At 42.1% G+C, this 72,089-nt stretch overlaps 1 protein-coding gene and 1 pseudogene across 2 annotated transcripts; both read right to left on the bottom strand.

Moving 5' to 3' along the window:
* Window positions 1-8,660: 8,660 nt before the first annotated feature.
* Window positions 8,661-12,198, bottom strand: LOC142139157 (E3 SUMO-protein ligase KIAA1586-like; annotated as a pseudogene).
* A 10,102-nt stretch (window positions 12,199-22,300) lies between these two features.
* On the bottom strand, window positions 22,301-57,430 carry LOC142143446 (alcohol dehydrogenase 1-like). 2 transcript variants are annotated; one of them, XM_075201299.1, is made up of 9 exons: window positions 57,338-57,430; window positions 47,688-47,789; window positions 36,615-36,756; window positions 33,293-33,380; window positions 32,857-33,076; window positions 31,961-32,221; window positions 31,359-31,494; window positions 23,774-23,912; window positions 22,301-23,057 (listed from the first exon to the last, which is right to left on the bottom strand). In XM_075201299.1, exons 1-9 carry the CDS (start codon window positions 57,353-57,355, stop codon window positions 23,033-23,035), a joined length of 1,131 nt encoding a protein of 376 aa, XP_075057400.1. In that variant the 5' UTR covers window positions 57,356-57,430; the 3' UTR covers window positions 22,301-23,032. The 2 variants fall into 2 exon arrangements, with proteins under 2 accessions (XP_075057400.1, XP_075057407.1); XM_075201306.1 differs by having other exon boundaries at window positions 57,334-57,410.
* Window positions 57,431-72,089: the final 14,659 nt, after the last annotated feature.

Below are 72,089 nucleotides of genomic sequence, written 5' to 3'. Positions count from 1 at the left end.
CACCACCAGATTTATCAAGGCACCTGAACCTGGTCTTCAATAGTCCAATAGTCCAAAGGTATGATCCATCACACCTCTAGTGGTTATGTGGGCCTTATTATATTTGTGCTGGGTAGGAGTCTGATGATGCAGCAGAGGAGTCATCAGCCAGGAGCGACACCCTAACATTTAATGCAGAATGCTCTACAGCAGGTAGCTTGTGAGGCAAATCTAACAAGGATAAGGTATCCAAAAATTATGTTATGTAATAACCAAAAGCCATCCCTCTGGAATTTCTTCACTCTCAAATTTGGCATAAAGGGTAGAATGTCTAAGGATAAAGGCGTCATGACATGAACCAGGAGAGCCTGCCAAAACACTCAAAATCATCATCATCAACATGTATTTATATAGCGCCAGCAAATTCTGTAGCACTTTACAATTGGGAACAAACATTAATAAAACAATACTGGGTAATACATACAGACAGAGGTAAGAGAGCCCTGCTCGCAAGCTTACAATCTACGGGACAATGGGAGTTTGAATCACAAGAGCATGTGCTACAATCTATTGCACATTGGGCCAGCTAGAATGCAAAGGTAAAAAGTATTGAGTGGGCTGTGTGATCAGTCACACAGCAATGTTGGTCAGAGGGTGTTGTCTTGCGTTAGCTGTGTAGATGGTGGCAATAGGGTAACCTAGGGAGATTAAGATGCTGGTTGAGGAATATTGTCTGAAGAGGTGGGTTTTCAGAGAACGCTTGAAGGTTTGAAGACTAGAGGAAAGTCTTCCTGTGCAACTCCTTTGCACAGGAATTCCACAAAGTGGGTGCAGCCGGAAAAAAGTCCTGTAACGGGGAATAGGAGGATGTAATGAGAGTGAAAGAGATGCAAATTTTGTTCAGAACGGAGGTGTCGAGCAGGGAGAAATTTTGAGACAAGTGAGGAGATGTATGTTGGTGCAATTTTGTTGATGGCATTGTATGTTAGTAAAATAATTTTATATTGAATTTGTTGAAATACAGGCAACCAATGTAGAGACTGACAGAATGGCTCCGCAGAGGAATCTAGCCGCTGCGTGCAAAATAGATTGTGTGGGTTCAAGTCTGATTTTGGGAAGACCAGTAAGGAGGGAATTGCAATAGTCGATACGGGAGATGATGAGTGCATGAATTAAGGTTTTTTCAGTGTCTTGTGTGAGATATGTGCGTGTTCTGGAAATGTTCTTTAGATGTATGTAACATGATTTAGATATAGAGTCGATGTAGGGAATAAACGATAGTTGTGAGTCAATGATTACACCTAGGCTGCAAACTTGCGGGGTGGGATTTATGGTCATATTATCAACAGAAATAGAAATGTCAGGCAGGAAGCTTCTGTTTTTGGGGGGAATATTATTAATTCAGTTTTTGAAAGATTGAGTCTGAGTTGGCGAGAAGACATCCAAGATGAAATGACAGAAAGACAGTCAGTAATGCGAGACAACACAGATGGTGAAAGATCAGGAGAGAATAGATAGAGTTGTGTATCATCCGCATAGAGATGATACTGAAATCCAAAGGAGCTTATTAGTTTTCCAAGAGAAGTGGTGTAGATAGAGAATAGCAGAGGACCTAGGACTGAGCATTGTGGTACTCCAACTAATATAAAAAGCGGAGTAGAGGTGGATCCTAAGAAATTAATACTGAAAGAGCGATTAGATAGGTAGGATGAGAACCAGTATAGGACAGTGCATTCAAGACCTAGAGATTGTAGCGTTTGTATGAGGAGAGAGTGGTCAACAGTGTCAAATGCAGCAGAGAGATCCAGGAGAATTAGAAGAGTAATGGCCTTCAATTTTTGCTGTGATCAAATCATTGACAACCTTGGTCAGCGCAGTCTCTGTGGAGTGTTGAGAGCAAAAGCCTGACTGAAGAAAATCCAGTAGGATGTTTGCTGTAAGAAAAGTGTGTGAGGCGAGTGTAGGCAATTCTCTCGAGAAGCTTGGAGGGACATGGAAGATGAGAGATGGGGCGGTAATTTGACAGAGAGATTGGGTCAGAACTCTGTTTTTTTAAAATAGGAGTAATCACTGCGTGCTTGAATACTGATGGAAACATACCAGTAGAGAGATAGATTAAGATTTTAGTTAGAGGTAGAATGAGCACAGGAGACAGGAACCTACCAAATTGTGAGGGAATGGGATCAAGAGGACAGGAAGTAGAGTAAGAAGATGATAAGAGAGTAGAAACATTGTGGGATCAAATGCAGAGAGAGTGTCAGAGGGTGCTACAAAGGAATTAAGCTGATTGCTTGTCAAGGGAGATGATATCATTTCAAGTCTGATTTTATCTATTTTGTCGTTGAAATAGGAAGCAAGATCCTGGGCACTGATGGTAGTGGAAGGGTTTGGGGTGGGAGGATTGAGAAGAGATTTAAATGTGTTAAAAAAGTGATTGGGGTTACAAGCTTGAGCATAGATGAGAGATTGGAAGTATGTTTGTTTTGCAGTGTCCAGAGAATTTCTATAGGAGTCGTAGATATGTGATGAAATCATTAGAGGTATAAGATTTACGCCATTGACGTTCTGCTTTACGAGAAAGTTTTTGTAGAGTTTGTGTTACTTTAGTGTGCCATGGTTGGCAACGAAGTCTACAATGAGTATGTAGTGTCGCTGGAGCCACTTGATCCAGGGCAGTTGCTAGGGTTTGGTGAAAATGGGGTACTGCCCGATCAGGGTAGGAGTATGTAGAAATTTGGGAGAGAAGGTGTTGGAGAGAGGTTGAAAACTGTTGAAGATCAATAGAGTTGATATTCCTGCGGTTGTGAGAGGGCTTGGAAGAGTTTGACACTGAGAAAGGTAAAGAACTGGGGGTGAGCGAGTAGCTAATAAGGTGATGATCCGAGAGGGGGAATGGACTGTTAAGGAAACTGAGCATAGCCTAGAGAAAACAAGATCAAAACACTGGCCATCCTGATGAATAGCGGATTCAATCCACTGGGAGAGGTCAAGTGGGGATGTTAGAGAGTAGTTTGGAAGCAGCATTGCAATGTTAATTAGAAATAGGGATATTGAAATCACCCATGATGATGGTGGGGATGTCAGAGGATAAGAAGTGAGGGAGCCATGCAAAGAAGTGTTCAAGAAATTGTTGGTGTGGTCCAAGAGGGCGATAGATGACAGCAAAATGCATAGAGAACGAGTTAAAAATCCTAACAGTATGTACTTCAAAAGATGTGAATGTGAGTGATGGTACATTAGGTAGAACTGTGAATGTGCACTGTGGAGAGAGAAGTAGTCCAACCCCACCTCCTTGTCTGCCTCCTGGTCTGGGGGTATGGGTGAAATGGAGACCACCATGTGAAAGGGCTGCAGATGAGGCAGTGTCTGATTGCGTGAGCCATTTTTCTGTTATTGCTAAAAGGTTTAGGTTGTTTGAGAGGAAGAGATCATGTACAGAGGTTAGTTCCAAAGAGCACATTTAAAGGACTTTGGAAGGGAGGGGAGTCAGGTGATGTGTGTGAGGTTTGCTAGATTTCTGTAGATATATGTGTGTTGGAGAAGTGAGGGAGACCAGGATTAGGTAATCCATCACCAGCTAATAGAAGCAGGGAGGAAGAAAGATAGGAAAGATGATTGTAAAATGTGTGTCCTTTTAGTTTCTGGCAACAGGGTGAGGCTGTTACAGTTATTGAATTTAAATAGGAAAAGAGTTCATGAGTGTTAATGAGTTAATGAGAGGTGAGTGAAATAATGAAGGGGCAACGTTGACAGAGGTGTGTGTTGCAGGATGGGTGAAGGATGATATATTCCTAAAGATAATGCCATTAAAAGGTTGAAAGAAAAATGTTTTGGCAAGCATTGGGATTTATGAGTAAAATAGCAAAAAAATTAGGTAATCAAAAGAATTACCTAATTGCAATGTGTAATCAGAGAAGTAGTGCAGAGTGAGGCTGCAGTACATGTAGTTTATTCCTGGATGTCTGGTGATGGAGTAGCTGAGTTCTTGCAGAGTCATGAGAGAGGAGAGTGGTTCAAAGTCAGATTAATTTCTTCCTACTTGTGATGACAGACAAAGCCTTGAGCAGAATTAAAAGTACAATGATGAGATAGAGGACTGAAATAGCTGTAGCATGGATACGGAGTGGCTGAGCAAGTAGTAGAGCAGGCTGATTAAACAAAAGACATTTTGCAGGGAAAATAAACTGACAGATAAAACAAACTTTCATGAGTGAAGTAGAAAATAAGAGCAGAGTCCAAAACAGTGTTCTTGTGGTGTGAAGCTTGTAGCCAGGGAGAGATGGAAACATCAGGAGTAGAATATGGAGTTTCAGGTGAATACTGACTGTTGTCCTTTTGTAGCTGTGATAATAGGCAGAATGTTCTGTTTAACTCTGGTATAACTCCGAATTATGCTATTTAAATTTTTTACACTTGTAACTATACACTTAGAACTATAAACACTAGCTATGCAGCCATCACTTGGCTTGCAGCACTTCTACAATGCAATATATGCATTTTAGCATCACAGACAACCTGCCCAGTGATAGTGATGGCGATTAATGAAAACATCTGCCCTGTGTTGAGGTAGTCTCAGACCAATGAGTGCAATCTATAGCTCCTAAAACATTTGGTAGCCCTAAAAGCCTATAAAAAAGCTACCTTTAGCTCATGTCACTGTGACTCCTGGCTGTGGAAGCAGATATATCTGGGGGCAACTTTTTTAAGGGCAACTAAGACCTGCCCAAAATGCCTGGAAAATGTGGGCTGCATTATGCCAATCACTCTGGAGGAGACTGACTGATAGGAACCTGTGGCCAAAAAGCGAACTGCACACAGTAGTTTGTGTAGGCCAGAAACAGTGTGAGCAACTGGTCATAGTCTGGTCCAAATCATGCTTCATTTGCTCATAAAGCCTCAGCATGTTAGCGCGATTCAGCTGAAACATTTGGACTACCTCCACATCATCCAGAGAGTCCAGATTCAAACGCAATGTAAATGTATGTGGAGTGCGTGGACCGCGTAGGGTCCACTGAACAGATGCCAAATGCTGTCCATCCTCCTCCTGCCGCCTTTCTGCCTCCATCATCACATGTAAAGCTGCAAACATACAGTGGAAAGAATGCATCACATTCCCTCCAACAGCCATTCTCCAACAAACCCACACCTGTAAACACTTGCTGGCCCCTTCTTATAAGCATCATGATTAACTGCTGCCCAATAGACTGTGATTGACTGATTTCTTCACTCAGAAACACCTATTTTGTTTGGGAGATTTGGATTTAATTACAATTATATTATGGGTTCACTATGTAATGGACATTGTGCATCATTAATATTAGTACCCACCATTAACATTCAAATACTATCAAATATTTATTTTAAAAAAAAATATATAAAATAGCTGAAACAGTATGCTGTTTGATCAATCTCACATTCACACCCCTTTTATTTTGACCATTTGAATGGCGGTTTTGCAAACCCCAACTTAGTAAATCCGTCAGTTTGTATGTTCATCATTATTAAAATCGGGATGGCAAGTTGTAAAGTGGTGGTTTTTGAAAATGTCAACTCTGCCCGTTTTACCAGCGGTTTGTGCTTTAGTAAATTCGACCGTTTAAAATCCACCAAAAAAAAAATAGCCAAAAAGCAGCGGTTTGACCAAACCGCCCTTTAGTAAATCTAGTCCTAAGTCCCTTTGTTACCCCCTGATCAGGTGGGATGCTCCTATCTTCTCATGGCTTTGAAGGTGTAACATCTTAAAAATAAACAAACTGCCTAGGTTACAATATCCAATATCTCCTTCATTCATTGCCAATCTACATAGCATCAAACTTCCCTGCAGGCTAGACTTTCACTATATTCATATGGACAAACAAACCTCTTTGCCTAAAGAAGTCCTCTGATATGTTCTCCCACCTTAGAGGTGGAGTGGAGATTCCTGACCAAATATATCATTATTACTCAGATTAATAGACTGGTGTAGGCACTAAGAGCACAAGTGTCGAAGTCGTATAATTGGATGAACGAAAGTATATTGGTTAATATTGTTTTATCGTGCGATTGCACTAAGTGCGCCACGCTACACGTGGCATAACCCGATTGCACGGTAACATACGCATGCACACACTCGCACTACAACATTTGCTTATATATATATATATTTCATATTTATATGGATTCTATTCCACAGTGATTTATGAGCAGATAGTATTTAGTTTATTAGTTTATATATTATGATTATATGTACACTTCAGTGTATTTAAGGTTCAGGTTATAGGAAATGTGTCATGTCTGATATCATTTTAATCCCCTGTTCATCAGCAGCTGTCCGGTTCATCCGAAGAGATTGCATATTGCATACTCTAGTTATTGATGTTAGGGAATAAATAGTCAGAGTGATACCAAACTGTAAAATGCTAATGGACTAGTTGTAACTGGTTTCTGGGCAGGAGAATCATCTGGAATGTTGACCCTCTGCCTTTGAGGGGGTTGTTTGAACTAGCCTATGACCTGTTTACACTGGACCCATCTGAAGTCTGGACCTATAGAAGCAAGCCACGTCATCTACATTGTTCTCTCTGTAACACTGAATGTATATAATCATAGCTGTGATCCCACTGGTCTCAGTCTACTCTGACCACAGTATTCTGGAGTGATATACTGTCAACTGGTACCCGTGGGAGCGAAGCGAGCGCATGCGAACGCAGTGGTATGTATTTATCTTTTGGTATTGGCTGTAAAATTGTTAAATTATTGCATCTGCTAAAATAAATTACTTTGTGTGTTGGAAACACAACACAATCGCTTGGGCAATGCTTATTTGAAAACGATAGATTTACTTTAATACAAGTAATGGGTCTCCCCGGAACATCAAGTCCCGGTCCTACCCAACAAATTGCTCTTTCCCTTCCACACTTAATATACCAAACTGCTACTGCAAAATCCTTGGTAGACTAAGGATATTTGATACCATCTACCTTATACCCGATCATGGATAAACCACTATTGCCTCCAAACAATAAAAACTTTTAACACTATTGGGACACTGAAAATTTAAACTACACCACATATGAATTTGAAGAGGTGTATTTTTCCATGCCTGTTATTACTAATAAGAGCCCAAATGTATATTGACGGACAAAATAACAGAAACATTTTTAACAGACACCATTATTCTATTTCTTTCTCGGAATCACAGAATACATAATCCCCCATTACATTATTGTCTGTGTTATTATGATCAAAGGACACAGACAACCCATTTGTATGTTGCCATAGGTCCCAGGAAACAAAATTACTATAAGTATATTGTAAAAATATTTTATATTGCTCCATCTAGGTATAAAAGTACCTTCGCTGTGAAACTTGCAATAAATGCAGATATGATGCCCCTTTACAGTTTAATACATAAATTAGGGTAAAATAAGCAGTATTTTAGGCAACCATTTAAAATTAATTAAGGAAATGGCCCAAATGCGATGATAGTAATTTGAAGTGACTCACTTTGGTAAACATGCAGAATTAATTGTCACTCACAAAATATTATGCAACATGTCTAAACAGGTGAACATAAAGAAGTTGCAAAATAAATATGTTGAGGCTCTATTTTTTTTGGGGTTGTTCTTTACATAGCAAGACTACACATGCAGGACAATCTGGCCAGGTTTTCATATATAGCAAAATATTATTTTTGTACCATAGTTCATATCTGTATAAAAACTAGTATTTTCTATAATTGATATCACTTCACTGTGTTTCTCTTCTCCTTTTGGGGGTTCGTAGTTTTGAATTTTGAGATCTCACCATTTGGGACTTTATTGTGGAAGGAGCATTCACATATGGTGCATATATATTATATTGTGAATACTACACTATGATTGTCTCCTTTTTCATTTGAGGATATCGGCTAGTGTCATTGCTATACCATTTCAAGTCATCATCTAAGAAAATCAAGCCCATTATTGAAAAATCATTCAAACTGGCCTTGAAGATTTAAAGGAACGGTAGTTTATGGGATGATCCTACATATAAAACTGTTTCTGATAAGAGATTACTTTACCAGAACTTTTATACATATTTTGATATTTTCTATATTATATATTTTTCCTGTATGTGAGCGATCAGTGCGATAATACCATATCTATCATCATTTTATGTATATTGTTGTGGAGGGTGTTTGGTGAAGCCCTCACTTTGATATTAGTTTTGGCTGAAGATTTCTGTTGCGCAACTAGTCCCTACTATTTTTTTATTACACATCTGCAAATATATCCATGCGCGCTCTTGATGTAATGAGGATTTTTTCCCATCTGTGTCATACCATATTTTTCTGAGAAACTAACAATAGTGACCTAGACCTATAAACTTGTTTTGGTTTCTAAGCAAGTTGTTAAAAAGACTTAAAGCATATTTCTGGAGTAAACTATATAAAAAGTATAATTTTCTAATGAAACAATCTGGAACAGATTATTTTCAGCATTTCACAACGCATTGTGTCTTCAGGAAAGCTGGCTAACATAGCATTTGCAAGTAAATGATTCAAGAAGAGAAAACATCTTAACAAAAACAAAGCCACAACACTATTTTGAAAGGGTGTTCTACTTAGACATTACTGGTTTTAAAAACAGTACTTTTAACATGGATACATCGGTTACACTAGTCGCAAGTAATAATGGAAGAAGAGGGGCAACATTCTAGGATTAATACAAGAATCCAGTAGCAGATTTAGAAAGCTGCAACAGGTAGATGAGAGCAACACAGATTTAATACATAATTTGTCATGTCTAAAGAGGCGCAGTCGTGGCCCATGTTGACCACTCCCAACACTATGCAGCCAGACCACGCCCTCTTAGGCATATAACTCTCTCCTTACTTACCTGTGAGGAGGGGGGTGGCGGGGCAAAAAAGTTGATATTGACTACAAATGTTGTAGCTCAAAATTGTTGTACCTGTGCTTCCAAGTCTTTGGAAACATCCCTGTAAAATCAATCTGCACCTACATTTCCAGTTTAGGAAAATAGACATGGTGGGCATATTACAAATGTCACATTAAGTTCCAACCTACTTCCTTACACTTTAGCACTACCCCTATGATTTTTATGTTTTTCTTTAAAAATGTATTTTTGCTGCATGCAAATATATCCAGTTCAGCTAACTAAAGTGTGACATTAAGGGCCGGATTCATTAAAGGGATGCAATACGAACATAAATTCCATTAAAAAAATAAAAAAGCAAAAAACACCAGATGTAATTCGGGCATATTTGAGTTCATACTCAACATGGAGTAGATCTGAAGAAATGTGTTACGGGTTGCGGCGCTACGCACAGTGGTGGGATTCAAAAAAATGTCCTAATGACCATTTTAACTGTACCAAAAGATATACCGAAAGGTAGTCTAACAATTCACGCATTAAATATTGCAATAAGAACAGTAAAAGAGGTAAAGACAACTAGATTATGTGTAACGGAAGATTTGTAATATTAAATACCTCATAAACAGTTAGTGAAGATATTTCCATATTGCTGTTTGATTGGCGTCCTCACTTGCAATTTTTTTTGCTTTTATCCGAGCATCATCAGCTGTGTGATTTACCCTTAACCATCTTTGCACTGCAGGAGTAGGATTCCATTCCTTCAGCGGTAGGCCGATAAGACCGATAATCATAATGTTTGATATATTGGAAACAGTTAGCCGACTTCTCTTCTCAGAACATATAATGTTCATCTTTGAAAAACCCCTTTCTGCTTCTGCTGAACTTACAGCAATTGTTCTGACAATATTTCGAGCTCTTTGAACACTTTCAGGAATTGAATAGTTCTCGTTGCTTTTTAACACATTTTCCACAAAATCTCGATACTCATTAATCTCAATTTGGTAATTGAAAAATGTATTAAATACATGCAATTGCTCTTCAGCTGCTTTCCATGGAACTATTACTTCTTCAATATTCCAGTAATCTGGCTCCAAAAACTTGAGAAATTGTAATGTATTACTATCATCAAATTGGCTACAACTTGCTTTTAAATGGCCACAATCCATTAATCTTTTTTTTAAATTCGTTACAATGCCTTGTAAGAGTGTTTTCCGAGGAAGGCCAACAAACCGAGGATTTTCTACAAAATCGATTTTTTTGTAGCTTTCTGAAGTAATTAATTCATTAACCTTTTTTTCGTATGGACCCTTTTCTTTTTCAAGCATTTCAAATGCTTTAATAGATCGAATCACAAGTTTTTCAGCCTTTATTATGTCTGTATTTCTTGCAGTGCATTGGAAAGCAGAGAAATTTCATTTAAAATATCAATCATCAATGCCAAATCAGTTAAAAAAAATATATTTTTAAGACGGGTAGCCATACCCAAGTACTTGGCATTTGAAGAAAAATAGTGATGTAGTGCAGGATAAGCGCGCCACACAGCTAGGGTTGACCTTAAACTACAGGCAGCCCATCTTGGTCCCAAAACTCTACCAATCTTAATAATTTCAATTCCAAGTTGTTCGGATATTTTGGTAAGTTCAATCTGGTTCTTATTGGATTGATGAAAAATAGTATATATCTTATCAAGGAATATTTTGAAATTATTTACTTGCTTTATTTCCTTTATTGAGTCATCTAAAACAAGTTGGAGGCGATGGTTTAAACAGTGCCATATTATTATGTTTGGGAAGTCTTTTGTGATCCTAGTGCTCACTCCAGATTTTCGCCCAAGCATAAGACTTGCATCATCAGAGCAAAATCTGTAAGTAGTTCTTGGTAAGCCCAATTTTATGTAAGCTTTCCAGAACTATAGAACATATTGTCTCTGCATCTTGTTTTTCCAATTCAACTAGCTCAACAAAAATTGTTGGAGATGAAACTGAGTCCTCAACTTTTAAGAACAGTATTATAACTGGTTTACAAGATATAGTTGAAGCTTCATCAATAATCAAACATATTTTCTTATGTTTTGCAGTAATTTTAGTAAATATTTCTTTTTTAATTTCCTTGGCAATAAAATCTACTATTTTCACAGCAGTTTTACGTGAATGCAATCCTATTCCCATATCTAATCCATTTTTCATTTGCAGTTTGATCTCATCTTCTATGTCTGAAAATGGTTTACATCTTTTTGTCAGGCTGTAAATTGTATTAAATACTCTACAAGTAGTACTGAAATATTTTTTATTCATTGTATCTACTACGTTTGTTATAGTATCCTGCTCACGTATTTTGAAGTTGTCTTTACAAATGTTATGAGCCTTTGATGAAAAATGTTCTTTCATTTTTTTCCTTAGAGAAGCTTGTTGTACCATTCTGTTTTTCCCTGATGCCTCAATCTGAAAACCTTTCCACTCTTTTGACACATGAACACTTTTCTCTTTTATGAAATCATATTTCGCACAATACTCACAACATAACTTTTTGTTACAAATGCCCAGGCCTTCATATTTTTCTTTAAAATTTTTATATTGTTGCACTGACCAGCATACCGGAAGACTGTCTGCAATATTGGAGTTGTTGTGATTTTCTATTTCAATTGACGTGCTGCTTTCTTCACACTGGATTGGTTGTGCTAGTGACTGTGTTGAACCTTCCAAGGGCAATTCTGATACAACAGCAGAATCTGACTTTGTTTTCTTATTGAAAAAATCTCTCAAAGTATGTTGCCTTTTCATCCTTGTTTCAAGGGCTACATAAAAAACATAAAAAAAATTGTATATAATAACATTTATTTATGGACATGGAAGTAGAAGCATACATCTCAGCCTCACTCTAATTACAGAAGTCATGGTCCCATGGCAGCATGAAGAATCTTCATCATACTACTGCGCCATTTTGATTCCTTCCTCCCACCCCCACCACTACAGGCTAATTAAAATGGCTCCTCTCCTCTCTGGCCAGCCCTCAGCCAGCCCAGCAACCAGCCCAGCCATACTGGCTTCCCTCTCAGTCTCTCCCCAATTTGTGCAGCTACCTGGCAGCCCCTGAGCTAACCTTCTCCTCCTCAGCAAGCTAGCAGCAGCCTTCAGCCGCCCTTCCCCTTTCTTGCCACATTAAACGCTGCAGTGACAGGCTCAGCACATCAGCATCATCACGGTTACTCACCCCAGATGCCAACGGTCGGCGGCGGTGAGTGACCCAGTAATGTCTGTACTCCCGGCCCGGGCTGCCTGTCTGCTCTGCTCTTCTGCGCTGCCGCGTGATGGTGGCCGATGGTGGCTCCGAGGCCTCCGCCCTGAGCTGGATTTTCTTCTCGCATCTCTCCTCTGCACAGTCTGTTGTGCATTCAGGACACGTGTAGGGGGAGCCAACCAATCATTGCAAAGAACAAGGGAGGCAGGGTGGGGCTTACATGATGACTGACAGCCTGGACAGCCCTGCACAGCTTAGAACAGCAGAGCCAGGCCGGTGTGAGCTATTAAACTGATTTGGGATCATTGTCCAGGCCAGCAGGGCAAGCTGCAGTGCACAAGGTGTAAAAATTTAAAGCAGCCGCACAGCAGGCCAGCAAACGGTTCTGTCGAACAGCAAGTATTTTAGGAATCGGTTCTATAGAACCGGTGCGAACCGGCTGAATCCCACCACTGGCTACGCAGCATCCTGGCGTGAGGTAGCAGCCGAGCATGTGCATCAGTTACAATCACACTATCTTTGTGGCATAGAGTAGGAGGGTGTAGGGACATCCTCCAACTCCAGGGGGAGCTCTCGCATAATTCTATTTGTCATTTATATTTTCATACATGTTCTTGGTTTGTGATATGACTTATGCTAGTTCTAAGTTAGTGATTAATTAGCAGCCTCCTGAGGCTGATTGTCAGCCCTGTCCTCCTCCTTTCTGATTTGTCCATCAAAGTATTTAAGGCAGTGAGGACTGGGTCTCACTGCCGGTTATAGTTCCTGGTCTGTGCATACTTACTTACTCCTGCTCTGTTCCTCTTCTCTGCCTTAGGATTGATCTTGCCGTGTATGACCTTGGACCGTGTACTGGACTCTGCTATATTGCCTGTGACCCTGACCTCTGCATGTTACCTGGATTCGTTATTTGCCGCCAGCCCTGACCTTTTGCCTGGACTACACCACCGCTGCCCACTGTACACCTTGAACAAAAACATTAGAAATGCGCAGAATAACCATTGGTGTTAAGAAAAGAAACAAACTCTGATGCTAACTGGGACCCTCCTTCCCAAATAATAAATAAATCATCTATGTAACGACCATAGAGCACCAGGTTCGCCCCGAATGGACCACCCCAAATGAGGTTGTCTTCCCAGGGGCCTTAAAATTATTGGAGTAGAAAAAATTAATCCAACGATCAGAGGTGGAGATCGTTATAAAAGACTATGTAAGAACGAAGTTTTATGGATGTTCAAATTACAAACCTTATATCCTGAGGGACTAAATGAAACTATGGAATTCAATGATTGGCAGACATAGATGTACGCACTTTTATTTGTATGTGTGCGTATATATAGGTATATTTATACATACATTCATGTTTATTGGTGGGAGTAGGTTTTGTGTTTATGGTCTGGTTTATGCTTGTGCATATGTATGTGTACATACCACTTATGCACATGCGCATACTTGTATAGACATATGCTTTTATACATATTATGGTAGTCAAGTTTTTATACTTTATTACTATTATTATTATTTTTATATATATCGATGATTAATATTTGTCCGCATGGGTACACCAATATGAATAATTATTATTATTAGCATCTATGTATGTGCAAGTAGATGAAGAAGTAAAAGAGATTAACAATCTAATAAGCGATATAGAGGTGTTTCTTTGCTTCTTCAGATCCACAAACAGGTGTCTGGAATTATGATTAATGAGACATCTCCTCTTTAAAAGGCAGCTCCTGATCTACAGCTTTATTGCTTGAGAAAGTCTGGTATCCAGACGAAACGCGTCGCTTGTTTTATGCTGCTCGCAACATTGCGGAGTTTACAACTATTAAGACACACTGTATCAAAGTGGAACTCTTTCTTTTGAAGTGTGTTGTATATCCGGATTCCGTTTGGAGGTGCGCACCGAAGAATCTGACCGGACCTACTGATTGCCGGAATCACGTTCATACGGAGAAGGTAAATCCTTTATGTATGATTTGAATATATGCCACACGCTGATGTTAAGATCCATCAAGCTATTGAAGAGCATTAGCGGACCCGCTGATTGCTGGAGTCATGTTTATACTGAGAAGTTAAAACTAGTATGTATGCTTTTAATAACGTTACACGTTGACGTTAAGATCTACTGAGTAACTTTTGGAGACACACATTGGAATCTTTATTGTTTAGCCGCTTCAGCGGTAAGAAGATTTACCTACCAGCTCCGCTGACATCAGTTACTTCAGCCATTATATACAACAGCTTATGTGAGATGTCTGTGTTGGCGGTAATAAAGGCACACCAGAACTGATTTTTTTCATCTATACGGAAATGCAATATTTCGAGTGTATAATAAGAGGAATATTTTTTTACATATACACCTAAATAATTAACATCCAACATTGGTGTATTATTTGGATCTGAACGCAAACTTACATCTTCTATATCCATCTTCATACAAGTGAGAGACCACATATAGATCTCATTAGAAAATATTGGACACTCATCCAGAGTTATAACAATTTATTATATACATTTTTTGTATAAAGATGTTATTATTGTTTTACATTATATATGGACCACTGTGATATGTATTAAATACATCTGATTTTTTATTGTGTTATAGATATTCATTCTTGGCCAAGAATTTTTTGTATGTTTGTATCAATCGATTTTTATTCAAGTGATATTAATCAGTCCTCATTTTTTGTACATACTTATGTGCATTAGCTAGAATTAATAAAATTATATCAACGGTTATTCTGCGCATTTCTAATGTTTTTGTTTTGGTTTATATATAGAGACTTGACACTGTCTCTTTTTGAAATTGCTGCATTTGATACCGATATTCTTATAGAGTAATACTAGCTATAGAATTTAGCGCCAGAGAATTAAGTTGCTTTGTTTCAACCACTGTACACCTTGACCTCGGCCCATTTGGACTTTGTTATTCTTCCACCCGGCCCTCGCCTGCGCTGCGGTAGGGTTATAAGCTTGTACTACTTTGAGCTTAAGACCTGGGGGCATCCGAGTACCGGTGAGCACGTTCAGCTCTACGAGAAAGGCGGCTGCTATCGGCGAAGACCTGTGACCTGTTCTACAAGTTTATGACACTTGCCATCAGCCCTAACAAAATGTCTCTTGTTGAACACAAACCGTACACTGCAGGATACGTCCAACATATATGTGAAATATAAAGTTCAAACAGTACACAAAAAAAAAATCAATTAATGTCATCTGTTAAAAATTTAGTCATTAATGAAAAAAAAAAAAGTTTTTCATTTCTTCTTCTTCCATAAAATACATTATTAATGTTTACTGTACATAAAATGCATTTTTACAGATGCTCCTGATGGCAAACACTTGCTCTAGCATACATACACGATCGTCAACCCTATAACTCTGTATTTACACCTGACCTGTAGTTGGTGCAGGTGATATGACAGCAAAACACGTACTTTTGAGATGCCCAAAGCTTGAAATCTGATGCTGCTGCATGTGACAATACTGTGCATGGACTATGTGCACACGCCCATTCCCCGCCGATGACATTGTAGGTTGTCGTAATGGTATTTTGCACTTGAAGATAAATTGGATGTTGCTGCGTCCATTGGCACATAGTCTGGTTCTGTGCACCCACAGAGCGATTTTACACAAAATACTGCACATATCGGCATTTACGTTCCTTAGTGAATAAGTCCCTAAGACTTATTTACATACCACAACAAAATGCTTATCTTTTTGTAAGTGCATCTACAGGTGCACCAAGAGCATTTAACAATGCATGCTGTCACAATATTGCAATGAACCTTGGCTAATTATCCCTTGCTGACCAACAAAGAGACCTCCAGTAACTAACAGACACAGTGCTATCCGATCCAATAAAAAGCTTACCAGGCTGCAACCTTATTTCTTTGGCTACAGTACCGCCTTGAATTTCCCTCTGTGCTCTGAGCACTGATTCCTACACTAGAATTTTCTTAGGGGAGAACTATCCCTGGGTTTGTGTAAATTAGTGATCCTACTCTTCTGTGGCTTGTTAGGTACTGAGTCTCTCCCCACTTCACCCCACCCCACTACACTGTGTTGGGAAAAATAAAAAGGTAGGAGTTATGGCAGTAGGAGTAGCTTACTGTAGGAAGCGATTGAGCCATTTGTCAGATTAACCCCTTTAATGCATTTAGCAGGAGGCAGAACTCTAAACCTGGCAGTGCACGCACCTTTTGGATGGCAACCCATCCCCACTGACAGTACCATGATCTGGTAGCAAACCAAGGATGCAGAGCTTAAGTTAAGGAAGACACCCCAAGCTTTGTTAGGTTCACATTTCTCCCTAATTCCCTATAAAACACAAATCATCGTTACACATGGTAGATGAAAGAATTTGGAGAAGCCCAGGCTTAAACTTTATTGAAAGGTGCCTGGAACCCCACTCTCATTAAAGTGTTTGGAAAAATTGTAAAATAAATATGTGCTTACATTTGCTGTTTTGCAGACACTCTGGAAAATGTTCAAGGTGGAAACAGTGAAAAAAAAGTCACATCAACATCCAGCTAACATCCAATTTAGGAACACTACCTTTATGAACTTCATCTATTTTATTTCCCCAGAAAATACTGCTGAGTTTAGCTTAATTTTAAAAATATGCAGTGGCAAATATAGGATTCCAAAATGAGGGTTTCAACGGTACGCCACCAAGATGGGCATGACCATCATAAAAGGAGCATGGTTAATTTAACCACCGCTAACCCCTTCACATCCATTTCAAATACTTGTACCATGCTTCATGGACTACTGTTAGGTGCATAGTGCTCCTTCTTCACTAGCAGAGCAGTCTGAAGCAGAACATAATCCACGACTGTCATTGCACTTGGGACAAGGTCACCCAAAATTGGGATCGCCCACTAGAATCAGGACAATTGGCAGACTGTCCTGCTCTCTCCTATCTGTTCTTGCAGCCAACAGTACCTGCTACTGCTCATGCCTTACGCTTGTCTGGATCCTGGAACAATGAGCCTTTGTTTGAAAAAAGTACAGGTATATGAAATATGGAAAGTCTAGCAATGAGTGAACACTATGTCTCTTTCCACCTATTAAATGTATTCACATTTAATAAATAGACCCATATCCCAGCCATAACATTAAATAGTACAGGAAAGTTTGAGTTCGATTCTGTGCCTTCGCGAGTGAGGTCTGTGCGGCCACGGGTTATGGGCAGGATTTATTTTGGTTGCCCTGGAGGTCAGTGGAGAAAAAATGTCTTGCGATCATTGCACTTGGAGCAAGCGAAACACAAGATCACGATTAAAGAACGCAGACTATTCCAGGACCTAATGATCAAAAGAGTCCACATAACTATCAGGAGCATCTGAACTTAACCAACTGTATCCAACAATTTGACAACACATCAGGTACACAAGCCTACATTTCACAAGAAGCGCAGGCTAGGAACAAAAATGCTGAGATTTTCCACAGAAAGATGGAGGGAGTGACTTTATTTACGCCTTAGGAGTCATTAAACTCAGAACTGCCATTACACATACTGTTGAACCTAACAGTTTTGAAATATACGAATAAATAGTACACAACTGTATGCATTGGTATCTAAACCATTTATGAAGTAGCCCTTTGTGTATATACAATCCATTGGTAGGGTATTATATTATAGGATCAGAGGTTGAGCACTGCAGATCTAATTGTTGTGCTAAATTGGAGTGTGGGTAACTCTCCTGACAGCTGCTCCCACTTTTCTATACATCAGAATCTATATGGATGTGCTCTTTATTTTTACTATTTTCTATCAATTAAATTAATAGTACTTGCATTTAAAATCACCCAACATACCATGACTGTAAATAATTAGTATTCACATTTAATAAACAGCCCTTTTTCTCCCCAAACTCTGCACCACGTTCAGTTAATAGCCCACAAACCACCTTAGAATTACATTAATAGTGTCATCAACCTAGGCACTATCATGACTTCACTATTAAATAGCCCCCACCAATCCATAGCTCACACGCACCATTAAATTAATAACCTACATTAAATACAACTCCAGTCTTCAAGGTATTGGCATTAGTGTGTTCAAACCTTCAGTAATGTGACATATGTGACGTATGTATACACCTGTCTCTCTATAGGTGGAAATGGGTTTTGGTGAAGACTTTTATTACATTGCTCAAAGTGTGCTTAGAAATGAGTTTTCCCCTCAATAGTGCAACTGGAAGGGGCAAAATGCTTCACATTAAAAGCATAGGGAAGAGGTTGGCTGTGAAGCACCACTCAGCAGGCAAAAAATTAATGTCCTTTTACTTGGAGGAAAATCGGGAATCTCTGCTACAAAGCACCTTATTCACACCCACCAGCTTATTTAAATAAGTCACACAATATCTTGTTGTTATTCTCTTGATCGTACACTACTTGGCCAAAAGTATGTGGACACCCGAACATTACAAACCCAGGGAATTGCCCACCCCGTTTGCTGTTTTAACAAATTACACACTTTTGGGAGGACTTTCCACTAGATTTTGGAACATGGCTGAGGGATTCACAGCCATTCAGTCACAAGAGCATTAGTGAGGTTGGGAACTGATGTTAGGCAATAAGGACTGACTGGCAGTTGGCTTTCCAATTCATCCCAAAGGTGTCTGAGGTCAGGGCTTTGTGCAGGTCAGTCAAGTTCTTCCATATCAAAGTCAGGAAAATATTTTTTTGATGGACCGTGCTTTGTTCACGGAATCAAAGTCATTCTGAAACAGGAAATGTGCACCCCAAATTGTTGCTACAAAGTTTAAGCATGTAATTCTCTAGAATGATATTGTATGCTATAGCATTAAGATTTCCATTCACTGGAATGAAGGGGCTCAGGCCATAGCAGAAAAAACAGCCCCAGACCATTGTTCCTCCTTCACCAAACTTTACAGTTGACAGTACGCAGTCATATAAGGAAGTGTTCTCCAGGCATTCGCCAAACCCAGAGTCATCCATTAGACTGCCAGATGGTGAAGTATGATAGTTCAAAGGCCGAATACACTACACCCCTTGAGTCAAAGTATGGCATTGCAAACAGGGATGCGAAGCTTATGTGCGGCTGTACGGCGATGAAAACCAAATCCGTGAAGATCCCAATTTACAGATGCAATGAACTTATGCGCTATGCATTTCAGCACTCTACAGTTCCGTTCTGTGAGCTTGTGTGGCCTACTGCTTTGTGACTGAGCCATCGTTGCTCGTGGACTCTTACACTTCACAATAACAGCATATACAGTTGACCGTGGCAGAAATTTGACAAACTGACTTGCTGAAAGAGTGGCAGCCTATGACAGCACCACAATGAAAGTTGTTAAGTACAACCAATTCTACTACTAATGATTGACTAAGGAGATTGTATGTCTGCATGCTTGATGTTATGCACCTATTAGTTATGAGCATGGCTGAAATGAAACAAAAAAAATCAAAAAACAAAAAAAACTAATAAAAAGGGGTGTCCACATACTTCTGGCCATGTAATGTATAATCTGCACTTAGCAGGGACAAGCCCCTAATGTGCCCAAGTCCTTCCATCAAACGGTGCTATATTTTGCAGTCTCAGAGGCTTAATTTTGACTTGCCTACATGAGCTCACCCCTAGAAATGGGTGAATGTGTGCAAAAGTAGGCACATTTAAAAGGATCTGTTCTGAGCATTTGCACATACAGGGAGGACCCTTGCTGTTGAGAAATTCCATGCTATGCATGTACAATTATACGGAGATTGAAAGAGTTGACTCAATAAAATAGTAATTTCAAAGATCCACATTTAAAAGTAAACCTAGAGGGCAGAAAATAATTACAACTCCTAGGTGTGTCAAGTCAAGCAGATGTTAGATGTACAGTTATGCCAAGAGAAAAATGAGACAGACAACTGGTTAGAAGGAGCAGCTCAGACCAACGACAAGTGTTATTTGTAGTGGACCCAACATGAACATTATGTAGACTGACTCCAATACTGTACTTTTTGTGCACTGGACTTCAGACCAGTGTAAAATCCTACTTAGAACACCAGAGCATGACAGCCTGGGCTCCCTAAATTTACATAGAACTATTCTCACTAATAATGCACTGAAGCCATATTTAAGATTGTCAAATTAAATCTTTACTAAAGTTTCTAAAGAAAATAACCAAATCTGAATCCTAATATGCCCATTCAAAAAGCCTAAATTATTAATTTTGTCTCCAATTTTAGCTCCAGAATTGTATAATTCTTCATCCTGCACATTAAAATCTCAGGAATTGTGTTCGATTCACCCTTACAGAGCTGTGAGCAAAAATCAGTCTTGAAATTACCATAGTAACGATAATAATGTGCAGTTATTACATTAGTGACAGTAATAGTGCGTGGCCTGTGTTGTTCTAAAGAACAACGTGGGGAATTGAATCTGTCCCTAAGTGTCAGAATGGTTGTAAACAGCATAGTTTTCTTTTCAACGTGAGACACTTGGAATTCTTTATACAAAAACAGTGGCTTAATTCAACAGACTTAATCTTTGAACATTCTCTCCTAATGGTCAAAAATTTAAGAAATCGAATACCTAATAAAACCAAACAATATGAAATTACGTTACCAATGTTATAATTAGTACCATACTGTCCAGAAATGGCCTTTTAGGAGAACTAGTGTGTTAAATTCCCATGTGAAGTAGCTCAGTTTTCCAGCAAAGGGTTTATGTAAAAGAGGGGTGTGGTTCTTATTACTTTTGCCTTTGCCGTGAGCATGGGAGCCTTCAAATTCGTTATTTCATCCAGCTGCTAGTATAGTATATTCAGCACTCTCCATAAATCTGCAATTTAGGTCTGAAGTTAGTGCAGAGATTAGTGATCCCGACTTCTGTTGGTAGATTGTTGTATAAATTACAGAGGAAGAGGTGCACAGCTGATTAAAAAAAACATTAAACAAATTCACAGTTGCACTTAAACTCAGTTGTCATATGGCCTCCAGACATATCTGATGTTAATGAATATTCTGGAAGTTTGAATGGTCACTTAAGAGTATTATACTCTTTCCGTCATTCATTCCAGTTAAGCTGCCGTACAGTCAGTTCTGCAACAGTGGATTATGCCATAAAAATTACTTATATTTCCCAATACGTTTCGTCTAACTTCACCGCATGCGCGTCACTCGGACTCAGCCGCGACTTAGTTCTTATCACAGGACCTAGGCACAATCTACATAAGGAGGCATCCCGCTGGACAATGAAGCAACGCTGTTTAGCCCGTCCAGGGTAAGTCTGTCGTTTATTACACAAGACTCCGTCCTTACTGTCTTTTTGGACTCCTATCCTCCATCTGCAATATTAGCCTTGGTCCGGCTAGATACAGCCAACACCGTAGCAGTTTTGTATACTTGTGCAGGACTTGGATCCCTTTGGGAACTTTCAAAGCAGTTCAAACTGCTGTTTGGGACATTTCTGTTGAACTGTTCAGAGACTGACCCCTGTATTACAGGAACATTATATCGATACTTTGGACTCTGTATACTGAGCTACTTATAATCAAGAGGCTAACTGTCAGTCTCCATATACTTGTATTTATACATTTGCATCTTTGTATGTATGTAATTTATATGCATTTCTATGCTTGTTGGGTACATCTACACTTGTTTAATGTATTTACCCATTTGTGCACCCAGTTTATATTTATATGTGTACACCTATATAAGAGATTTGCCAATCTGTGTACTCATTTTAAGGTTGCAACCTATTTTATATGTCTATGATTCTTGATACCTAAACAATAAAAGGTTCAATATCCACAGAATCACGACAATCCCACTTTTTGAGCGCCAAGGGAACATCCCACTTTTTGCTACATTTATTTTAAGGGTTGGAACTTCCCTTATTATCCACAGTCCCTCCAGGCAGCCTACTTCATTTTTCTAGGAGGGAGCGCTTACCACACTCTAACCCTTTTTAATTTCTACACATAATAATCTGATGAACGTTTAACATATAGAACAAGAAAATACAGCTAGGTGCATCAGGTGTGCCTTACATTTCATGCTTTATTAGAGCATTTAAATATTTGTAAACATTCATATTACATTCCCTTCTCTATGGACAATGCACGCTCTTCCAAAAATGGGTTCACCGTCAGTCCAGTCATCAATTTTTTTTATTTTTTTTTCAATAGTAAAAAAATGTAAAGCAGTTGATGTAGAGTTGGATACATTTGTGCCCATAACAGAATCAGGAAAAGGCACACACATTTAAAAGCACATTTACATGTTAATTCAGTCACATCTCACAATGCGTCCACCTGTAGATCAGCAGTATATGTGCCAGGTTTACATCAGGAGTAACAAGGGTATATAATTACGTACCATGACAGTCAGGCGCGGGCTGGGATACTTCAGGCAGGGGGGCACACAAGCGGCCGCATCTCATTACACGGGATGCGGCCGCGTCATTGATGATGCGGCCGCATCCCATGTCATGTGATGCGGCTGCCTGTGCGCTGACGGTAAAAATCCGGAGAAATTGCATCGGGGGGCCTACCCCCCGGCCCTAAAAGCGGAAAGTCTGAGCGGTCCGGGGGGCCAATGCCCCCCTGCCCCCCGGCTCAGCCCGCCCCTGATGACAGTAGATAAAAGCATTGGGATGTAGTTCGACAGTGTTAGCAGTAACACACAATAACTTTATTCAGATTATTCTGTTTTCAATTCAATCCCTTTCACTTAACAGTTTGACATAATTATGATTAGATTATAGTCCGACAGGCTACAAATTAATGGCACAAAGATTATAGAAAACTAACAAGATAAAGTCTGCAACAAATTTATTTTAGATTAGGTCAGATGAGAGAATAATTTTGTTGATACATTAAATTTAATGCAATCAAAAATGAAATTGTTCTAAGTTTAAACATTTCATTTAATTTTCATCTCAAGTACAATTATACTGGACATGAATAAACACCAGCCCATGGAAGTTCTCCAGTTTAGAACGTCAAAATTGTGCGAATGCTGTCAATAAAACAAATGAAATAATCAGATATATGTACACAGAATATATGTTTTCATATAAAATTAGTAATAAACATATGTATATTTCGGTATGAATGGATTTTAAAACATTATCAATTACTACATCATTTAAACATCAGTGAGGAAAGAGAAAGAGGGATATTTTATCGTGAGTGCTTGATACTTGCCATTTTCTATTATGCCCCCCCCCCTCCAATACAAAGTATGAAACTCTAATGAACACAGAAACAGGAGGATGATCATTGTAAGGAGTAATGAGGGTAGATCATTACAGGAAGGGGAGAGCAGCAGGGGCAGTATCACTGCAAGGGGCAGACAGGTGCAGGGGGACAGATAATTGCAGTGAGCTGAAAAGTAGGCATTGTAGGACTGTCAGTTCAGATCAAGATGAAGAGGCTGGAGAACATGTCTTTAGCATGTGGTACATACTGAGAACTGAAGATGGCTGCCAGGTATTTCCTGTCAGCCAGCAATACCTGAATAGCAAGTGAATGGCAATGATGCCACTTCCACCAACCACACATAGCATACATGTACAGGCATGGAGGAGATTATTGCAGTGGGTAGACAGAGGTAAGGGGGGTACAAGAATCATTGCATTGACCCAACAGAGATTAGATGCATACATGCTCAGAATTCACATTATTAATCTTTATTTGTAAATGACTTTTTTATTTATTTTAAACATTCTCTACCTTTCCCCGGATTGCAACAGTTCAAAACCCTTATTGATGTGGTCAAATTGCAAAGTATGGCTCACTAATCCATCCAAGTTAAATTTATTTGCCATGTAGTCAGCAACAAGTCTGGGGACACACTCCTTACTTTTCCAGCCTGAAAAATACAGATCACAGTCTTGTTCAGTGAAGGAATGTCAGGTTTAAAATATGCAAAAACTATACAGGGCAGAGTCATAACCAGCCATACTTGTGCATGTGTGACATGTGGATGTTAAATGTTAAACAAAACAAAACAAAACCACTTGTGTCAAAAATTATTAAACTCTCCCAAAATTATATCTCAAACCCACTATTAACTACCTAGTTTTGCCACCACTAAGATAGTTTCAAAGCTGACACTCTGAGGAAAATAATCATAAAACTAAAATATGATTCTGTAAAACAATCCCTTTCATTTATTTATGTAGTGTTTATATAAAACCAAGCTTGTCTTAACATGTGCATTCTTTAAGAACACAAAGACAGGATATTTTTTTTTAAAAAAAAGAGTTTAATATAATGAAAGTCACATTATATTTATTGTATTAAAAAAAAAAAAGCTAAGAAAATGACATTCAGAAATACAATTATAAAAACGGTTTTCTTTAAAACTAAAAACAGGAATAAAAACAGTCATAGCACACTCACAAATTCTGCCATCTGTCTAGAAGGACTGTGCAATTCATCAGTAGAAAGAATGAAACCCAAGAACTGACAGCTTTTAAGAGTTCATTATCTTTTAAATGTTCTCTTACATGTCCAGCCCTGAACCCCTATTAACTGTGACTAGGGTGGTATGCTAATCATTTTTCAGACTGACTTTTATGGTCCCTTTCAGGCACAGTTTTCTAGTGTTGAAAGCTATACCTAGAATAATTCTCTTAAAACATTTCACAGTTTTGATAATCCCCTTTATCAGAATACGAGTTTACACACAGATGCATATGAAACACAAAACAGGTTTTGATAATTTAGTTGGGAAGCTGCATGATCTCTTCTTCATAAGCCCGTTAAATATGCTTGACACATGTTATGTGCCTACATTTAATGACTTCAGTTGTATTCAGAGATGTCCTCAAATATGAATTTAAAAAAGTTTTGCTTTGATGCATATTGGTTCCTATATAAAAACATAATACATGTGAAGTTATCCCCTCCCCTCCAAACTACCATCTGCTCAAAAGGAATTTCTGACATTTCTACATGAGGGAGATGTGTGCCATAAATAAGTATTTTTACTTTACTTAGCACCCAAAACTTGGAGTCTCATGCAGAGTTGAACGCATCAGTCTGTAGAACCTGAGAATTTTGGCAGAAGCAGGAGTAGTGGCAAACATTGCCCTAAGCCGACTTGAAACAAGACTCAATCATGATGGGTCCACATAAGGGAGCAAATCCTATAAATAAATAGGAGAAACCATCCAGCAACCTTCATCTTCATGGCCTTTTAAAATTCTTCTAGCAATGGTTTTGCAGCTGTAAATGTTTTAAGTCAACAATGTCTAGCACTAAGCCCCACCAGGTGGCACTGGCTTCTATGGTATAGGTATATATAGATTTTATCTGTGGACAAAAGCAGCTACAGATTGAGGTGCTTTCTACACACTTCTAGATTGTGAAACAAGACCTAAAACTACACAACCCAATACTGCATTAGTAATAACATTATAGATTGAGTAACAGTTTTACCGAATAAAATATTTGCTATGTTTTTAATTTATAAATGTACCTTCTACACTTACAAAACTATAAGAAAATCCTTCAAATAGTATTCTACTCTATGAAACTTTAACAATATCATAAACTACCCTAATGTAAATAAATCAATAATCCACTGTGGTAACCTAAACACACTGCTAAATGTTGTTTCAACTGTAGATTATATCATTTATAATAACAGTTCAGAGCTCTTTTTAAATTTGCTGCTCAGTTCCTAGTGCAGAAAATTAGTGACATTAAGAGGACAGTGAAATGTAAAAGTAATTTCTGCTTCATACATCCATAACAGCATTCATTTATTATTATTATTATTATTATTATTATTATCAACAGGGATTTTCTATTTTGTTTTGTACATTTTATATTTTAAAATAATCTATGGCAGACATCAACTGTAAATTTGCACCTGGCTTATGGACTCTATATCCACTACCACAAAATAATAGGGATGTGCACTGGCCACTTTTGGTGTCTCGTGTTTTGGATTCGGATTTGATTGAGGTTTTGGGTTCGGATTTGTTTCGCAAAACACTTGACGAAAGGTTTTGGTTCGGATTTAAGGTTTTGGATTCTGATTTTTTTTTAAAAAAAAACATAAAAAGTGTTAAAAACACAAGTTTTTTGGTTTATTTTCACTCCTACGCTATTAATAACCTAAATAACATTCAATAACAATCATTTCCACTAATTCCCAGTCTATTCTGAACACCTCACACCTCACAATATTGTTTTTAGTCCAAAATGTTTCACCGAGGTAGCTTTCTGGACTGCATAGTGCAGTGGTCCCGGTACACAATTTGGTACCGGGGCCACAATACCTCCGCCTTCAAATGGTCTGAATTCCACTGCACAGCTGCCTGCTCCTACATCCTCTGCAGCATATACAGGGTGTAGTTCGAGCGTGTCAATACCTCTTGTTTTTGACGATGACAGGTCATTTTCATTAATTTATGATTTGGCAGCAACAGTCAACGTTGTTTAATATCTGATACGCCTCTATCTGGACTGCATAGTGGAGTGGCCCCGGTACCCAATTTGGTACCGGGGCCACAATACCTCCTCCAACTTTCAAGTGTGTTTATAATTTATAAAAACTACAGTAGTTATAGCACGTCAATAACTCTTGTTTTAGACGACCATGGTACAGAGCATTCATCATTGAGATCCCATCAAGTATGTGAAAGACAGAAAGGGTCGAAGTGTTATTTGTTGACTTTGTTAACCAAAAAATTGTCGCTGTTGCAAATATTCGTGCAATGAAGAGTGACTTTTTCTATTAAAGGCTCAAGCTTTCAAGTGTAGTGTTTCTAACTTATAAACACCACAGTAGTGCAAGCAATACCTCTTGTTTTTGATTATGACAGGGCATTTTACTTTTGGTTTAATTTGTTGAATTTGTTTTAATTTTGTTTTACTTTGTGCTCATGGCAAACGACTGTTGAATGGTCACATAATTGCAATAAAAGAGTTGCAAGATGGAATTGTCCTTGGGCCCTCCCACCCACCCTTATGTTGTTGAAATAGGACATGCACACTTTAACAAACCAATCATTTCAGCGACAGGGCCTACCAAACAACTGTGGCTGAAATGATTGGTTTGTTTGGGCCCCCACACCAAAAAAGCTATTCATCTCTCCCTGTACAAACTAAACAGGCTCTGCTGAGGCAAGATGTCGTCCTCATCCTCATCCTCTGATTCCTCTCCTTCTACAGTGTGTACTTCCTCCTCCTCACACATTATCAATTCGTCCCCGCTGGACTCCACAACCACAGGTCCCTCTGTAGTATCTGGAGGGCAGTGCTGTACTTGATTGAGGAATTGATAATTCATTTTTATGAACATCATTTTTTCAACGTTCTGAGGAAGCAACCTCCTTCGCCGCTCACTGACCAGGTTCCCCGCTGCACTAAAAACTCTTTCCGAGTACACACTGGAGGGGGGACAACTCAGGTAAAATAGAGCCAGTTTGTACAGGGGCTTCCAAACTGCCTTTTTTTTCCTGCCAGTAACAATATGGACTGTCTGACATGTCTACTTGGATGGTGTCAGCAAAATAATCCTCCACCATTTTTTCTATTGGGACAGCATCCAATGCAGCAACAGTAGACATGTCTGCAATGGTTGGCAGGTCCTTCAGTCCGGCCCAGATGTTATCAGCATCCCCGCCAGCGGCTCTTTTAGGAAAACTGAGCTTTTTCCTTGCAGCCTTAGATGTGGAAGAAAATGAGGGTGGAGCTGTTGGCATGTCATGGTCCTCTTCAGAGGACAAATCTCCTGACCAGCAGGTCTTTGCACCGCTGCAGACTTGTGTCCGCCGGAAACAGAGTCAAAACATACACTTTAAACCGAGGATCGAGAACGATGGCCAGAATGTATTCCTCTGCCTTTAAAATAGTGACCACCCGCGGATCCTGGCAATGCGTACGAAGGGCTTCATCCACAAGAGCTACATGCTTGGTGGAATCGCAATGGTTTACCAGCTCCTCCCTCACTTTCTCCAGCTGCTTCTGCAACAGCCTGATCAGGGGAATCACCTGACTCAAGCTGGCAGTGTCGGAACTGACTTCTCGTGTGGCAAGTTCAAACGGCTGGAGAACCTTGCACAACACGGAAATCAGTCTCCACTGCGCTTGACTCAGGCGCATCCCCACTCCTTTGCCTATGTCGTAGGTGGCAGTGTAGGCCTGAATGGCCTTTTGCTGCTCCTCCATCCTCTGCAGCATTTAGAGGGTGGAGTTCCAGCGCGTCACAACCTCTTGTTTGAGGTGATGGCAGGGCAGGTTCATGCTTTTTTGATGTGCCTCGAGCCTGCGGTAGACACTGGCAGAATGCCGAAAGTGTCCAGCAATTTTGCGGGCCATCGCAAGCATCTCCTGCACACCCCTGTCACTCTTGAGGTAATGCTGCACCACCAAATTAACAGTGTGGGCTAAACATGGGACGTGCTGGAAATTGCCCATATGCAATGCCCGCACAATGTAACTGGCGTTGTCTGACACCACAAATCCCCAGGACAGTCTAAGTGGGGTAAGCCACTGCGAAATAATTTCCCTCATTTTCTCTAATAGGTTGTCAGCGTTGTGCCTCTTATTAAAGCCTGTAATACACAATGTTGCCTGCCTTGGCATGAGCAGACGTTGTGTAGATGCTGCTACTGATGCAGCTGCTGCTGTTGCTGCGGAAGGGGATGCATCTACCCAGTGTGCTGTCACAGTCATATAGTCCTTCGTTTGCCCAGAACCACTTAACTACGGACATGTGGACAAGTGGACAGTGGGTACAACCGCATTTTTAAGAGCACTGAGGACACTTGCTCGTACTTCTCTGTACATCTTTTGTATCGCCTGCCTAGTGAAGTGGAATCTCAACGGGATTTGGTACCGGGGACACAATACCTCCATCAACCCTCTAAATCCCACTCCACTGATGGCGGACACCGGGCGCACGTCTAACACCAACATAGCAGTTACAGCCGCAGTTATACGCTTTGCAATAGGGTGACTACTATCGTATTTTGTGGTCATGGAAAATGACTGTTGGACGGTCAATTGTTTTCTGAAAGACGTAGCCGTCTTACGACTTCCCCTCTGGGAAGATGACCGACTAACAGCAGCAACAGCAGCAGTGGCAGTAGTAGGTGTACCGCTGCAGGATTCCTCGGATGAATCCCGTATTGAAGAGGACTCAGTCTGGCTGGTGACATGGCCTACAGTTTTAAATCTGATGGAGATCGTGGAGGAAGTTGACGAGGAGGGTGTTGGTGGTGTGTATCCAAAGGATTTAGGTGTCCCTGTACTGATGACGGTCCTAGGCCCAGTTCCTGAACTAACCACTGAACTATGAAGGTTATTCAGGTGACGTATAAGGGAGGATGTCCCTAGGTGGGCAAGATCCTTACCCCTGCTTATTTGAGCTTTACATAAGCTACATATGGCCATACATTGGTTGTCCGGATTTGGATAAAAATAACTCCAGACCGAAGAGGTCCTTTTTTTGGTCTTCTGACCAGGCATGAAGATGGGCTTTCTCATCCCATGGACATCAGCTGTTTCCCCTCCCTGGTGCCTCATTTACAATAACCACATCACCATCCTCATCATCAAGTTCCTCCACAGCGCCAGCTACATCAATAGCCTCCTCCCGGTGTACAACATTGACACCTTGATTATCCAAATCTGGATCTACACTGTGGGTGATCCTTCCAACATATGCAGAGGGTGTGCTGCAAATGCTGGATGGAGTCACCTCTTCCCGTACAGTGATGGGAAGGTCAGGCTTCACAACCACCAACACCCTTGGACTCGCCTTGGGGATTTGTGATGTCATCTGTTTAGAAGGCAGAGTTCTTTGCTGTTTTGTTGTTGTTGCTGACAGCATAACTCTCCTAAATTTTTTGTATGGGGGGAGGAGGAGGGCTTAGATCCTTGGGTGAAGCTGGACCACTAGTCATGAACACGGGCCAGGGCCTAAGCCGTTCCTTGCCACTACGTGTCGTAAATGGCATATTGCCAACTTTACGTTTCTCCTCAGATGATTTTAAGTTTCTCTTTTTGCTACTTTTTGAGAACTTGGGCTTTTTGGATTTTACATGCCCTGTACTAGGAGATTGGGCATCGGGCTTGGAAGACGACGTTGATGGCATTTCATCGTCTATGTCATGACTAGTGGCAGCAGCTTCAGCATTAGGAGGAAGTGGGTCTTGATCTTTCCCTACTTTATCCTCCAAATTTTTGTTTTCCATTATATGTAGCACAAGAGAGCGTACCCCTAAGCCACACACACTCGGCAAAGCCTTTAAAAATTATATGCGGCACAGGAGAGTACCACTGGACTTATACTGCTGAATCTGTGAACTTTGTAATATATCAGTACCACTGGACTTATACTGCTGAATCAGTGAACTTTGTAATAGCAGTACCACTGGACTTATACTGCTGAATCAGTGAACTTTGTAATATAGCAGTACCAATGGACTTATACTGCAGGATTGTTTTGGGATATTTTTTTTTTTTTATAATTACTGTTTATGTAATTTTTTTTATAACTTTTTTTGAAATTTTTTATAATTTGGGAATAATGGGGAAATAACAATGCCCTTAGAAGGACAGAGCACAGGACACAGCACCACTGGACTAAACAGGACACGGCACAGGACCCAGCAGCACCACTGAACTCAGAAGGACAGAGCACAGGACACAGCCCCACTGGACTGAACAGGACACAGCACAGGACCCACCAGCACCACTGAACTCAGAAGGACAGAGCACAGGACACAGCACCACTGGACTGAGCAGAACACAGCACAGCACAGCACAGAACTGAACAGCACAGCACAGCACGTGATATAGCAGGACAGAGGACCACCTAACACAACCTCCCTCTACACTGATCAATGCCCGAGTGAAGATGGCGGCGACTAGCGGGGAATTTATAGGATCCGAGTATCGCGATATCTGACAGCGGGATTATGACTCAGAGCCTCGGTTTCAGTTTTGCAATTGGCGGGAATACCCGGATCTGTCTCGGATCCGGCTCAGATCGGCAACGTTCGGGTGGGCTCGGATTTCAGATATCCGAGCCCGCTCATCTCTAACATATAATGGTAACAAATCTCTAGTTCTGTAAAAAGAATTCAAATTAATGCATTTTTCAGTCCAAATACATCATAAATAAGAAAATTAAAAATAGCATTACAAAACAACTGGTCAGCGGGACACTGCTTCAATTCTGCTGCCCTTGGCTCTGGACTATGGTCTTTCCAGAAACCCAACCCTAGGTATAAAAATAAAACGATTTCATACAGTATGTTAAGCATCATTTTTGTGTTATATCAAATTATACCTCCAAAAATACTGCCTTTCCATGTACGACCTGTAAGCAGCAGATATGGATCAAAAGTGATGTGTTCCTTTGGGGGAGCCGAGCCTATGATGACACTGGTACCATATCCTTGGTGAGTACACTCAAGAGCCGCTTTCTGAGTCATGAGAGGAAAAAAATAAAAATAAGTCAGAACTATCTTGTAGTCAGAGTTCACAAGTTAAATTTTTAATTAAGCTGTGCTTGTCCTTGAAATGCATGATACAGATAGCAAGAAATTAAATTGTCAGTTCAATGTCCTCTCTCCCGATAATCAGTTTCCAAAGAGTGGTGTACGTTTAGTCGCTATTCCCTCCAAATTTCCCCCTCTCCTAACCTTGCCTTGGGTGACAAACCATGGACTAGATATAAAGAGCTGGTCACATATTTTACCATTAAATATTGACAAAAACCCACATGCATGTTAAGAATTAACAGGAAATATTTCTTTATGACTTACAGAAAAAAAAAAAAAAAAAAAAGAGTCCCAGAGGCAGGCATAACTTTTATTGACAGAGCCTGGTACCCACTTTTATTACACCATTACACAATAAACTGCTCACCCCATCAGTAGTCGTACATACCATGACATCTGTACTCCCGATGCATTCAAAAGCATAATGCACTCCATGTCCTGTCATTTCAATAATCACCTCCTCGATTGGCTTGGTGTAATCCTTAGGATTGATGCATTCTGTGGCTCCAAACAACATTGCCTTTTCAAACTTGCCACTGTTTATATCTATAGCTATAATTCTTGTAGCTCCAGATACTTTACAGCCTATGATGGTTGACAGCCCTATTGCACCCAAACCAAATATTGCACAAGTAGAGCCGGTTTCAACCTATGCAAACACAAACATATATATATATTCATTTTTTTGTCCAAATGTACTGTAGTGGCTGAGATGGAGATATGAACTGACCCTACTTATATGTAGCACTGTGCACTTTACTAATTGTACTTTGATTATTACGATTAGCACTTCTATAATTTAATTGTTGTAACCCAGTAATATTATACTAGACTACATTATCCATCTACATAAGCGAGTATCTGTTTCTTGCAGGCATCAGTTTGATATTAGCAGCTACTCTCCCCTCATATTATAAATGTTTTTAAACAAGCAATCTTGCCGGTATTTTACATATGTAATAAATATTAATTATCAACATCTCAATATGTAGCAGGTGCCAGTTTTCTGTGTATTTTGAGTATATTCTATGTAGAGAACACCTGTTGGTGTAATTTGTTTATAAACTCATGCTGTGCAGGTCCATTTATATATGTTGGCATGATGTAACCCAGTTTACGTCAATTACATGACAAATAGCAGAAACGTTTTGCAACCTATAAGAGTCAATCAAATATTATCTTTTATCAGTCTATTACAAGACTAATCAATTGGTATAGCTTACAGTTTAATTGCTTCTAAGTAAGGTAGCTTATTCATAAGTATGAAGAACAAACACAACTTACTTTAGCAGTATTCATGGCAGCTCCATATCCAGTGGGAAAACCACATCCAAAGAGACAGGCTTTCTCCAAAGGTGCCTTGTCATCAATCTTTGCTACAGCATCAGTAGGCACCACAGTATATTCAGAAAAGGTACTTGTCCATAAAAAGTGATACACAACCTTCCCCTTGCACGAAAACCGAGAAGTCTTGTCTGGCATTACATTTTGGGATTCAATGAGGCTGATTGGAAAGGAATTTAAAAACCAAAAAACATTCACAATTGCAATTATTTAATAACAGACGAATGCTACTCTCTTTGAAGTTCATATCACAAACAGTTTGTGGTTTCTGGATTACCACTCAGGAGCATTTTACATCAATATTTGATACAATAATGACCTGCCTGTAACAGTGCTGTGCTAATGTGATACAATGTCTGGCCCTATCAATACTCACTGTGTTTTACGACAGCAGTTGGTGTGCGGATTTAGACAAGAACTGCACCTTCCACACTGAGGAACACATAGGGGGATTACTTTGTCTCCTTCAAAAATAAAAAATGAAAGAGGAGCTAAAGTATTTCCAAAGCAGTTTGATTGAATATTACATTTTTTTTATGTACTCATTAATTAATGATGATTAAAGTTAATTTACTGTTTTATTCATTAAGCAGAAAAACACTCCATAAAAGCAGTCTAAGATTTAATGTCTGTTACAGACATGGAACAAAATAATGAAAAATAAAATGGTTACAGAGACATTGCCTTTAACACCAGACGGCATTTATTAAACAACTTAAAAAACATCTGCCAAGTAAAACAAGGAAAGGAAATTTAAAGTAACCTTTTTAACAAAACAAAAAACACACACACCTATTATAGGTAGAAATAAAGAAAAGCCCTTTGACTTGCAGTAGATGAAACGTAATAAATTGTATTAAATAACAGTTATTCTTCAGTCATACATTTTCCCCTAAAAATACTAAGTGAAAATGCACTAGTCATCATCAGCAAAAGCTAAAATCAAATTTATTTATATTTAGTTATAATATAATTGCTTCTGAAAGGAAGATGAGGTACTATTTGGCCAATAATCCTTGCCATGCCACATCTAAGAATGCTGGATATCCAAGTCTCCTCCTACCGTGAGGCCTATCCTGTGAGGAGTAGCGTTATGTCCAAGCCTCTTTCTAGAATAAATGATGCTCAGATTCTCCAAGAGGAAGCAAAGTGGAGTTGGGTTCATGTCAGGGCCACCTTAAATACTTTATGGGCCCCCGGGCAATGCAGTGTACCGGGCACCTAAAAAAAAATATATATATATATACACACACACATATAGGGGCCCCCTTAACTTACCTTAAGTCCGATCCTCTTCTTTTTTCTGCGCCGCTGAGTCTCTTCTGCCCTCTTCCGTGCTGTGGCTGCAGTGAATGCTGGGCGTGACATCACGCCCAGCATTCACTGCGAGCACAGCACGGAAGAGGGGACCAGGGAGGGAGCCGGACGGGCCCCCCTTGCCTGCAGGGCCCCCGGGCACCTGCCCAATGGAAGAGACGGCCCTGGTTCATGTATGGATACAACATCATATATCCAAAATCAGGGTCCTGCCTATCCGGGATTGAATCATTATGATAAGAGTTGTAAACTGTCACTTTTAGGCAAAAAAACCTGAACTGAGCAGCATGTCCAGTAAATTACTTCCACTTGCGGATATTCTCATCTTGGCATTGCTGGTGTAGGGTTGACATCTAAACCTAGTAAGTTGCTGTATATGACCTCATCCAGGTCATGTAGAGCTAAATTCCTGGGAGGGGGGTAAAAGCACCAAAAAATTGAAAGTGCTACACTACTGTCCTTATAGTATTTCTAAAGCTCCTGATTATCAATCATGTACCCCCGGTCCATAACTCCCCGCACCCAGGCATCTATGGTGGACTGGAACCACTGATCCCTGAATAGGAGAAGACTGGTCCCAGCACGGCTGACCTTAGAAGGACAGAATGCCCGTCACAACAGCAGTTGTCTGTATAATTTGCCACCGGACAGCGAGCAGGCCTGATGCCGATTCTGTAGACCCCTCCCGCATGGGGGTGAATGTCTGATCCCCTAAACCTGCTCGAAGAGCGAAAGAAATGAAACCTAGACATTGTTGGCATGGGAGCATTGACAGGGAGAAAAGTACTTTTTCCCACCTATTGCTGGACTGATCCAGGGCCGCCTCCCCAAGAAATTTGTAGCTCTGAATTTGTTCCACCCAGGGAAGCAATTCAAAAGATGGTCTCCCAGCCACCACCCTCAGACAGCTGTTCAGACTGGCATCCTACAGCTTTGTTGACCCACACAGATGCCAAAGCGGGCCTTAAGGAGGCCCCTGCCTCCACAAAAATGGGCAATAGAATGTCCTCAATTGTACCATCTGCTGTCCTTAAGGACTGTGTTGGGCAGAGGGATTGTAGTAACCCTGGCAAGCCGTGCAATTTGAATGTCCAAATGTGAAGGCAGTTCCTATTTTGCAAAAACCTCAGGGCCGATTCTTTACAATAGGCCACTACGGGTCCAACCGGACCCTGGCTTTGTGAACCAGGAACAGAATCCATCCCACTAGCACTAGAGACAGTGGGATTCGGGGAAGGACCACCCACAGACCAAGACTGGACCAACTGGGCCAGTTCAGCAACAGTATTGGTTAGTAAGAGAGCCCAGGCGGACTCCATCTAGTAGGAGCCAGAGCCCCCTGGCGCACATGGCATGCAAAGGCATCTGCACCTTACTGTGCAGAGAACAAGTTAGCATACAGTCGAACGTCAATACAGAAGTCACCCCAGCCTTAATCCTTAAGGATCTCCCCCTGTCTGACATGTTAACAAATGGGACAAAAATAAGTGACAGGGACAAAATAAGACCAGCAGTACACAATCAAGGCCTGCCTTACAGCTAAGTAGCCCCAACAACCTAAAGGACAAAAAGTCTAAGAAAAAAACAAAATAAAACACCAAGTAGTTATTTTACAGGACAAGGGACAGAAAAGGGAGAAGCTGGAGCTGCTCAATGGCTGCCTATTCTGGTGTCTGCACAAGAGGAGTGAGAGACCACCAAGGAGGAAGTGCAAGAGAGGAAAGAAAACACCTCCTCCCAGGGCCCAGCATTGAATTGACAGGCGTCCAGCAGGACAGCCCCTTCCACCAATCCAATGCCTAGCAGGGACTCACATATCTACAGTGACCCCTGTCTGACCCAGCTCCCAAAGAAAACTAATGGCTGAACATAAAAAATGAATGAAAAGAAAAGTAAGTAGGGCTGCAGCTCACTTAAACTAAACTGAGGCTCTACAGAAAGGGGGTATAGAGAGGGGGGAGCTAGAGTTTACTAAAATTACTTAAAGTGCCAGTTTGCCTCTCCACTACTCTATATCCCAATGTCCCCAGTGTCCCCCATTGGCTAACTGGGAAAAATCCTTGTGGTGGTACAGTATCATAGTTATTGTTAAAGTACGGCCCAAAGAATGCTAGAAGAAATTAAGTTAGCGCTACTATTGTCATGGTAAATGGTATAAAACAAATGTAAATAAAATACAGATGGGTTTACATGCAACAAAAATGGACATTTATAAATTAGAACATCTACATAGGATGGTGGAGCCCCATTTTTAAACATCTGTTGTGCAAAGCCTTAGCGTGCTCAGTTCTGTTACTGTAGTCAGTATTGTTTCTTGTATACATAAGTGCTTTGAGGAAAGCATATACTAGTTCTATCATTTCCTAATTTCTCAAACATACCTGGTTTTAGTTCAGTCACTTCTTCTCCAACACTTTCAATTATTCCAGCTCCTTCATGGCCAAGAATTACTGGATAATTTACATTTGGAAAGTCACCGTGCATCGCGTGATCATCTGTCCGGCATATTCCTGTATTTACCATCTACATGGATTGTAAAAAATAATGTTTAGATATTTGAGTCAATGTGGGAATATGACATTTTTTATTTCATATTATATGTTTATAGCAAACAGCAAGTTAAAACTTTACATGGAATTGTTATAAATACATAAAAGCATGTAGTCTATTGTTGTGCGATTGAATAGTCCAACACAGTGATGAACACATGGCATATAAGGCCATTTTTGTGGCCCGTGAGCAGCAGAATAGATAGTCAGACCTGGGACAGCAATACACCTGCTGTATTCCTGACCCAGCATCCCAGGCTCCTGTGTGTCTGTCCCACATTATACCTGGTATCTGACTGGGGCTGTGGGAGACCTACCACACAGAAGTGAGACCAATCATTCATTAGTAAAGTCAATCTGGCAGCGAAGCAGAATAGGCTTCACTGTGGTTTACTGCTAGACTGCAGAAATTAGACTTCCGAGAGACACTATAGGAGAACAGGTAGGAAATGTGAAATCTACATCAAGGGGAGTGGGGACAATGTGCTGCTACAGGGTGGAGAGGAGAAAATGTCCTGCTACAAGGTAGATATATGAGGGAAGAAGTAGGTTATTACACAGGTGAGGGATTCCAAATTAAGCACACCCACAATATGGAAGGTAACACCCTCTCTAGTGACGCACCAGCGCAATTGCGGTGTTGCACACACTTCTGTTCTCATGGGGACTTTTTAACAATGTTGAGAGATATGGTCTAACAGTGGTACAGAATAAATGAAAAGAGGTTCTTTTTTTCCTTATAGTAGATTCTACATGTTTAAGAAAGTTAAGTTTGCAGCCCCTTTAGCACATTACTGTATATACTATATGTATCCTTACCATATATCCATCAATAATAAGAGATACTTGGTTCTAATTAATAATGTTCAACCTCCCAAAAGGAGGTGATCATGCTAAGAAACTATTTCAGCTGGAATCAAGGGGTTATACTAATTCGATATAATCGCACCAAGGATACTAAATGAGAATCTTGGCTTTTCACTCATATTCTGCCTGTCATGATTACTTGGGGGATTTCAGAACCTCCTCTCCATTCAGGGTCTCTGGCTTTCATTCTCTTTCTACACAGGTTCTGATCAGCTCATATCAGACTTATGTTGCTGAGCAACCATTCCTAGTGTGTCTTCTATGAGGCCTAGTGCCGGAGCTACAAATTCAGTCACCAGGGGGTGTGAATAACAATGCCAGAGCGGGCGTTACAAGTAGTTGCACAATTATTGCTGAGTGAAGTAATAGGCTGAACGTGCCTAAACTAATGGTTGGGGTCTGACAGGGTCTTAATATTAACGGGGGTTAATGAGAAAGCAGAGGCCAGCAAATGGATGCACAGGGAGGATCCAAAGGTTCCCATGTTAAATATCCTCCCTCTGTGGACGGGCCTGTCTCTTCGTTCCTGCATCGCTTAGGAGAAGACACAGGAGTCACAGGCTCAGTATCAATTAGTTCAAGTCAATTTATTTCTCCGTTTGCATTCTCTCTTTCGTTCTCTCTTCCTCTTTTTCCTTTATTCTGTTCCCTGTCCTTTCTTTCACCCCTGCCCAGATTTATTGCCATCCCTTCTCATATTCTTTGTTTCCCCGGCATCTCAGATCATCCCCTATACGTTTCCTTTCCCTGTTCCCAGTTTCCCTGCACGATGCCCAGACCCTGGAGAGTGGTTCACCCACCCATCTATTTCCGAGAGTTGTCCCCCTCAACTGATCCAATGCATGAGGCTCCCGGCACCTCGGCCGAACAGTCCCCTCCCCCCGTCATGCATCTCCCGGCAGCAGCCACCGCAAATACTATTCCCGCCCCCCCAGAAGAGCCCAACGCAGCGGTCGGGCACGTTCCCCCTCCCTCAAGTGGTCACCTGGCTGTCGGGGCAGGCAGAGGCAGGTCTCGGGCTCCGGAGCGGGCGGCGCGTTCGCACGACTCCGGAGTCCGGAGTCTCAACTCAAGCAAGATGCTTGCTTGAGTTAGGACTCCGGGGGATACACTTCTCCTTCTCCCTCACTGCTGTACCACATCAGCAGTTGTAGGCAGCTGGGGTAGGCCGACATCACCCAAGGTGCATGGGCTGATAGAATGGTTATTAGAAGCACCACTTCCCCCGTCTCCCCTTCCCCCTTACTCGCATCCAACTTATAGGGGACAGTCCCAATTCTTTCCCCTCCACCTCCCCTCAGTCGCAAAGATCCTTGTGATGGGAACTGCAAGGTGCACACCCTCTTCACCCCCCAGCCCATTTATCCATAGGAACACCCTGAGTGGGCATGGTTGCCATCCACCCGCCCCGCTCCACTTATGTCCCTCTCTTTCGACCCCCCCCCTGCCATCCCCATGGGCCATGGGACAGGGAAGGCCTCAAACCTCCTGGCAGCATCAGCCCCCCCATGACTCCCCGCTCCTATTCTCTCTAGAGTCACAAATTTTGGGCCCATCCTATCCCCTTGATCGCACTTCCCCTATAACCACTCGGGGAATCTACGGTTCAGGTTCACCTCACATACTCCAGCAGGCCCCTAATGTGTCATACGATGGGTCACATTCCTCCCTGGCCCAAAACACATAGGCAGCATTCAGGCCATCACATCCCTATCCTGGCCTTCCCACCACCCATGTTCCAGAAGCCCCCAAGCCTTTGGATATGGACAGCAGGCCCCGTTGCTTCCCTCCTCACAACAGACCAAACTCACCCGACGTGGCGACCAGTTGGTCTGCTCCCTATCCACCCCCCACCCTTTTTACGAACCTTCTCTAAGGTTTCAGCAATCCATCCCCCCCACCAATGGACAATCCATGAACCCTGCCAACTCCAGGTTTCACTGGGCCCATTTCCCTGCAGCAACAGTCACAACCCAACTCACAGATGTTGGCAATTTCTCCAAGGCAGGATAGAGGAGTTACCACGTTGACTGTGGCACGCGACATGCTAAATGTTTCTCTCGGTCTAACAGGCTACCGGCAATGCAGAAGTTGGTCCCGGGCCCAGTTGGGAGCAGTCGAAGCGGAATCTGCAGGCTCCAGCAGTGGCAGCAGCTCCAGCAATGCAAGATGTGAATACGGAAGGTCAATCGGGCAAGAGAGTGAGCATGAAATTCACACCACGCAGATAACGCATACACTCAGTCCACCTAGATCAACAACGAGTGAGGGCTCTTCCGGTTCGAGCAGGGGTCGCGCAAGCTAATAAGAATTTTAAATGAGCACTTTAAAGGTCACATAGACAGGCAGATCCGGGAACGGTTAGTCCGGTAAAGTTAAGCGGACCCCTAGTGAAATGCGAAAACACTGTACTGCTCACTTCAATGCGCCCTAGCGTTAAAGATAAGATTCGTAAAGGCTATTATGTACATATGTTCTCTCTCACTGAAAAGGCCAGGAAAGAATCCATTGCAGCGTGCTCCAAAGGAGGTATAAGTCTGGAGGCGTTTTGTTGTTTCCCTAACTGGTTAATAGGGTTCTGTATGTTTGCGGGATGCTACTTAGAGACCAGACCACAGGCCAACATAGATGTATGGCGCTACCTTCACCTCATCACAGAAATGTCCAACTGCGACGGGCCGATAATATGGCGTAAATAAGATGAGAGTTTCAGGGGGAAGGTTTCGGGCCAAAGAATGATCCCCTTTGCATTTAAAGACATAGAGACATGGATGGCGCTTATAAGACCTAGCGCAACAGACACCCAAACAGCAGCAGACACCAGGTTTCAGACGACGGGGAGGCGTAGCCCTCCCCGGGTTTCCTGGAACCACAGTGTTACCTTTAACTCCGCCACATGCTCTTGGTGGGATTTATCAACACACATGCGCGAACTGCCGTGGGGCTCACCACGCGGAAGATTGCCCCAAGGGCTTAGGGAGCATGGGCAGAGGTCGCAATAACCCTGGAGCCCCTGGGCAAAGCCCCATCACCCATTAAAATTCCAGTTTAAAACAGATGGCTGATGTTATTCCACGATGCCTCCCAGTCCCACTTCTTACAATAAGGGTTTCAAGAAGACTTTCGAATTCCCACATGTAGAGAGGTATGAACGACAGCATCAAAAACCTTAAATCGGCTTATGTGTTGCCAGACATATTGTTAGAAAAAGTTTGTAAGGAAGTCGGGCTGGGACGCATGGTCGGTCCTTTTAAATTGCCTCCTTTAGCCAATTTGGTAATTTACCCTGTAGGCGTAGTTCCTAAAAAGATCGAAGGAAAATTCTGCCTAATTCAGCTCTGTCAATAGCTCGGTAGTGTATCAGTCTTTTGATGAGGCGCTTGCTTTAGTCAAGCAATTCGGGAAAGGGATACAGTTGGCGAAGCTGACTGCTGACTGATGCCTCTCCACCCTTTGGGCATTGAGATCTACACGGTTGCCGGGTGTTGCAGGTTTCCTATGGATAAGGTCAAGAATCTATCGGATTTAATAATAGAGGTCCTTTCAGCCGCTTCGTCGCATTCAGTCCCTTCTAGGCTCCTTTAATGCTGCTTGTCGTATCAAACCGTTAGGTAGAATATTCTGTAGGAAGCTTCAGGTGGCCACGGCCGGTCTGGTTAAGCCACACGCTAGAGTCTGCCTCGTGAGCGAGTTAAAGCAAGATATATGCGAATTTGGCTTGAATTTCTGCAGAGTTTTAATGAGAGTCGTATATGGCCTGCACCTGTTATTTCCAGTCCAATCCTTAAGCTGCAAATGGACGCCTCTGGTTTCACCGATTTCGGGGCCTTTTTCCAAAGGGATTGGTGCGCCGCCCATTGGCCGGCATCTTGGGAAGACAATGGTTTAGTGCGAAATTTGCTAGTCTTAGAGCTAGTCTTAGAGCTATTCCCCATAGCGGTCGCCCTGGAGTTGTGGTCCCATAGGTTCCGGGGTGGAAACGTGGATTTTTTTGTGACAACCTCGGGGTGGTACAAGCAATTAACAGCCAAACAGCCGCCTCGTTGCCAGCAGTCAACTTGCTACGGAAACTAGTTTTGCTGTGTCTCTCCCACGATATCACGTTCGTGCTCGGCATGACCCTGGTACAGAGAATGGAATAGCTGACTCCCTCTCGCAGTTTAACTGGCGTCGGTTTAGAGAATTAGCCCCTCACGCACAACTAATCGGTACCCCTTGTCCTTTTTATGTTTGGCAGATGGTCGAGCCAGCATAAGAGGTCTCGCGGAATCATCCTTTGCCAGCACCACCAAGAGAGCTTACCGTTCAGCCTGACTACAATGGGTAAATTTTGTAGGCGACAACAGGTTGACATTTTTGAATTTGTGTGGTCCAAATCTAAGAATGGCACTTCTAAAACCTTCATGTCCACTATTCTAGGGGGTATTTCTTTCATGTCACGGTTACACAATAGGTTTGACCCCACAAAATAATTCCTGATATCCAAAGCACTTAAAGGCTGGGCAAAGATCCGTCCCAAAGTGCCAGATAAAAGAACACCCATTGATCACAATATACTTAAACAAATCATTAGTGTATTGCCAGTTGTAGCAACTGATTCATTTGAATCCCTCCATTTTAGCATAGCTTTTTCCCTCGCTTTTCATGGAGCATTCTGAGTATGCGAGTTAGTTGCTCAGTCTAGGGAAAGTCTTGGCGTTGCTTTGCCAACTAAGAACATTGTGATCACTGATACTCATGTTTATTGTAAAGTTGTTAAGTCCAAGACAGACCAAGTCCGGAAGGGCCTAATGGCTGTTTTTACCGGCCAGGAACGACCAAACTACATGTCCAATGGCCATTTGTACAAGATGGGCAAAGGTACGTCCTCAGGTGGGAGACATATGGTTGGCTCATGCTGATGGCTCCCCACTGACGAAATTTCAACGCACTGATCAAGCTATCCCTGGCTAGAGTTGGTTATGATCCCAAATTATATGGCACCCACTCATTCAGAATTGGGGCAGCTACTGCTGCGGCCGAAATGGGGGCTCCTGCAGAGTCTATCAAACAACTAGCACATTGGAAGTCCGCAGCTTACAAAATATACATTAGGTCCCAAAAATGAATCCGCTTTCACCTGGCTGGTTGGCTAGGCTGCTCATCGCTTTTAGCAGGGGCACGAAGGGATTTTCTCCCATTCTTTCCTTGGATAAAGGCCTGATTAGTGGTGCGCCTCCAGGAATCTTATCGGTTTTTACCTTCGTTTGGGCTACCATGCTTCCCCCCTGCCCTCCCCTACGTTAATACGGTTGTAGCACAGACATGTACTAAGAGCTTCATCTCATTTTTCCTAGGTGTCAACCCCTCGAAGATCAAGATTTGTATCATGGGCCATTCTTTTGTGTACTGGGCGGCCAGACATCATTAAAATAAAGACAAGTTCCTTCCCCTTGCCAGTTAACATCAGGTGGGTAGGGAAGAGAGGTTTAAAATGGGAGTCCCTTAGCCCATTAATTGAAGACGAGATCGATAAACAAGTTTCACCTGATATTCTATTTATTAATCTAGGTGGGAATGACCTAGGAGATGGTAAATCACTAGGCCTGCTCGTTGCTATAAGGGAACATCTAAGGATCATATAGTCGAGATGGCCTGCAATCACTTTGATTTGGTCAAATATTATTCCTCGAATCACTTGGAGATCTCCGATACCTAGCAAAAAGATGGGCATCATCATGAGGAAATTGAACAGATCCATAGGGTTAGTCATAAGAGCTAGGGGGTGTGTCTATTGTTCACCCTTTAATAAGGGTGGAGCAAGGTCACCTGTTTCAGCAACACGGTGTCCATTTGAGCAGTGAGAGAAGGGTTATTTTTATTGAGAAAATTATTGCACAGTTGGGCAAGGCAGGTAGGTCATTGTAGTGGCGGACTTTGATTTTGTTGAAATCTCAGCTGTGATAGGAGAGCAGACAGTCAGCGGTTAATAAGCAGAGCGTGTTACTGGTATGGCTTGGCTCATTGTCCCTTCCGAAGTACCACGACTCATGGCCCTTCCGAGTGAAGGACCTCGTGGAAGGCTTTGAGTGGGCGCCAATGTCGAGTCCAGGAGGGGTGCAGTCGCCTCGTTAGCCCAAATTTAACACCAGTCAATTGTGTGTGTATATATATATATATTATACACACACACACACACACATACACACACACACACGGGATTAATGATAATTATTTGTATGGTTCTCGCACTGCAGAATGTCTCTGGAGGAAATCTCGCTCCGTAGCTGACTTCCTTCACTTTAAATGTATCCTCTCCTCATTCTGCTCTGGCTTCTCCCTGGCTAAACAAACCTTCTTTAAATCCCTCATTTCCTCTCAGTCCTCTAATCCCCGTCGTCTCTTCGCCACCTTTAACTCCCTCCTTTCTCCCCCCCCCCTCCGGTCCCTCTTTCCCTCTCAACTGGTGACTTTGCCACTTTTTTCTCCTCCAAAATTGAAGCCATCAGACTTAACATCTCCTCCTCCAACCCCTCCCCCGCTGCCACTACTGCTTCACCTTCCTCTAACAAACAACTCTGGAGCTCCTTCAGCCCCACATCAGGCGATGAAGTTCGCTCCCTTATTCTTTCCTATCCTCCCTCCACTTGTCCTCTTGATCCAATCCCCTCTAACCTACTTCGCTCTCTCTCTCCCACTGCCTGCTCCTACCTGGCACACCTCTTCAACCTATCACTCTCCTCTGGTGTTGTACCCTCCTCATTCAAACACGCTCTCATCTCTCCTATCCTCAAAAAACCCAACCTTGACCCCACCTCGGTCGCCAATTATCGCCCTATCTCTCTTCTCCCCTACGCCTCCAAACTTCTTGAGTGGTTAGTCTGCTGTCGTCTCACCAGATACCTCTCGGACAATTCCCTCCTCGACCCTCTCCAATCTGGTTACCGCCCCCTCCACTCCACTGAAACTGCCCTGGCTAAAGTCACCAATGACCTCCTATCAGCCAAATCCAGGGGTCACTTCTCCTTACTTATCCTCCTCGACCTCTCCGCGACCTTTGACACCGTGGACCATCCCCTCCTTCTGCAAACTCTTCTCTCTCTAGGCCTCTCTGGTTCTGTCCACGCCTGGTTCTGCTCTTACCTTGCAAACCGCACCTTCTCTGTCTCCACGTCCGGCTCTTGCACCGCCCCCACGCCCCTCCAAGTAGGAGTCCCCCAGGGCTCTGTTCTCGGCCCCCTTCTCTTTTCGCTCTACACTTCCTCCCTTGGTGCGCTCATCTTCTCCTTTGGTCTTCAGTGTCACCTTTATGCTGACGACATTCAACTCTACATCTCCTCTCCTGATCTCTCGTCCACCCTCCTCTCTCGTGTATCTTACCGCCTCTCTGCCATCTCCTCCTGAATGTCCTCACGCTTTCTCAAAATTAACATCCCCAAAACGGAACTCATAGTCTTTCCTTCTTCCAGACTCCCCTCTCACCACAACCTCTCTATCGTTGTTAACAACACTACCATTTCATCTGTCACCCAACTCCGTTGCCTGGGTGTCACCCTTGACACCTCTCTCTCTTTTGCCCCCCACGTCCAATCCCTTGCTCAAGCCTGTCGCTTCCAACTGCGCAACATCGCCCGCATCCGACCCTTTCTCTCACAAGACGCCACCAAAACCATCATCCATGCACTCATCTCCAGCCTGGACTACTGCAACCTCCTCCTCACTGACCTCCCTCTCTCCCATCTTGCCCCGCTCCGATCTGTACTCAATGCAGCTGCCAGACTTATCTTTCTCTCACGTCGCTCCTCCTCTGCCTCCCCTCTCTACCAGGCCTTTCACTGGCTCCCTTTCCCTTACAGAATCCTCTTTAAACTCCTTACTACCACTTACAAAGCTCTCTCTTAGTCTACTGCTCCCTACATCTCTAACCTCCTTACCATTCATACTCCTGCTCGCTCCCTGCGCTCGGCAAACGACCGTCGCCTCTCCTCCACTCTTATTACCTCTTCCCACTCCCGAGTCCAAGACTTCTTCCGAACTGCCCCTCTGCCCTGGAATGACCTCCTTCGCTCCATCCGTCTCGCTCCCAATCTGTGCTCCTTCAAACGGGCACTCAAAACTCACCTGTTCCTGAAAGCCTACCAACCATCCACTTAACCCCTCATCCACTCTGCTTGTTCTCCCCCCTCTCCCCTGGTCCCTTTTTCTCCCTTGCATCACTGCCTCCCTTCGTGCCCGTTTTGCCCACCCTCCCTTAGGATGTAAGCTCGCATGAGCAGGGCCCCTCTCCCCTCCTGTCTTCATACCGACTCTTCTGCTCCGCCCTCACTCCATATGTCTGCCTGGAGTTTCCGAAGCATTGGTACTTAGTGTTTATTGTTCTGTAATGTTTTACCCTGTATGGTCTACTGTTCGTATTATGTAAGGCGCTGCGAAAACCCTGTGGTGCCCAACAAATAAATGATAATAATAATAATAATAACAATAATGGTTGGCTATGACAGGCTAATAGTAATGCAGTATGCTTGACAAAAGATGTCAATGGTAAAAACTTTATCTCAATTCTCTCAAGCTCTGTTGCAAACCATTTGCATATATAATTGTGAATGTCACTTGCAAATTGCAAGTTGCATTTTATATATAGTGGTCCTCTAAAATAGAAAAGTAGATGTTCTAATCTTTATATAAAATGCATAATGTATAATTTTATATGTGCCTTCCATCAAATCATATCTTTGTCACTTCTACCTCTGCCGCTTTGAAAATGTTGGTGCAAACTCTTAGGCTGACTGAAACTGACTGAGATCACACTCACTTATTATGCATACCAATGCTCTAAAGAACCAGATTTTGAGGTGGATCAACACTAGTACCTGGGAGCTAACCACAGAATCAACCAGACCCGGAGAACAGCAAGTGAATTCCTTAAGGACTAATGGAGGTTAAATGGTATTGGCTCCATCTGATATAATCTAGGTGTTAGGACACAAGCAAGCCTTAGGGGGTACTCAGATAGTCTGCTCCTTTAGCATTTGGGCTATGAAACAAAGGAGGTATGAGGTTTGCTTCAATGTAGAACCAGACAAAAATTACAGGTGAAATCTTCTGAATTTATAGCTGATTGATTGATTGAAAGGAAAAACAGGGAAGATCAGGCCGCAGCTAATATTCCTTTATGTAAACAATCACTGCTTACTTAATTAACTAATGCAGCGGCAGATTTCATGACCAGTATATAAATATGTAGAAGAATAAGGCAAAAACAGTGACATGATCAGTTGGAATGCCTAATAATTAGATCTTCCATATATCATACTTGCCAACTCTCCCGGAATGTCCGGGAGACTCCCGCATTTTGCGAGAGTCTCCCGGACTCCCGGGCGAGTGTGGCAATCTCCCGAATTCTGCCCACTTCACTAGGAAGTGCCCACTTCCTAGTGAAGTGGGCAGAATTAGATCCCAAACGCCGCGATTCCCGATGAATCGCGGCGTTTAGCCCCGCCCCCCGCTGTCAAATGACGCAATTTGCGTCATGACGTCACAGGGGGCGGGGCCGAAATGACGCGATTTTGGCCGCCCCGCCCCCTCACGCCCCCCTCCACTGGCTGGCTCCCGGAAGAGAGCTGAAGAAAGTAGGTAAGTATGCCATATATGGAGCAGCAAAGGTGGGAGTTGTATATAAAGAGCAGAGGCTCGCTCCACTGGACACCACAGCAAGGGAACCTGTGGAGGGGCTTCGGGCACACATGACAAGAGGAGGACAGTTATAGATATGCCACCCATGCCTTCTCTACTCTATCCTTGTCACACTAGTTAAACTTACCCACTATTTTTCCCTTGTCACATATGTGGGGGGGGGGTCAAGCACCCAGCCCCACTAAATGCATACACACCGTTGGGTAGGATAATGTGAAACATGAACAGGATAGGATAGAACAGCATAGAAGGATGGATGGGGTATTAAAGGATAGAATGAATAGGGCAGGATAGGATATGCGGATAGATGGATAAGATGGAACACAGTAACATATGTTCAGTCGGTAACAATCATTAAACATTTACCTTTATCCGAACTTCATGAGCTCTTGGCGGCTGTACCTCCACCTCCTCAATTACGAGTGGCTGATGTACATCCCAGGCTACAGCGGCCCTGCATTTTATAACCTAACAGTAAAAAAAAAAAAAAAAAAAAAGTTGTGCAATTGGAACAAAATTTTGAATGATTTAAACTTTGTAGTTAAAAATTTAACAGATTACAACAACAGAAGATGTACTGTTGCTTATAACTTATACCAATACATTTCTAGTACTGTAAAGCAAAGCTGCACTGAATAGATCGCCTTTAATGCTCACGTAGAAAGAGTACACAATTTAATAAGATGCAACAGAATAATGGAAGTACAAACATCCTATAAGATACATACATACTAATATGTACCAGTGCATATACCCTCAGGAGCTCTCAGTTCAGCCGATTCAGAGTTAGGAAAACTGTCAATGTGCGCTGTGAGCATGATTACCGTTTACTATGGTTATTGACAATGCCTATTTCAGCAGTGCCTATTTCAGCAGGAGTCCAAGACAAGGACAAAGATTACCTATCCTTCTGCATCATTTGTCCTGTATATGAATTGCTCTAACCAAATCAGAAGTAAGCAATTTTGCTCTTTTTCAGTAGATGGCGTTGGACACAGAGCTGCAAGTCATTTCTTGATTAATGTGAAACTTGGAAACTACTTTTAGTAAAAAAGCAAACTACATTCATATTTGTAGCACCACTTTTCTGCGTTTATGTGCAGAAATTTTGTATGGTACATAGTGCCTGAAGTTCTGTAATTTTTCTAGCACATGTGATTGCTATCAAAAATATAAATTGCATGTGAGCCAATGAGTTATACTTTCTGTAGCTGTTCAAAGGGTTCTGATGTCAGAGCCTCTAAAAGATTCAGATCCCACTGCGCCACAAAAGATTTCATGATAGGACAAATTCTCTTTGCTACTTGAAAGAACCTCTTGACTAGCTGGTCTAATTTTAATCATGTCCAGGAGTACACTCAGTGCAGACACTTGTACATTAAAAGTACTAACAGCAGGTCCCTTCTGCAAACCTTCTGGAACAAATAAGTGTCTGCAGTATGTGGGCATCTTGTGCATTGATTGACTTGGACTTGCACCAATCTTTAAATGTTTTCCAAACCCTGAGAAGAAATAAGCCAGCCCTCGACTAATCCCATACTATACATGATGCCAGCTGCATGGCCACAAATGCCCTATATGTATATAGATAACCAGGAACACACTAGCATGGATGGCACTTACCTGGAAAACACTGGCATGGCTGGCACTGTTGAAGCCAGGGAGCCCACTTGACATCCAAGAGACTTATATTCTAGCAACATCTTACTGTCAGATGAGCCACCACTGTGGAAGCCACACTTCTAGCTGCCAGTGTGGTAGTATACTGCGATAGTCCAATGCAGTATTTCTTTAAAATTAGTCATCCTGCAAGGTGATTCCCGTGTCCAAACTTGAGAATTATATATGTCCCGATCGCCTCTTTAGCTTTAACCTTCTTCAGTATTAGATGAGCTCGACCTACATGAACCTATATATTCTTCTGGAGATAACTCCTGTATAGTATATAGGTTATCCCAGTCTAAGCACATATGGGATCCTTTACTTGTAACCCCTTGAGTTACCTGATGGTCTTTAGACAAAAAGTGAATAATACAAAGTTAAATGCAAAATGGGAGAGATTAAATATATATATATATATATATACACACACACACACACACACACACAAACGATTCACCTCCCATATGCCATGCCATAAACATTTAGAGATGCATCTACCTTTTCATTAGCAGCATCAGTGAGTATTTGCACCTGTAATATAGCAGGCATGTATAAGTGTTTCTACATGAGCAACATTTCAGCATATATGCCTTTACTGTACCCAGCCAGTGGGTGCATATGCATGTTCTCACTTTCTGGGCATGCACAGTGATTTCATGCAAGGTACTCTACGCAAACAGACATACGTCCCACTCTGCATCAACCCCAAAATGTTTTCTCATCCAATTTGATCATTTCTAAATGGTCTGGGGGTTGTACAGTACTACTATTCTTAGAGATACATTACAAACATAAGTCCTCCATATAATAATTTTATAACTATCACTAGCCCTCCCCCCCATCCCCCAGCACACACACACACACACACAAACTATGTAGATTCCACAGACATTTGTCCCAAAGGCTCTAGAACCTAAAGAAATAGAATAAGGACCGGTGCTAAATAAAAACCTAAGCAATCTCCATTACCTCTTTCTAAAGCTCACTTAGAATGCATGTCCTTCAGCTTTTTGGGGGCCGGTTGTGGCTCCATACTGCAAGCTGTGACCAGAACTTTGCGAAACAGCAGGGTGCAGACTTGGATAGGGTGTCAGCCACTTGACTCATGCTTGATGACGCGCCTCAGTGAGTGCTTTCCAAATTCTAATTGTGTCTTCCATCTACTACCCAAGTAGTAAGAATGATCTCAAGGGCACAAACCATTGTCCCAGTGGGTTAATACATATGGATGCAACATCAGGACCTTCAGGATCTGGCAGCAGTTAACCCAACTCCTGAATAAAATAAACCCACCTAGATACTCTGCCACTGTTATAGTCACATTTTGAATGCCTAAATTCAATGGGGACCCTAAACTATGCAGAGGATTCTTGAACCAATGCTCCATTCAGTTTGAGCTTCTGCCTGGGAATTTTCCTTCTCAGAAAGCCAAGGTGGCCTGTGTGATCTCGCTCCTGTCTGGTCAAGCCCTGGCCTGGGCCTCAATTTTATGGGAAAGGAACGACCCCATTCTGCACAATTTTGCTACCTTCTTGTCTATATTCAAGAGGATCTTCAATGAACCAGGGAGGGTATCTAATGCCACCACCGGCTTATTGAGTCTGCGCCAGGGAAACCAGTCTGTGGGTCAGTATGCGGTCCAATTCAGAATTATGGCCTCTGAACTCCGCTGGAACAACGAGGCTCTCGTGGCTACGTTCTGGCAGGTTCTGACCATATAAGCGATGAGCTGGTATCACAGGAACTTCCTACGTCTCTGGATGATCTCATCTCCCTCTGCATTAAGATTGATCTACGTTTCAAGAAACGCACTTCTGAGAGGAAACAATCTCGTCGCAGTATGATTCGCTTTGCTCCCAACTTCCAAATGCCTGTTCTTCCTCCCGAAGACCCGATGCAATTGGGGAGGACCCGCCTATCGGCCGCAGAGAGAGAGAGAAGATTTTGAAGCAGGCTGTGTTTGTATTGTGGGGAGAGCAGCCACCTTCTGAATTCTTGTCCCAAACGCCCGGGAAACGACAAGGCCTAACAGTCTCCCTCTACCTACTGTAGTAACGGTTGCCTTACCATTTCCATTTCTTTACAGACGGGTTCATCTACCTTTTCTCAGTCCGCACTCCTCGATTGTGGAGCTGCAGGTAACTTCATTTCAGCTGCTTTGGTAAAGCAATCCTCCATTTCTACGCAAGCCTTGGAACAAATCCTGAATCCAAAGCCATGGAAGAGTATGTTCAAGAGAACTTAAGAAAATGCTTCATTCGTAAATCATCTTCACCTGCTGGTGCAGGCTTCTTTGTAAAAAAAGAAATACAGGGGTCTTCGCCATTGCATTGACTATAGAGGCTTGAATGACATTACCATAAAGAATCTGTATCCGCTGCCAATGATCTCAAAATTGTTTGACCGTATAAAGGGGGCCCACCATCTTCTCTATACTGGACCACAGAGGAGCTTACAATCTTGTACACATAAAAGAGGGATATGAGTGGAAGACGGCCTTTAACACCCGGGATGGTCATTTTGAATATTTGGTCATGCCTTTTGGGTTATACAATGCCCCGACTGTCTTTCAAGTCTTTATGAATGAGCTCTTCCAAAACCTCTTGTATCGATTCGTAGTCATCTACCTAGACAACATCCTCATCTTCTCCAAAGACCTGGTATCTCATTGCAGACACGTGTTGGAGGTCCTGTCTCACATTGGGAGGAATCATCTGTTCTGCAAATTAGAAAAATGTACCTTTGAGCAGAGACAAGTTCTCTTCTTGGGGTATATCATTTCTGGGACCACACCAAATTGAGCCCACCAAATTGAGGGCCATACTGGACTGGCCTGAATTTTCTGGCCTTAAAGCTACGCAATGGTTCCTAGCATTCTCTAATTATTACCACCAGTTTATCAAGGGATACTCTACCTTAGTGGCACCCATCACTGCCTTGACCCGTAAGTCTGCGAATGCTATACTGTGGTCGGTTGAAGTTACCCAAGCCTTTGCTACATTAAAGTCTCTTCTCCTAGGCACCCATCTTCCAACAACATGATTGTTCTCGCCCTTTTGTCCTGGAGGTGGACGCATCTTCTGTAGCTACAGGAGCAGTGCTCTCACAAAGGGATTTTTCTGGCAAACTTCGTCCTTGTGGATTCTTTTCCCGTCGCCTCTTACCTGCCGAGAAGAACAATGGTATTAGCGATAAAGAGCTCCTGGTGATTAAATTGGCTCTTTTCGAATGGAGGCATCTCCTAGAGGTAGCACAATTTCCCACTACCATCTATACTGATCACAGAATTTTGCTATATTTACATACAGCCTGCTGTCTGAATCCTCGGCAAGCAAGATGGCCCTTATTTTTCTCCCACTTTGATTTCAACAACATCACCTTCCGCTCTGGATCTAAAAATATCAAGGCAGATACTCTCTCACTTATTTGAACCTGCTGACAAGGAACCCTTGAAGGAGAATAAATTCATTTTGGACCCTAGCCGAATTTTGGCAGCAACACATCTCAATAGAAGTTGTCCTCCAGGCAAGACTTTCATTTCTTCTCCTCTCCGTACCAAACTCCTACGATTGGCTCATCGTTTTTTCTTCTCCGGCCATGCTGGCATTCGCAAGACTTGGGATTTGTTATCTCGGAACTACTGGTGGCCTTCCCTACTGGAGGATGTAAAAAAGATTGGTTTTAATTTGTTCTGAATGTGCCCAACACAAGACTCCCAGGAGGTGGCCTTATGGTCATTTGCTTCCATTACCAGTTCCTGAATACCCTTGGTTGCAAATTTCCATGGACTTCATCACAGACCTTCTTCCCTCAAAGTCATGTACTGTGGTCTTAGAGGTCACGGATCTCTTCTCTAAAACTGCCCACTTTATTCCTCTCAGAGGCCTTCCATCTTCCTCCTCCTTAGCCGATATTTTTATTAAGGAGATATTCCGCCTCCATGGTTGTCATCAACATATTGTTTCCGATCGAGGATCCCAGTTTATATCCAAATTCTGGAGATCCTTTTGTAACAAATCTGGTATCAAGCTCGATTTTTCCTCCACATACCACCCCCAGTCCAACGGCCTGACGGTGAGAAGCAACCAGGAGTTGGAGAAATTTTTAAGAGTATTTGTTTCAGCTAATCAAGACAACTGGGTGGATCTTCTTCCATGGGCTGAGCTCGCCCACAACAATCATTTCCACAAGGTCAATTCTAACTCCCCCTTTTTTGTCCTTTATGGTTGTCACCCTAGACTACCCACCTTGTCACTTACCGGACCGTGAGTGCCTCTTCTTCTGTTATTAGGAACCGTGGCCATCCGCCATCCTGATGGTCTGCGCATGCGCAGCCTCTATGAACCCTTCAGACCTGTTGCTTTTAGTTAATTGGCTGATCAGGCAACACTCCCTATTTAAAGCACCTGTGGTCATTACCTGGTTGCCTGATCTTGGAGTCTCATTCCCTGTGAGTCTCTGAAGGTGTTCCTGTGTTTCCCCTCGTGTCTTCAGTTCCAGCTGATTCCTCACTATTGCATTGCCGGTTTCCAGACCGCTTCAACTCTCCTGTGTTTCATCGTGTCTTCAGTCCCAGCTGATTCCTGACTATTGCATTGCCAGTTTCCAGACCGCTTCAACTCTTCTGTGTTTCATCGTGTCTTCAGCCCCAGCTGATTCCTGACTATTGCATTGCCGGTTTCCAGACCGCTTCAAGTCTCCTGTGTCTCATCGTGTCTTCAGTTCATGCTGATTTCTGCAAGAATCATCATTGCTCCACTCGTATCAAGTTCTCTGCCTGTGTGCTACACAGACACGGATTACCGCTACCACTCTCCTGTGGTCTCTACTCGTGTCGGCGTTCAGCCGCTCAGCTATCCCTGTGTTTCTCTCGTGACAGCCTGCTCAACTGAATCGCGGTATGCTTACCTTCTATTGACTTTACTAGTTTATTGCATATCCGCTTGGGCTGTGTCCTGCTCATCTACGGAGTCCTCTATCTTAAGAAGATATAGATGCTATTGACTTTGTCTCTTTTGACCTAGATCTCAGTAGTGACTTTGTATCTCTCAAGCAGCGCTTGTCATTTGCTATTGTATTGTATATACCATTTGGGATCAAGTTCCTTGTGCTCTCCGTGTTACCTTCTATGTTCCACTCATCTACACTAGTGCCTATCCTCACCTATAGCAGTGGTACAACTTGCTGAACGCAGACCACTGACTCCCAGTTTCCTATTGGCCCCAGTTACAAGTTTCCTCCCTATAAGCAGTGGTACAACTTGCTGTACGCAGACCACTGACTTCCCCGTTACCTACTTGCACCTGGAACCAGTCCCATCACTACAAGCAGTGGTACAACTTGCTGCACGCAGACCACTGACTTTCCTCACGTCTTCACGTCCATCAAGATCCTCGTGTTCATATTGTCTAATCCATAACCAGTTGCTGCTAGTCATAGACTTTCCTTTAGCATCCTCTCACCATCTGCTGATTCTTCTATTCCGCTAGTCACCCTACTGCTAGAGGACCACTGTGTGTATACACTACTCTGGTAAGACTACATCTGGTGATATCTGGGGCAAAGACTCCTAGTGCCCGTGACACACCTTCTCCCAAATTTCTCCTTCCGAAGTTCCAGCAGTGGATTCGTTATTTCGCAACTTCTCTCACATGTGGGAGCAAACCAAAAAAAACCTAAAAAGAGCCACCATTTGTTCTAAGAAGGCTTATGAAAAAAGCAGAAGAGCTGGTCCAAACTTGACTACCGGTGACAGGGTATGGCTATCCACCCAAAATATTCGCTTGAGAGTTCCCAGCAAGAAATTCGCTCCAATTCATTGGCCCTTTTGCCATTTCTGAGGTCATTAATCCTGTAGCCTTTAGATTAAGTCTGCCGCATTCCCTGCGCATACCAGATGTTTTTCATGTCTCCTTGCTGAAACCGGTGGTTACTAACAAGTTTTCCACTCCCCCCAGAGCTCCTCCCCCTTTCTTGTTCAGGATCAGGGTGAATATGAGATAAAACAAATTCTTGACTCCCGTAAAATCAGAGGTTCTCTGCAATTCCTGGTGGACTGGAAGTGCTACGGCCCTGAAGAACGATCCTGGGTAAGAGTTGTTGACCTTCATGCCCCCCTCTTTACTGAAACTCTTACATAAGAAATTTCCCCTGAAACCCTTGTAGGTGTCCGGAGTCCACCTTTAAGGTAGGGGTACTGTCACAAACTTACCATCTCCTCGTTCCACCGCTGCTCCGACTGTCCTGGAAGCCGCACTTCCTGGTTTGGCGGTCACATGACCGCAACTCATGGCAGGGGTTTTGAAATCCCTGCATGTATTTAAACTTCACTCTGACACTCAGTGTCAGAGCAACTTACCTGATTCCCCGTACTACTCGGGGATCTTTGTGCACCAGTCCCTGCCTGTCTCACCTTTCTGGATCTCCTGCCCCTGTGTACCGACCCGGCTTGCTGACCATTCCTGTGACCCTGTCCTGGATTGTCTGACATTTCTTTGCCTCCGCTTTGTACCTCTGCCGATAGTCTGTGTACCGAACCCGGATTCCATCACGCTGAGCCTGCCTGTCGATTCTGTACTATAGTTTCTCCATGCACCAGTACCGACTGTCTGACTACATCTTCTCTACCCACTGCTCCACCCGCTATACTACATCTTGAGGCAAGCCTGAGGACCGCAACCTGCAGCTCCTGGCAGCTAAGTCCATCCCGCCTTACAGCGGTTCTTGGTGAACACCAGGGAGTTCGTTAGATTCCACACCTCTGGTAAGCCAGCGCTAATCAAGATTAATACCGAATCCAACTAAATCAGTTACAGCATGTAAATTAGCTGCTAGTGGACCTTACTTCCCCACCCTTATGTACTATCTTCCTTCCCTCGCATCCTGTAGTATATACAATATTTCAACTAATCTAGATAAACAGCCTGCACTGTAAAATGTAATTTCCATAAAGGTAAAATGTAACTTCCTTAACATGGAGCAATGAGACACACATACGATTTCAAGAAACACAGTTACTGTATAGGTTTGGAAGTGAGGAAATGAAAACTTGCAATATATGTCATGGGAAGAAGTCTCGGTTCAGACTATTACACCACACACATGCTGCTAGCAGGAAGTCCATCAACACTGTGATAAGCTTTGCTTTCTATGCACTTTACAGGTGGCACCTGGGGGTGTTCCAGAAGGCAGCATTTTTTGTTCGTTTAAAAAAAGTGGGCAGACCCAGGAATTCATCCCTCTCCTTTTACTGTGTGAATGCAGAAGCTGTGCAGCCATTTACTGCAGCACATGGACCCTACTGACAGCCTTGCAGGTGCAGAGGATGCAGAAAAGAGCAAGAAAAAAAAAGAGAGAAAGTCAAGTAACAAAAGCCAAATAAATGGGGAGGAGAATAAACGTAACGAGCAGGGAATAAAGTAAATGAGAAGGGGTTGGGGGAGTAAAGAGGTAGAAGGATATAAGGGATAATTTGAAAAGAGTCTATACTATGGTCCATGTGTGTGCTGGTAAATAAACAGAGCAGATCCTCTACTCAGAGGAGCAGCTGGTTGTCTACACTCGCAATTTGTCTCCAATTTTGAATGTGTACCCCTCTCTGCCCTTCTGTATCCTCCTGTGTGCCCCCTATTGTCTATATGTGCATAGCTCTCCCTTGTGTGTTTAGGTCCATTTCTATTTTCACATTTGTGTGCATGCGTCTCCCTCTGTCTCACCATGTGTGTTTTGATGCCCCGACCCCTTCTCCCCTTGTGACTGTGCGTATCTATCGCTACATTGTGGGGGTCTGTGTCTATGTTTTCCTACCCTCTGTGTGTATGACTGTCTCCTTTTGCAGTCGCATTACAACTGTGTGCCAGGTGCACACTTAGGAGTATTTTCCAGTTGCCCCGAACCCCCTGCGCCCTCAAATCAAAACATCCTGAAATCAGCAACTGCGCTGCATGCTGAAGTGGTCTGTGGTCACAGAGTTCAGGGAGAAAGAAAAGGACACATGCATGATTTCATGCCCATCACGTGACACAGCCAGAGCATAACACAGGATGGCAATAACAGAAAAAGACATTTCCATGGGTAAATCTTTAAAACTTGGGCGGGTCACTGGAAGTTAGGGAGTGTTAGAGACTGCACAACACTTCTTTACTTGATGCAATACTGCACATTTGGACAATAGTATTGCATTTCCTGACCTTATCTGATGTGCATTTACAAAGCAACATGTCTATTTGAGTGCCCATACATTGAACTCTGAAGATCTATGCTGTGCACACTAACTTCCTTTAGAAACATCCAGCACAGTTATTTGAGCATGTGGGAAGTATTTAAATAATGATGCAATTAAGCAAAGCACTTACTTTTCCTTCACTGTCCATTTGTACAATATTGTTTCCTTGTTTGCAGCAGAAAGTCTCAGCCAGCCTCAGGAATACAGTTCCTCTTTGTGAACACACCCCCAGTCACATGCTCCTAAATTCAGCAGCTGACTCCAATATATTGTGCTGAGCTCAGTGCTTTTCTGTGTTCTTGCATAATATTGTATGGTATTATTTTAGGCACATGAACCAGTGCACAGTGTTCTGTGCCCTAGCTTATTACAAATTTTTATTTAATTAATAAATATATTTTTTAACATCTATGAATTCAATATGGAGTCCTGCAATAAGTGTGAACATTGGGAACTGAACATTGTAAAACATACTTGCCAACTCTCCCGGAAAGTCCGGGAGACTCCTGAAATTCGGGTCAGTCTCCCACGAGAGCTGGCATTTCTCCCGCATCCCGGATCTCCCTTGTCAAAATGACAGGGACGGGGCGCCTCGAATCGCATCACTTTGACCCCGCACACTCCCGCCCATTAGTCATGCCCATCTCCCGGACGTCGCCTAATAAAAGTAGGCAAGTATGTTGTAAAAGTGCAGCCTGGAGAGTAAATGCCATTTTGTGACAATACAAGCCTAATTTTGCGTAAATCACACATTTTGTCGAGGAAGCACGTCTATTTGGGGACCAAGATCACAGTTTCTATGAGGGTGCAAAACTTTGTATCTTCTTGTAGGAGGATCTTCGCAGAACATGCACGTTGTTTGCTAAGTGCAGGCCAGATGAATTAAATATATGCCTTATTATAAAACTGCATGCAAAAATGAGATTATTTAAATCAGTTTGAAGGGGTGTAGAAGGCACATTTAGGGTGGTTTTCCATATTTAGTGGCATATTCAATTAGGTCCCGGGGATCATGGTAACGCGCCGGAACGGGTGCGAAGGTAACACGCGGCACCGCAATAAGGATGATTGCGGTACCGTATTACCTTTGGTAATGCGCACTCTGCGCGTTACCACAATCGCGGACCTTATTGAATATGCCTCAGAGTGTTTGGATTGCAAGCAATTTTATCCCCAGAAAAGGATTTAGAGGTCTATTTATTATCCAATTTTTTGCTTAAAATCCCCCAAAAACTGTTGTTAGCCGCATTTTTAAGCATTCTATTGATTTATGACTAGGTGATATCTGCTGCGGTTATACTATTATCGTAAGCAATCGCAGTCCCTATAGGTTTCTGATATTTCAAAGATTTTCAGAACTTGTGCCAGATGGCGTTAGCCACTGAAGCCTATGGGAAGAGCATTGCGGTAGAGGGATCTTTGGATCCCACACCACATTTTCTTGCTCTCCCCTCTGGTTACTATCGCAGAGGTGGCCACTTTGCGATAGTGACAATAAAGAAAATAGGTAAACCGTAGTGTTCGCTGGGACAGCCGTGACTGCTGTTCCGGCAGAACACTTAAGAAATAGTCACTATCTTTCATTTCTTATCATCGCGATAAGGAATCAAAATGACCGTGCCAAAAAAACGGTTATTGTTGAATATGCCCTTTAGAGTTTACAGTACTCAAAAGGGGAAAATAGCTGGGAGGTGTCCTATACTTTCATAGGGAGTGGGAGACATTTTTACACCTTCCAGGCAATGCAAATTTCTATGTGTTTTGTGAGCAATGTAATAAAAACATTAAAACACAACACATAGTGGCTGGTCCTAACTTGGTAGTAGTATGGAATTTAAAGTGTTTTCTACAATGCACATTTACAATCTGGCTCACAATCACAAAGTAGGCACAGACTAATTATCTAAGGATAGTTCCCAAAATCAGAATGTTGTAAGTCATACAATTATGTGTATTTGCACAAATTGTAAAGCTATCCTGCACAGTGGTTTAGGCAGGACAGTCCAGGTTCTAATGGATTGTCCCAACTTCCGGAATGTTGGAAAGTATGTTGCAGAGCAGCAATGAACGGGTGTTGTGCAGTCAAGGGTGTATTTAGGGGAGGCAAGGTGGTTTTAGGGTGTGTATGTGTACCAGTTACAAAATATCAAATCTTGGGAGGTATGGTAACACTCTGTGTGTCAGTATGTTTTGCACTTTTCTAAACTACCTTTTTTGTTCCAGGTGAAATAGATCATGTTCACTTACACAATACATTTATTTGTATTTTTCTCCCAATGAATTGTAGCAATGGAAAATCACTTATTTACGCAATTTAATAATAAAATATAACCAAGGCAGCTGCGCAATACACAGATGCCTCAGTGATGCTGGACGTGTAAGGGTTAACGTACTGCTTTTCTGGACCAATCCCAGGGGATAGCAGCATGCGTGACCTGGTTGGTCAGTTCATGCGTGCACAGGGGATGTATTAAGATTTTTACACATAGAAAAAATGCTTTATTCAAAGAATAATGATTTTCTTCTGTTATCGCTACCCTGAGATAGTGATAACAGAGCAAGAATTGTGGTGGTATTTATCCCACTGCAATCCTTGTTAAATATTTTTCTCAATGCTTTGCATGAAATTTGAGCAGAAATAATAGTTAAGGACCATCGCAGAGCCCATAAACTGGTGGCCACAGCACAATCTAGAGCCCATAAACTGGTGGCCACAGCACAATCTAGAGCCCATTAAACTGGTGGCCACAGCACAATGCCGAGGCCCCACCCCAGATTATGGTGCAATACAATGAGCCTAAGTTCTTATGATCCTGATATAATGCAGAACCAATGTTTTGCCCGTAGTTCATATTACCATAATCCTAGTTGTATGGTCAATTAGCTGCTGTCAACAAAGTCTGCACTGCCCATGTACCAACACTACCATGTAATGCCCTTCTCCCCTATGAGTGGTTTGCTCTGCTCATTCCATTATCTCTGCATAAACTGAGAGCCAGAGGCATGTTGCTGGCAGGTAACTAAATGCCATGGCTGGATCCTACATCTTTTAAAACCTAGGAAGGTATTTGTAAACTTGACATATAATCCAAACACCATAATGTCTTGGTGGAACTTGGACAGGTGACAATGCTACTGTTGGGGTTTAACGTGAGTAAAGTGCAGTTCGCTGCAATACAAATGACAGAGTATTGAGTAACCATGTTAGATAGAGATAAAGTCCTTATTACTGATATCTTGATTTGAAAACCATGTATAAACTATATAGATGGCTCAATGCATGGCCAGACTGGGCGGCCTCCCAAGGAAGCAGCATTCTGGGGGCGTCAGTGTGGTCATCAGGTTACCATATTGTTTTTTAAATAAATTAAGAATTAGAATAGTTCACCATTCTTGCAGTTTGGGTGGCTTTAGGTTCCTGCTTATGGAGTGAATCACACTGTCATGTTAAGAAAAAAATAAGTAAAGATTACTAAATTTTAATTTAAGAACACAATGACTAAAGTATTTTTCAGCCTGATTTATGAAAAATGCATGTGCCGTCTTACTGAATTTATTAATGACTGACATTATGTGGGGTCCACATTCACATAACTCTACAATGTGTTGGAAGCAGGAAAAATGGGCAAGCATAAGGAACTGCGTGACTTTGACAAGGGCCAAATTGTAATGGACAGACGACTGGATCAGAGCATCTTCAAAACAGCAGATTTTGTGGGGTGTTCCTGGCAGCGTTGGACTGGCGTGATTGTGTGGGGGGGCTCGATCGTGGGGAGTGTGCGGGGGGGGGGGGGGAGTGCTCAAAAACATTGGTGGTCAGTGGACAGCAACAGGCAGCCAATCGCTAGGCTGCCTGTTGCTGCATGGAGTCCCACAGTGCTGAAGCTCTCACATCACTTCCTGTCTGCCTGATCTGCGGAGTGACGCCGGTCAGAGCAACAAAAGGTAAGTGAGTGAGGAGAGGGGCTTGCCTATACTAAACTATAGGGATGGAGGGGGACTATACTAAACCATGCCTATACTAAGCTATGGGTATTGAGAGGGGCTGCCTATATTAAACTATAGGGATGGAGAGAGGGGGCCTGCCTATACTAAATTATGGGGATGGAGTGAGGGGGGGCTAGCTATACTAATTTATAGGGATGGAGGGGGGCCTGCCTATACTAAACTATAGGGATGGAGGCGGGCCTGCTTATACTAAACTCTAGGGAGGGGGTTGCGGGGCTGCCTAACTAAACTATAAGGAGGGGGCTATAATGTGTGAGGGAATGGGGGGCTGTCTTAATAGTATATGGGTGGAAGGTAGGCTATTAATTCAATGGTGGAGTTTAGGTAGCAGCTAATTATTTAATGGATGCTATTTTATTTGTGGGGTGATAGTGGGGCAACTTAATTTATTGGTGGGGCAATTTAATTTATTGGTGAGGCCTATTAAATTAACATGGGGTGAAATGAAGGGTAATTTAATACTGGGGTGGTTTGGGTCTATAATTGAATGTGGGGCTGAGTTTAGGGAAGATGGTCGTGGGAAATGGTTATATTAAACATAAATGCTATTAATTTTATTGCTGGAGCTGTTTAGAGGGAGGGTATTAGGTTTACTTATTAAATGGTAATACTATTAATTTAATGTTGAGGTTGGTTGGAGGAAAATAGATCTATTTATTTTTGAGAGAGGCCTAATTATTAAATTTGGGTGGTGTTGCTTTAATACTGGGGATGGTTGGAGTTTTCTAAATTTCGTGTACCAATTTTGTTTTTCCAATAGGGCCTCCAAGGTTCCAGACAAGCAGCAGCTGATCTAAAGACACCAGCAGCCACAGGTGGTGAAAGTGATAAGACAGGTAGGAGAGAGCAGTTAAATCTGCCAACTGTCCTGAATCTGGTGGGGCAGTCCTCAATGGATGGATCAAGTTTATTTTCTCCTTTTGATTATATTTACCTCTTATCTCCCCTAGTCATTTTGCCTATTTGTGCTGAAAGTCATTTTAAGTGTAATCTATACAAATGTTTAAAAATCTGCATTTTTCAGCTATACAAATGATGTTAGTGAAGTAGTGTCATTACTCAATGCTTTAAACTAAGGGAAAACAACAGAATATCGCAACTATGATGATATTGTCACGAGCCGTGGCGATGCACTCACCTGCCGGGACTCTCTGCTTCAAAGACGTCCCTGGATTGATTACCATATATGACCCTTTGGCTTGTTTTCCTAGATTTTATTGTTTGCTTGTGGCTCTGACCTTGCCTGTGACTCGGATACCTCTGTTGGCTGCCGACCCAGACGTTTGCCTATACCTCACTACGCCTGTCTGCTCCAGTCCGTGGACCTCGGCTTATTCCTGACCACCTGTACCTCCTGTCATCACCTCTTACATGGTACTGCTGAGTTAGTCATAAACTTACACTACATTGAGTTTAAGACCTGGGGCATCTGAGTACCTGTGAGCATAACTAGTCTCTACAGGAAAGACGGATGCTAAAGGGGAAGTCGTCTACTCTGACAGTTCTGCAAGTTTATGATATCTGACGCTAGCCGTAACAGATATAGGAGTGGCGCATGAACAATGTAATACATATACAAGGCCAAATCACCTTGGTAGTCCATCCATCTGTCTAATTTATTTCCCTCTATTATTAAATTGAAAGTCTCACTCAGACTGAGTTGGGCCCAGATTTGGAGGTGTAGAGTGGACTGTGGAAGACCTGAGGCCCTAGCCTAGACAGCCCTGGTAAGTGAAGGAAACTAGATAGTTTTACAAAGAAAGCAGTAGGAGAAGTGAAGGTATGGCATACCACTGTATGCTTAAAGCTAAGCTGAAGACTTTGACTCAGAGGAACAAACTGATATTGATAAATAGATAGATAGATAGATAGATAGATAGATATAGTGATAGCATGGCATTCACTGGAGTCTCACACAGCTTGGCTGAACCATTTCACTGTTTATTGGCAGTTGTCAGGATGGCCTTCAGTGGTGGTTACAGCAGACATTTCCGGTAAAGCATCACAATTCTCCCACAACCCTGCGTCTGACTAAACAGTGATTCCCTTACTACTAGCCGGCTACTAACTGGCATCAGCGGTCCCGCCCACAAATACAAACAGTGTTTTTATGATCCACCCCAGCACTACAAACCAACTACAGCAAACAACAAATTAATTACACAAATGTGTGTGTGTGTGTGTGTGTTCGTGTGTGTGTGCTGAAAGAGCAGCCCAGGGAAAATGTAACCCTGTCTGCAGCCTGTTCCTGCAGACTAACTGGGTTTTTACCTATTTCCCTATAGGAGAGATGTGACAAATAAGCCTCTTTACCACAATATATATACTGAGATTAAAAAAAAACTATAATATGTAAAAGAAAAATGAAAATTGGATTAAGACAACGTATGGCGGAATCCGTATTTCTATAAGTAAATTCTATTTATTAAAATGTCAATTGACAAAAATGTAGACAATAAATAACAGATATCAAAAAATATAATTTTTTTTCTCTCAGATGATTATTGCTGATTTTGTTTCCCTTTTAATATTGTCTCTTTTTATTTGTGCAATGGAAATATCTAGAAACTACGGTACTCAGAACTCACCTTCCAGTAGCCCAATTTTTTTTTATCTCCTAATCCATTTATCACCTTCCAGAGCCTTCCCAACAGTTTTGTTTACTTATGATAATCATTTCACAAGGCAAGAGCTTGGGGTATGGCCAAGTGGCAAGAGATTATTTTGATGATATTGACTGTGGAGTTTGCACCATTGAGAAATAGGTCAAGTTAACTAGCATGCAATTGCTCATAGCTTGCACAAAAGTTAGAATGCCTTTACACAATACCCATATCACTTTACATTAAATTTCATCATAGTTCTTCTCATGAGCAAAATCCACTATATCATAGATTTTAATAAACTTGGAGAAGGATAGAGGCATACTTTGATCTTTTGTATGTCTTCAATTGAAAATGATCGTCTTGCTTCCCATGTCACAACTGTCTTGCATTTGATCACCTATAATATAACACAGTGAAAACTATTTAGCTAGATGTTTAATCAGTAACCACAATGCACACTAGATTTTAAAATGTAATAACAAAGGTGCTTCATTATAATCTCTTGATGGCCATCTAAATAAAAAATCTAAGTTAAAAATCACTCCTAACCACCCATCAAACTATAGCATTGCCACATAATAATAAAGCGTTTTAGTAAAAATAGCACAAGGAGTCAAGTCAAAACGTTTCAGTTGTTGAATTCTGCCAGGATCTCAGTGGGCCCAACAGTGCCAAGCTAGGGTGAGCAGGTACACAAGCGGATGCAGAAAAGAGTGGAAGATAAGTCATTTATTTCATCACAACTCCAGAATGAATTTCAGTTTTGGGTGGATGTATTGTTTTTACATGAAAAATACACCATGTTTTGTTTATCACTAGTGTTATTATTCATTATAGGGCTTTCATTCATTTAGTGATGACAGATAAAATTCTGCAATGCCTACTTGGAAGGAACATAGCCCAGAAGGTATTTTTTTAAATTTCTACCTGTATATTTCAATGAATGTATTTAAATACTTCAATATAGAGGTTTATGGACCCAGGAAATATAGTTTACCACAATTTGGACATATGTGTGCTCTTTACATGATGAATTTCACAATATTGTGATTAGTACAACAAATACAGCAAATAAAAGGTGATTATATGCACTCCTGGCCTCATAGCTGGTCCTGATTTCACAGGGCAGTTTAAAGCCGCAATCCCATATAAAAGATGTATTAATTTGTTCCTGTAAATTGCAAGCTAAGTATAGTTTAAGCATGCATCTTATTATTCTTAGATATCATCCTAGAAATCATTATCTGTTTTTCAACATCTCCCTATTTAGCAAACAAAAATGGCTGCCAGACACAGTCAGTCTACTATACAGCGACAGGCTCACTGCTGTCAGCATGTAATGTGATGGCAGAGGGGGGGGGGGGGGGGTGGTAGATCAGAGAAGCATTTAAAAGCCTCTCTGCTGACTCATGTGTTATCATCATCATCATCATCATCATTATTTATTTATATAGCGCCACTGATTCCGCAGCGCTATACAGAGAACTCATTCACATCTGTCCCTGCCCCATTGGGGCTTACAGTCTAATTCCCTAACACACACAGACAGACTAGGGTCAATTTAATTTAATAGCAGCCAATTAACCCAACAGTATGTTTTTTGAGAATGTGGGAGGAAACCGGAGCACCCGGAGGAAACCCACGCAAACACAGAGAGAACATACAAACTCCACACAGATAAGGCCATGGTCGGGAATTGAACTCATGACCCCAGCGCTGTGAGGCAGAAGTGCTAACCACTTCGCCACCGTGCTGCCCCAGTTATGTGACTGCACTTGCCCTGTTGGTGTCAAATCACAAATCATGAATAGCCGTCTGAAGAGAAAACATAAAGGAGGCAAATACCTGTTATGAGCCCCCACCACAGCAGTCCATCTGGAGTTCTTGCTGCACGAGTCTCGGCTGTTGCCCTGGCAGCCAGGGCGTCACAAAATTCTTATTGACTCCTGTTGTGACCCCTGGCTTGTTGCTGGACCCTTCTTGAATTCTGATTGCCTTGCCTTTGCCTCTCAAATTCTCCCAGCTTGCAACCAGCCCTGATCATTTGCCCTGTCCCTGACTATCCTGCTTGGTGCTGACCCACAAGTCTTGACCTGCTCCTGGTATCTGTTTGTTGTGCTCCGGTACTTCACCCTCCTACCTCGGCACTATGGTGATTACACAGAAGCCTTTACTACAACAGAGATAAGGGGCATCCGCATATCTGTGGGTGCAACTTACTCTATGGGAAAGGCGGCTGCTATAGGTGAAGACCTCTTAATGTCAGTTCTAAAAGCTTATGTCAGTAACTGTTATCCGTAACAATGCCAACTTGTTTCTTATAGCTTGCCACAGTAATTTATATAATAAAAACTCACTTGTTCATGGATTGCTGCATTAAAGTAAAAAAAAACATAATCATTTAAGAAACAGGTCCCCTCCCCAAATCCTCAAGCAGTCTCAGTGCTAGACAAATTAGGCTGGTTTCCATTAAAACAAGGAGACCACAACAAAAACTCGTCAATAGTTTAAACTGTATTAAAATTCATGCAAAATCATCAATATTATTTCCTGTGCTGCTTGTCAGAGTGGGTTTTTCACCCAAATTCATGAGACATTAATCGATTTTGTCCAATTATTTTTAAAAAAAATTGTGATTTTTCAGCAAATGTCTCTTCTTATTCATTTAAATGAGATTTTCAACATGTGTGAAATTTATAGGTCCATTAAAATTAATTATGCTGCCTGGAGCTCCCCAGCATTGTTAAGAGTCTTTTTCCTAAATCAAAAGACTGAAATTCTTTAATTGGTCTCTACTGATGTCAGCTTAGTACTTGTGAATCCTCCTAAGCATAAGTCACTCTCGTCCATAGCCCTATAGCTGGCAGGGGAGATCACTGAGAGGGTGGTGCTAGAATGAGGTGCTGGCCTCATAAGGAGCACAAATACAATAAAATAAATTGCTGCTGGCCTCGTAAGGAGGATGTACATGGTGAAGTTTAGGCATGGCAAGAAGAGGGTGCTGACGAAGTCAGATAATTCGATATGGTCATTGCAAATTAATATCTAACAATCCTATTGTCTTTGTCTGAAGTTAGGCGACTAGTACGCTACAAGGTGGAGGAGCAAAAAGAACAGTAACATGTGGCAAACACTAATACACGCATTTACACGAACATATACACTTGTAATTAGCTCACATTAAAATTAGTTGCAACACATAGTTATTTATACTAAAATGTAGCAGAGTTTATGGTGAAATATTATAATGTTATATACACGTTAGTGAGATCTAAGGTTTAGGTCACAGGAAACATATAATGTCTGGTATCATTCTAATTCCCTATTTATTCGCAGACGTCCGGTTCAATCGCCAAACGGATCGCATCTTACGTATGCAACTTATGGATTGTAGGGAATAAATGATTAGAATGATATTGTCTGTGTAATGCAAATAGACCAGTTTGAACTAGTTCTTGGCGGGAATATCAAGTATACTTCTGGAGAGCTGACCCCACCCCTGGATGGCATTGTTTGAACTGGCCAATGATCTGCATTGCACTGGACCTTCCTGGAGCCTGAACCTATGGAAGTAAGCCACATCATCTGTATTGTTTTCATTGTATCACTGACTGTATATAAGTAGGAGCTCTGGGACCAGTGTTCAGTCTACTTGACCACAGCCTTCAGACCTGAAAGACAGTACACTGGAACCAGGGCGCCTGCTATAAGTAACGGCTGTCCTTGTTTTATTTTGATTGTTACTCTGCTGCTTTTTGCTATTAAATCACATTGAGATTTGGAACCACATCACTGGAAGTGGACAATCGTTATTGGATAGCGACTAGACGTACATAACAGTGCGTTCAGTAGTGTGGTGCAAAAGCACCTAATATCACTGAATGGTCCATTATGTGAGGAACCAAGTCTATTAAGACTAAAGGAGGGTGCTCCATCTTGCTGAGCACCGGGAAACAAAAGAAGATGGTCCCGCTCTCCCAAAGATTTTTGGTAGCATGTTCAAGGCAGAGCTGCATGGCAAAGTAAAAACTTGGGGAATGAGTCCGCATAAAGAGCGCCCCATCAGAAGAGCCCCAGAAAGAGTGGCATGCGGAGGAGGCCGCAAAGGATAATTGTAATGAAAGCCCCATAAAACATGATCATATATTTTGATCAATCGAGTTCACACTCCCACCAGCCGGCATGCTGAGTCAGCTGACCAACTCACATGGTTAGTCAGCTGTTTCGTGTATGCAGACGGAGGATCAGGACTACACGTGTAGGAGCTACACCAGCCAGCTTGATACAGTCCTCAATATGTGCATGATCATCTCAATAAGGTAATTAGTTAACCCACTTCAACCCAGGACAATGTCGGAATGATGGCGAAGTCCTCCATGTGATGTTTACTGGACATTTATTGGACATCTAGATATCCCAAACACTAGAGATCATTGGACTTATCTAATGCATGCCATATACCCCTACTCTGTAATATGGTATTTCATGTGCTTTATTACTATTCTTTTCTTATCATGCTGTCTATATGCTGAGCACCATTCTCATTTATTTTGGTTTGTTGTTATATGGTTAACCCCAGATTGTGCTGCTCGTCCTATTAGCCAGTGTGTTGTGTCTACCATCAATATTATATCGGAAGGAAATTTGCAGGTAGCTGGTCACACAAATGTGTTATAACTGTTATATAAGTAAGTCTTTGGTTGCACGTGCCAATCATATAACACATTCCTTGGACTGTGTCATAAAGGAATACCTCTCTGGCAGTTCTTTATCTTAAGGTTGAACAGGAATGCTTCTGTCACAGACTTTTAGCAGAGTAAATCTGCAGATGAAACAAAAATATTTTGGCCAGAATCCATGAACTCAATCGTTCATGCACTAAGAACAGTGTATTGTAGCTTACAGCCTGCAGCCAGATCTAGGGGGTCTATTTAATAATTGGTAAATACGTGGTGAAAAGTCAGAATGGTGGCGCAAACACTTGCAAAAGGCTATTTTTGCCACTTATGTTTATGTAACAAAGGGTTAACACTGGAGAAATCATAGATTTTGAGAGTTTATTTTGTGAATAACTGTGAATTTAATTTGAATATGTTGACAATATCCTGAGTAAACAATGATCAGATACAGAGAAAACACAGCTAACAAATGATTAATGAGCAAAAGAAGAAAGAACTTCAGAGACACTGGCAGTTTGTACAACTTCAAACAGTATAATAACAGTTATGACAGTAGACAATAGTACACACAGATGCAATCTTGGCAATGGAGAATATTCAATATGCCTGATCACCTGAAGGCAGTAAAAGTCAAAGTGCAACTGATATGAGCCCAAAGCCCCTCAGTGCAGTATCAGCAGTCAGAGTGATGTAGTGATATTTTCTTCCTAGCCAGCAGACAATTGTTTCATAAAAGCAGTTATATGTTCAAGCTGCAGTGCTCACAGAATCATCAGGCAAAATTATGTAGAAAGATTTCACTCCTAACCAGCAGCCAATTATTTCATATAAGCAATTGTATGCTCAAGCTGCAGTATTCACACAATCAGTAGGCAGGATGGACTTAGTTGCTGAGAACTCGCAGGTTGCGGTCCTCTGTCTTGCCACTAGATGTCACACTGCAGTAGCGAAGGCATGAGGAGAAAGGTAGTGCCAAGACAAGACGACGAACCAGGAACTGGTACACAGGTGGTAACCTTGGTACAGTTCACAAGACAATTGTGAAGTAAGCGAACTGGGAACTAGTACACACGCGGTCAGGGAAGTACAAATCAGGAGGCAGATATAAAAGCCAAACAAAGCAGGCAACAGGTACACAGACTGTCAGCTTAAATGATAGAAACCAGAGTAAAGATCACATGGAACTATAAAGGTCTAGGCATAATGCACAGGAACAGGAGAGTCAGACAGGTGAGGGAACTTGATGCTCTGACACTGCTGAAGTGTCAGAATGAGTTTTAATACAGCAGCACATTTGAATTGCCCATATCCTAATTGCAGTCATGTGATGTCTGGAACCCAGAAGCGCCACGAACGCTCCTCACGACCATAACCTACCAAAAATTGTAAGGAATCTCTAGAGATGCATGAATCTAGGATTTGTCTGACCTCATACCTCTGCTGATTTTGGACCGGTGGTGGTGATTTGGCTACGTTAAATACTGGTTGGTTATCACCTGCTTCAAAAGATAAACATGAAACATGAAATACATGCATAAAGCGGATGGTAGTTTCAGCCTAAAAGCTACTGGATTGATGATCTCTATAATTTTTTAGTGACCAATAAATCGAGGTGTTAATGTCATATTCGGTACTCGCAACCGAAGGTTACGGGTGGACAACCAAACTCTGCCTCTGGGATTTCCTGCTATCCAAAACTTCCTTTTAATCGGCAGATGTTTTACTAAGGTTTTCCTTTACTAAAGACCAAATGTCAGAAAAGTCTCTGAGGAGAGAATTCATTGCTGGTACCTCAGAAGATGGAACCTGAGGTAAATTATATAGAGTAGGATAGCAACCATAAAGCACAAAGAAGGGAGAATTAGAAATGTTATCATGGAGATGGCTATTGTGGCCAAACTCTGCCCAGGGAAGCAATACAACCCAGTAATTTTGATTGGCAGAGACATACATACGAAGAAATTTGTCAAGTTCTTGATTGGTCCTTTCTGTCAATTCGTTGGACAAATCAGTAATGAAGTCCATCGACAAATGAGACCCTATACAAGAAGGAGCAAGTAAGGGAACAAGAGAAGCATAGAGTGTTTTGTCGAGGCACCTTATACTGATTGCAGATAGAGCATGCGGAGACAAACCTCTTCATATTATTACAGAGGGATGGCCACCAATGATTTCGAGAGGCAATTCCCAGGTTTTTTTTAATACCTGCATGCCCAGAGAACCGAGAGGTGTGGGCCCAATGTTACAAGTTGGTATGTAGTTTAGGGAGGAAAAAGGGTCTTGTTCGGGGGCAATTAATGACCATAGCTGGAGCAGTGGCTACAATACATTTCAAGGTTTCAGGTTTAAGAATGAATTACTCTCTTTAAGAGGTTCTGAATCAGCAGAAATGAAGGATCCAGGGCATAGCCAGATTAAGGGGGGGCACAGGGGGCACGTGCCCCGGGCCCCCTCTCTCCGAGGGCCCCCCGCCGCCGCGCACATAACTTCTACTGATTTTTTTTTATTGATTTTTTTTACACTTTTCTTTTTAGCGGCGGCGGCGGAAGGGGGGAAGGTTCGGGGCTCCCTTCGTTGGTGGGGGGAGCCGGGTAGTAAAAAGAAAAAAAAAAGATACACTACTCACCTCACCGCGGCGCTGGCGTCCCTCCTCCTCCCTCCTCTCTGCACTGTTGATACTGAATGACAGGCGTGATGTCATCAAGTCACGCCTGTCATTCAGTGAGGAGCAGCGCGGAGAGGACCAGAAAAGAAAAAAGAAGACAGAAGAGAGGAGAAGAAAGAAGCTAACAGAAAGGTAAGTTAAAAAAAAAGGGAATAACGCAGAAAGGCACTATGGAGGAAATAGGAAAGAAGAGAGGCACAGTATGGAGGAAATAGGAAAGAAGAGAGGCACAGTATGGAGGTAAAATAAAAGAAGAGAGGCACAGTATGGAGGAAATAGGAAAGAAGAGAGGCACAGTATGGAGGTAAAATGAAAGAAGAGAGGCACAGTATGGAGGAAATAGGAAAGAAGAGAGGCACAGTATGGAGGTAAAAGGAAAGAAGAGAGGCACAGTATGGAGGTAAAAGGAAAGAAGAGAGGCACAGTATGGAGGAAATAGGAAAGAAGAGAGGCACAGTATGGAGGTAAAAGGAAAAAAGAGAGGCACTGTCACGGGCACTAGGAGTCTTTACCCAGGTATCACCAGATGATGGACTTACCAGAGCAGTATAGGTGGTAATATGATACTCTGGTAGCGGGGTGATCACGGAACAGGAGACAGCAGATGGTAAGAGAATGCTCGTGAAAGTCTATGACTAGCAGCACTGGTAATATATAGATAATTGAAACGAGGAACTGGATGGACAAGGAAACGTGAGGGTAGTCAGTGGTCTGCGGATAGCAAGTTGTACCACTGCTATAGTGAGGAGGAATGTCCAGAAATAACGAGGAGGTGATGAGAGTCAGCGGTCTGCGTATAGCAAGTGGTACCGCTGTCTAGGTGAGGGAATGGAATCCAGGTGAAGGTATCCGGGAAGTCAGTGGTCTGCGTTAGCAAGTTGTACCACTGCTATGTGAAAGGATACTGGAACAGGTGACTCAGGA

The sequence above is a fragment of the Mixophyes fleayi genome, chromosome 1, assembly GCF_038048845.1.
Source record: "Mixophyes fleayi isolate aMixFle1 chromosome 1, aMixFle1.hap1, whole genome shotgun sequence".
In the NCBI taxonomy this organism is placed as follows: Eukaryota; Metazoa; Chordata; class Amphibia; order Anura; family Limnodynastidae; genus Mixophyes; species Mixophyes fleayi.
Note: the sequence above shows the minus strand (reverse complement) of the source record. Positions and strands in the feature narration are given on the sequence as shown.

Excerpts from the sequence above, each read along its gene's own strand:
- LOC142143446 (XM_075201299.1), bottom strand. Across the intron at positions 36,757-47,687 it reads CTCATGAAGTTCGGATAAAG|ATGGTAAATACAGGAATATG; the intron begins GTAAATGTTTAA and ends CAATCCATGTAG. Across the intron at positions 32,222-32,856 it reads CTGCCATGAATACTGCTAAA|GTTGAAACCGGCTCTACTTG; the intron begins GTAAGTTGTGTT and ends GTGTTTGCATAG.